The following is a 60,948-nucleotide window of genomic DNA, read 5'->3' as shown; positions in this document are numbered from 1 at the left end:
TTAAAATGGGCAACGGAAGCGACAGGCAATTTGCAGAATGGAAAACTCCAAAACTATCCCACGTATGAAGAGGTACTTACCCTCATTGGTGAGCAGAAAACACAAACCGAAAAAAACTTTGATGCCACCCAATAGACGTAAGATTTGCAAAAATTAAAAAGCTGGATAATGCCAAATTTGTGGGTGGGGGTGGAGTTAATGGGAAGAAAAAGGAAGTCCTGCCGAGGCCCACGTGCTCGCGCCAACCCCCACGCCCCTGCGCGCCTTCTCCACCCACGCAGGAGCCTCGCAGGCATTTCAGCCCCTGCGTAGCTTGGGGATGCCGGACATCCATCGCTTCCAGGCACAGTTTCGCCGTTGCAGCCTCACTATCTGTAGCCAAAGCCAAACACACCCTAACTGAGACTTCGCAGCTCTTGTGGCCACTCTGGGCTCACCAGAAACATGAGTGGAAGGGCCCGAGCAAGGGCCAGAGGCATCGCCCACAGCAGCTTTCGTGCCACAGAAGTGGGGCGCACACAAGACTCTTCATTGGTGTGTAGAATGCTTATTGCACGTGGTTTCATTTTCTCCTCCCTCTCTCTCTGTCTTGAACAATGTGTTCCTCTGCATGTGTCTCCTCTCTGTTGCCAAGTAATGCATTGTCTTTTCTCTCCAAGTTTGAGTCTTACCAAGATTTCTTCTCATAGTTTTTTTCCTTCTAAGGGATCTTGTCTGAGTAAGATATTAATGTAGGTATATTAGCCAGTAAAAAGGACTAAACACTGGGGACAAATACGTCATTCTCTTCTACTTCCTAAATTTTAATTTCATGATTTGGTTTTAAGTTGGCTGGTAAAAAGTTATGTGCCTTCATAACATTACATGGCATATAATCTTATGCAGTTTGTCTAGCTGATTAGTATTTAAAAATAAATACTCTCATACAAGTGGTTTAGATTAAACTGCTGTTTCTTGAGCAACCACTATAAGGAAAGCTCCTTGCTGGATTTAGGCAACTAGATTGAATTTACCTGCCAATAAGTAACTATGGAGTAATGTTATGAACACAACTACATATTCTTAGCATTTGGAGCAAGTATTCAATTGAGTAGTTTGTGGTCCTTATGCCTTTTTTCTCATGGAGCGGTCTTCTCTGGACTTTGTTCATTTTTTAGCAGGCCAAGATATAGTAACTTCCTGAACAAAGAGAAGTAGTCACTGTGAAAAGAGAAAGTACTGATGGTTCCCTTGGCCTATTTGGTGAACCTATTGTGGCCCAGTTTATTCAGGCAGAGTCACCATCTGAGCTGCTGACCCAGGTCCTCTGTTCGTTTTCTGTCCATGGGCCATGGAAGCATGAGGTTCATGTGCATGTGTGCTGCCTGCCCTCTGGTGGGCTCCCTGGGCGCAGGGATCTCACCTCTGCCTCTTTACACCTCCAGCTATATCTGGCGACAGTTGGTACTAAAGTCAAAGTTTGATGACTGAGGAAAACTATAGTGTGTCCTCCTTTTTTTCTAGAATGGGCACTCTCTTCCCATCTCTCAAAGGTTTTACCTGTTAACATTTTCTTTGCCTAGTTCATGGTAATCGAATGACCTGACACTGTTCTTAGGATAATCTTTTGGTTTATGACTTACCATTGTAAATTGGAACAAAACTCTTTTTATTTTCTTTTGATCATTCTAGCCTACATCTGTTGATCTTAGTAACAGTGAAGCAACCTCTAGCAGTGGCTTCATGGGAACAAGCAGGATTTCAACAAACCGTGAGTGCAACTTGGCCTGTTCATTTAGTTCCATTCACTGTAAATGGAGCAAGAGGAGCCCTAACTAGGCCTTACAGCGGCAGGCTCACCTCTTGCACTTCCCCATTTCCTTTCCTTGAAGGATCCCCTTTGTCATGTTCCTTTGGGACTCTTCAACATGGAAGCATGTGCTGAGTTTCCTGGCAGTGTTTGGTAGACAGGAAGCCACAGATATTAGGAAGTCAGTTTCCGTTTCTTTCTATTCAATGAAGAATTTTGAAAAAAAATGCTTTAAAAATCTTTATGGTGTTATGTAGAAATAGCATTTGATCCGGCAACCCCACCGCTGGGTATCTGCCCAAAGTAAAATAAATCATTATATCCAAAATATATCTGCACTTGTATGTTTATTTCAGCTCTCTTCACAATAGCAAAGATATAAAATCAACTTAAATATTCATCAATGGATAATTAGATAAAGAAAATATGGTATACATATATAAGACAGTACTACTCAGCCATAAAATGAAAGCGTGTCTTGTAGCAGCATGGAGGGAATTGGAAGCCATTATCTTAAGTGAAATAATTCAGAAACAGAAAGTCAAATACTGCATGTTCCTTTTTTAATTTTTTTAGATGGAGTTTCACTCTTGTTGCCCAGGCTGGAGTGCAATGGCATGATCTCATCTCATCGCAACTTCCTCCTCCTGGTTCAAGTGTTTCTCCTGCCTCAGCTTCCCAAGTAACTGGAACTACAGGCATATGCCACCACGCTTGGCTATTTTTTTGTATTTTTAGTAGAGATGGGGTTTCTCCATGTTGATCAGGCTGGTCTCAAACTCCTGACCTCAGGTGATTTGCCTGCCTTGGCCTCCCAAAGTGCTGGGATTACAGGGGTGAGCCACCGCACCTGGCCTGCATGTTCTTACTTGTAAGTGGAGGCTAAATAATGTGTACATATGGACATACAGTGTGGAGTCATAGACACTGGAGACTCAGAAGGTTGGGAGGGGAGTGAGATATTGCTTAACGGGTGCAATGTACATTATTCAGATGATGATTACACTAAAAGCCCAGACTTTATGCAATATATCCATGTAACAAAACTGTACTCATATGCCTTAAATTTATACGAATTTTTTAAAAGGCAAAAAAAATCTGAATGGTATGTAAATGCCAATGCCATTGCTTGGAAGGATGGTAGAAACCTGGTACGTGCGTAGCCGCTGCTTTTTCCACCCTCCTTTGGTAAACATTGCTATTCAATGGTAGCTCTCTTCACTGCAAAGCCAGATTTGGACTTAGGATACTTGTCAACATGCTACTCCAAGTCACCACAATCACACATTGTGCCCCATGTGTTAGTCTGCTAGGGCTGCCCTGACAAAGTAGCACCAGTTGGGTGACTTAATCAGCAGAAATTTATTTTCTCATCAATCTGGACTCTTAAAAGTCCGAGATAAGGTGGGGACAGAGCTGGTTTCTTCTGAGGACCCTCTCCTTGGCTTCTAGATAGCTGTCTTCTCCTTGTGTTCACATGATCTTTCCTCTGCATTTCTGTGTCCTAATTCCTCTTCTTATGACATCAGTCATACCGGATTAGGAACCACCTTAATGACCTCACTTTAACATAATCACCTATTTAAAAACCCTGTCTCCAAATACGGTCACATTCTGAGGCACTGGGGATTAGGACTTCAACATATGATTTTTGAGGTAGCACAATGTAGCCCATGACCCTGAATAAAACCAGTTAGCCATCTCTCTTGTTCTGCCACAATGTTTTTTATTTCCACTGTGACTGATTTCTAATAAACGTGAAAACTCTAAGCATTTAGCTTCTCCCAGACTCTGAGGGTCTGTTCCCCTAAGCATTTAGGTTCTCCCAGACTCTGAGGGTCTGTTCCCCTAAGCATTTAGGTTCTCCCAGACTCTGAGGGTCTGTTTCTCTAAGCATTTAGGTTCTCCCACACTCTGAGGGTCTGTTCCCCTGAGCATTTAGCTTCTCCCAGACTCTGAGGGTCTGTTCCCCTGAGCATTTAGGTTCTCCCAGACTCTGAGGGTCTGTTCCCCTAAGCATTTAGGTTCTCCCAGACTCTGAGGGTCTGTTTCTCTAAGCATTTAGCTTCTCCCAGACTCTGAGGGTCTGGTCCCCTAAGCATTTAGCTTCTCCCAGACTCTGAGGGTCTGTTCCCCTAAGCATTTAGGTTCTCCCAGACTCTGAGGGTCTGTTTCTCTAAGCATTTAGCTTCTCCCAGACTCTGAGGGTCTGGTCCCCTAAGCATTTAGCTTCTCCCAGACTCTGAGGGTCTGGTCCCCTAAGCATTTAGGTTCTCCCAGACTCTGAGGGTCTGTTTCTCTAAGCATTTAGCTTCTCCCAGACTCTGAGGGTCTGGTCCCCTAAGCATTTAGCTTCTCCCAGACTCTGAGGGTCTGTTCCCCTTAGCATTTAGGTTCTCCCACACTCTGAGGGTCTGTTCCCCTAAGCATTTAGCTTCTCCCAGACTCTGAGGGTCTGGTCCCCTAAGCATTTAGGTTCTCCCACACTCTGAGGGTCTGTTTCTCTAAGCATTTAGCTTCTCCCAGACTCTGAGGGTCTGGTCCCCTAAGCATTTAGGTTCTCCCACACTCTGAGGGTCTGTTTCTCTAAGCATTTAGCTTCTCCCAGACTCTGAGGGTCTGGTCCCCTAAGCATTTAGCTTCTCCCAGACTCTGAGGGTCTGTTCCCCTTAGCATTTAGGTTCTCCCACACTCTGAGGGTCTGTTCCCCTAAGCATTTAGCTTCTCCCAGACTCTGAGGGTCTGGTCCCCTAAGCATTTAGGTTCTCCCACACTCTGAGGGTCTGGTCCCCTGAGCATTTAGGTTCTCCCAGACTCTGAGGGTCTGTTCCCCTGAGCATTTAGCTTCTCCCAGACTCTGAGGGTCTGTTCCCCTGAGCATTTAGCTTCTCCCAGACTCTGAGGGTCTGTTCCCCTGAGCATTTAGCTTCTCCCACACTCTGAGGGTCTGTTCCCCTGAGCATTTAGGTTCTCCCACACTCTGAGGGTCTGGTCCCCTGAGCATTTAGGTTCTCCCAGACTCTGAGGGTCTGTTCCCCTGAGCATTTAGCTTCTCCCAGACTCTGAGGGTCTGTTCCCCTGAGCATTTAGCTTCTCCCAGACTCTGAGGGTCTGGTCCCCTAAGCATTTAGCTTCTCCCACACTCTGAGGGTCTGTTTCTCTAAGCATTTAGGTTCTCCCAGACTCTGAGGGTCTGTTTCTCTAAGCATTTAGCTTCTCCCAGACTCTGAGGGTCTGGTCCCCTAAGCATTTAGGTTCTCCCAGACTCTGAGGGTCTGTTTCTCTAAGCATTTAGCTTCTCCCAGACTCTGAGGGTCTGGTCCCCTAAGCATTTAGGTTCTCCCAGACTCTGAGGGTCTGTTCCCCTGAGCATTTAGCTTCTCCCAGACTCTGAGGGTCTGGTCCCCTAAGCATTTAGCTTCTCCCACACTCTGAGGGTCTGTTTCTCTAAGCATTTAGGTTCTCCCAGACTCTGAGGGTCTGTTTCTCTAAGCATTTAGCTTCTCCCAGACTCTGAGGGTCTGGTCCCCTAAGCATTTAGGTTCTCCCAGACTCTGAGGGTCTGTTCCCCTGAGCATTTAGCTTCTCCCAGACTCTGAGGGTCTGTTCCCCTAAGCATTTAGGTTCTCCCAGACTCTGAGGGTCTGTTCCCCTAAGCATTTAGGTTCTCCCACACTCTGAGGGTCTGTTCCCCTAAGCATTTAGGTTCTCCCAGACTCTGAGGGTCTGTTCCCCTAAGCATTTAGGTTCTCCCACACTCTGAGGGTCTGTTCCCCTAAGCATTTAGCTTCTCCCAGACTCTGAGGGTCTGTTCCCCTAAGCATTTAGCTTCTCCCAGACTCTGAGGGTCTGGTCCCCTGACGCATCTCATGTCTGATTCTACTGTTCCTCACTGGGAATTTTCCAGTCCTATGTATGTACCCCTGTGATCCAGACACACAAATGAGTGTACAGCCTGTGAGCACAGAAGCCCTGCTCTAACAGGCCCAGTGCGTTCCATTATTTTCAAACATTATTCCATCCTTGCGAATGTTTTTTCACACATTCTTATGAATATGAGTGATGAAAATCCTTCAACCTTGAAGGGCAAATGGGAGTTTTATTTATTTATTTTAAAATATATATAATATATAATTTACCATTTTAATTACTTTTAAATGTACAGTCTTGGGAGATTAACTTCATTCATATTGTTGTACAACCATCCCTATTATCCAACTCTAGATTTTTTTTCACCTTGCAAAATGGAAACTATGTCTTTATTAAGTAATAACTCCCATTCCGCCATCCCTCCAGCTCCTGGTAAATGTCATACTACGGTAGCTTGAATTTTCAGAAACTACGTAACATCTTTTGAAACCAAGAGCAATGGCTTATATGGACAATCTAGTGAGGGTAATAGAATTAAAGATTACATACATTTTATGATTTTCCTGGGAAACTTAGACTCCACTGAGCAGGGAGGAGACAGCATTTGAGCCAGTAGCAGTTCCGTGTAGGGTTGTTTTATACAGTGACTACATCAAAGGCAGTGGTCATGTCAGAGTTCCAGAAATTAATATTACTTTGCAGTAACATTTTGTATTTTTATATTTTAAAGTTATTTTTGACATGCCAAAAAAAGTCAGCATATACTATACTAATTTGGAATCAGATTTTAATTTCATGTTTTCTAGAAGCTATCAGTAAGGGATATGCTCTGAGGTGAAACACTGGCTTTTATTCTCATGGGGAGTGTTCTAAAATAAAAGCTGATGGCAATGTTCTAGGCAGTTTGTCTTCTTTTCATTGGGGAAGATCAGAGATTCAGTCTCTTAGTGTGCAGAGTTGATGAGGACAGAATTTAGTCTGTAACCCTTCAGGGTGTTATACAAGAGGTAAGATCAGGAGAGCTGCCTTTCATAAATATGGTATAGAGAAGGGAATGGGGAGGGAGAGCTTTTTTCTTAGCCAAGAAGAGAAAGTCTACAATATTACTAGAACAAGAACTAACTTAAGATTTGTTTTTGTTTTTGTGAGACAGGGTTTTGCCCTATCGCCCAGGTTGGAGTGCAGATGTGACCATGGCTCACTGCTACCTCCACCTTCTGGGCTTAAGCGATCCTCCCACCTCTGCCCAGGGACATGCCACCATGCCCAGCTGGTTTTTTGTGTTTTTGGTAGAGACAGGGTTTCAACACGTTGTCCAGGCTGGCCTGTAACTCCTGAGCTCAAGCGATCTGCCTGCCATGACCTCCTAAAGTACTGGGTGGGACTACAGTCATGAGTCACCACACAGGGCCAAGATCTGTTATTTTTAACAAAACATTCTGTGTTTTCTTCACAGTTTTCCATTTTTAGACTGAAGACTTCTGTATAGTCATGAGTGTTTTCAGCAATATGGGCAAGCTGTATTCAAAACCACAAGCTTTGATTGCACTGCATTTTTGAGATAGTAGTTGTAAACAGCATCACTGGAATGAAATATGAGCTGTTACTGCATTCTTTTCATATTTTAGATAAATATGGGATATCTTCTTGTGATGCTGGAAGTACCTTCATGGAAAGAGGTGTGAAAAATAAACAGGACTTCATGGATTTGGATATCTGTACCAGAGAAAAATTGGCACATGTGAGAGACTGTAAAACAGGTACCCAGTTTTATGTTACTTACTTTTTTAATGTTACCAAATCTTGCTTAAGGAATTCCAACTTCTAGGTCTAAAATAAATAAATTCATATGTTTGCTTAATGGATATTTACTGAACATCTGCTATGTTCAAGGCACTGTTAGAAGCTTTAGTTTTCCCAGCGTTAATTTTCTCTTTTATTAATAGAAATACTGTCTTCCCCAAAACAACATCTCACTTTTGGAAAAGATTTTCTTCATATACTGGAGTGGGAATTAAAAAGATGTTTCTTCTTTTTCCCAATTCTAATCCTATATGGGGAATAATAACCTTTCTGGACTTCAACTGTAAAGTGAAAGATGTAACCTATTTGGGGAATTCGTTACCCAGATTCCTGGCTCACCCCTAAAATTACATGCAAATCGCCAGTATATGTATTTTCTGGGAAGTAGGTCTGTTGTTTTCATTGGATTCTCAAAAGGCTTTGTGGACCCCTTAAGAAAGTTAAAACTCACTGATGCAGTTCAGTGTATTCCAAACTTTTTAAACCAAAATAAGAAATACATTATTATCCAGCAAACACACAAACTGTCCACACACAATTGAAGCAAAAGTTTCATGAAGCAATGCTTAGCCTTACTACATGCCAGGCACTGTCTTCCACTGTTTTATTCTGGTCATTTCATTAAACATGCAGTTCACCCCACCTGACTTGTTAACTGCAGCACTAATGGGATCCAGCAGCCATTTGAAAACTATCATGTGTAGACGATCTTGAAGGGTCTTACCAGTTCTGACAGTCTAGGTTGACTACTTTTTAGTTATATGAGCAGCTAAAATATGCTGCTTTGTCATTTTCTCAGTATGTGTAAGAACAAAAGGGATCTTCTATTTAACTAAAAATAGTACAGATCTCTTGCTCCTACCAGGTATATACCCAAGGTGGAAGCTGAGGAAATACTGAAGCACAGCTGGTATCTTGTATTCCTCATCACCTTGGAGTCTAGTTTGCTTTCCTCCATGAGAAAAGCAAAATAGCCCCTATTCTATATCATTCTTTTCTTTTTCTGAGACAGGGTCTCACTCTGTTGCCCAGGCTGGAATACAGTGGTGCAATCTTGGTTCACTGCAGCCTCTGCCTTCCAGTTCAAGCGATTCTTGTGCCTCAGCCTCCCAAGTAGCTGGAATTACAGGCATGGGCCACAATGCCCAGCTATTTTTGCATTTTTTGAAGAGATGGTGTCTTGCCAGGTTGGCCAGGCTGGTCTCAATCTGCTGGTCTCGAGCAATCCACCCACCTCAGCCTTCCAAAGTGCTAGGATTACAGGTGTGAGCCACCATGCCCGGTCCCTATATTATTATTCTCTGTAAGATCAAAACTGGATGGTTCTCTGTAAGGGGAAGTGAGAAGAACCTCCTTTGTTCCCTCCTGGATTCCGCCCTGGGGGGACCTTGCACCATCCTGAGCACTGACTATCGTGGCCAACTCTGATTTTGTCCTATAGACTTTTAAGATGTGAATTAAAATGTCTGTATGGGGCTGGAAGTCCTGGAAGCACACATGGCCTCCACGTGTCTGCAGAAAACAAAAGCCCAGAAGCTCTGTCTGTTTCCACATTGGAAAAATGACAGTTCCTTCCTCTGTCCCCAGCCTTCCCCTCTCTCTCTGAGGGTCTTCTCTGAGATTGTTTGGTCTAACCACTGATAGAACTTTTTCAGAATTTTCAGAAATATGATTAACTTTTGATTATATGGATTTCCCAGAGGTTGGTGGTTGTGTATTCATAGTAAGAACCAGACTGTTTCTTTATGAGAGCAGTATAATTTCAGAGCAGCATCTGAAAATATTACTTGAACTGATTTGAATTGCAGAGAATGAGAGCGGGAAGGCAGGCTTTGAAAGGCATCCTGGAATGGTTGAGTTCAGATGCTTCTTGTCTCCCAAGGACAGGAATGTCAGTGTCGGCTCTGCTCTTATGAGGCCTCCTTCCTGCATGGTACCATTTTAGCTCCCAACGGTGTTATCAGGCTGCAAGTTTTAGGGTGTATCTTGCATCACTGTGGAAAAAAACCTTGCTTTATAGCAACTACTATGCATATGCAAATATATTTTTAAATGATGTGATTAATATTAACATGGTGTGATATCTTGATTAAAAAGTTATTTTTTATTTGTCTTCTTCAGGTTCCAGTGGAATACCTGTGAAACTGGTTACAAACCTCTTTAACTTAGATTTTCCCCAAGACTGGCAGCTATACCAGTACCATGTGACATATCTACCAGATTTAGCATCTAGAAGGCTGAGAATTGCTTTACTTTATAGTCATAGTAAACTTTCTGACAAAGCAAAAGCATTCGATGGTGCCATGCTTTTTCTGTCACAAAAGCTAGAAGAAAAGGTATAGTATGATTCGTTTTTTCACTATATATGTGGGTATGTGTGTTTATTATATGTGTCTACACATACATACACACAAGCATATGCAAGGAGACTCCAAAAGGTTTGTGGAAAACTAGAATCAAAAGGTAAACATTAAAAAAAATACCTTTATTGCTTACCAAGAGTTTTACCAAGGTCAAGATGCTTTTGTAAGCAATGATGCCAGCCATTTATTCCATCCCTAAAGAACTAAGGGTCCTGAGAATTTTAACCATGTCAATGCAGTCTTTTTTACCTTATTAACTAAAGAAAAATGGGTGCCCTTTACGGCTTTTTTAAGATTATAAAACAAAAAGAAGGAAGAAGGAGCCAAATCTGCAGTAAGGTGGATGCCTAATTATTTCTATTGAAACTTTCGCAAACTTGCCCTTGTTTGTTGAGAAGCATGAGCAGGCCCATTGTTGTGGTGCAGAAGGACTCTCCAGGGAACTTCCCTGGGCATTTTTGTGCTCAAGATTTGGCAAAATTTCTCAAAACACTTTCCTAATAAGCAGATGTTACTAGTCTTTGGCCCTCTAGAAAGTCAACAAGCAAACTGTCTTGAGCATCTCAAGAAACTACTACTGTGACCTTCGCTCTTAATGGGTTGGCTTTTGCTTTGACTGGACCACTTCTCCCTCTCAGTAGCCATTGCTCTAATTGTGCTTTGTCTTCAAGATCGTACTGGTAAAGGCAGGTTTCATCTCCTCTTACAGTTTTTTGAAGAAATGCTTCAGGATCTTGATACCATTTGTTTAAAATTTTTATTGACAGCTCTGCTCTTATCTATAGCTGATCTGAATGCAATAGTTTTGGCAACCATCGAATGGAAAGTTTGCTCAACTTTAATTTTTCTTTTTTCTTTCTTTTTTTTTTCTTTCAGACGGAGTCTCACTCTGTTGCCCAGGCTGGAGTGTAGTGATGTGGTCTTGGCTCACTGCAACCTCTGCCTCCTGGGCTCAAGTGATTCTCCTGCCTCCGCCTCCCATGTAGCTGGGACTACAGGAACTTGTCACCACGCCAGGCTAACTTTTTGTAGTTTTAGTAAAGATGGGGTTTCACCATGTTGGCCAGGATGATCTCAACTCCTGACCTGGTGATCCACCTGCCTTGGCCTCCCAAAGTGCTAGGATTACAGGTGTGAGCCACTGCGCTTGGCTCAACTTTAATTTTTTATTCAGAATTGTATAAATTAAACAAATTGAGATGTCTGTGGTATTAACTATTGTTTCTGCTGTTAATCTTTGGTCTTCTCAATTAGGCATGAACAAGATGAATTTTTTTTTTCTTCAAAATTTGTACAGATGATCTGCAGCAGGCTTCATCTTCAACACTGTCTCATCCATTCTCAAAATGAGTTACCCATTTGTAAACTGCTGATTTCTTTGGGTCATTGGTCCCACAAACTTTTCATTACACATCAGTGATTTCGCCATTCTTCTACCCAAGTATCACCAAAAACCTGATGTTTGTTCTGGTTTCAAGTTTAGCACAATTCATATTGCTCTAATAGGGGCTCTTTTCAAACTCATGTCTTATACTTAGTGCTTCACACTGAATCCTGTTAGTGTGAGTCTATTTTGGTGCAGAAATTTAGTGCAATTAGTATGAGTTTATTTTGGTGCAACTATTTTTGAAATCCATGCATAGTTTTTTCATAATACGTATTTTCCATGAACTTTTTGAAGTCTCCATGTATATACTTATGTATTTAAGAGATTAGTTGATTTTCATGACAATTGGAATGAGTGTTTGACTCATTCCTTTCCTCCTTCCTGTTCCCTTGCCTGAGAGCTAAAAGACTTCCTAATTAAGACTTCACTAGTAATTGATTTCTTAATTAAGAAGCGGATGGTCTGGTATTTTAAAAATAAGAGCTATAAGTATCCTTGAAATATGTATCTTAAAAAAATTCCCAAAGTAGGTAAGACTAAGAAACACCATTTGGCCTATGGCTTGAGAACTTTAATTCTACTTGTTTTTTGCCCCTGCACACTTGTGCCTGTATGTATAAATAATTTTACATCAATTTTTGATACTAGGATTGTCGTTTATTTCATGAATTACTCCATCATATGAAATATGAGTTATTTATATCAATTTTAAAAGTTCCTACACATGTCCTAGGATTCTTATTTAAGTTGAAACATCCCCTCCACTAGTTGACTCATTGCACTCCTAGGAGTTCCAGAAGTCCTGTTCAGCTGCCTCATGGCCTTCCACTGTTTTCCAGGCCCCACCTGTGCACCTGCAGCCAGACTGATGTTGCTATTCATGTTTGTATCTATTTGCCACTCTCATATATTTATAAAGAGCCTACTCTGAACCTGGCAGGGTGTTGTGACCATGGAGCAAACAAAGATAGATAAAACAGGGTACTTGTTCTCCACAATTTCAATTTAGAATCAAAGGTTTTTTTAACAAATAAATATTATGTAAGGCGGAATGAAATAAGTGCCATTAATAATAACTAGTATCTTTATTATGCTAACATCAAGCACTTACTAGGTGTTAGGTATTGTCCTTCACTGTTCTCCAGATTACCGCCAGCATACCTCTCTTGAGCAGATCTATACTTTGTGTCCCATGAGTAGCTGCTACCATCACTGCTAATACCAATTACACCTGCCAGATTACATGTGTTGATCACTTACTCTGCCAGGCTCTTTGGTTTTTTTTTTTTTTTTTGAGACAGAGTTTTGCTCTTTTCACCCAGGCTGGAGTGCAATGGCACAATCTCGGCTCACTGCAACCTGCGCCTCCTGGGTTCAAGCAATTCTCCTACCTTAGCCTCCTTAGTAGCTGGGATTACAGGCACCTGCTACCACACCCAGATAATTTTTGTATTTTTAGTGGAGATGGAGTTTCACCACGTTGGCCAGGCTGGTCTCGATCTCCTGACTTCAGGTGATCTGTCCGCCTTGGCCTCCCAAAGTGCTGGGATTACAGGCAAGAGCCACCGCACCCCACCTGCCAGGCTCTTTATAGCACGATCTTATTTCACCCAGTCATCACCCTAGTGAGCTTAAATATGTTGCCAAGGTTGTCATAAAGAGCTTGATGAAAGGCAAGATTATTCCTAGCAAGACACTTCAGTGGGAGTGATAGTTCCTTGTTAGGATTTTGATCAGTGAGGTGTACAGTGGGAGATAGGGATTCCTAGGCAGAAGAGGCAAATGCGCAATGATAGGAAGTGAGGGCCATATTTTATAAACTTTTGCTCATTCAGGTTTAGCCAGCAAGGTGTAGAAGTTGCGATTTCAAAGGTACAGAGAACTTTAAATGTCCTGCCAAGGAACAGAGACTCTTCTATGGACCACTGAAGACTTTGAGAGAGAGTTTTTATGGCAGCTATGTTAAGTTATAGTTACTCTGATCACATCCTATTGAATGGTTTCCAGAAGGAGGTGGGAAGATTAATAAAGTGCCACTGAAATAGTGTGGGCAGAGTGTCAAAAGGGCTTGAACAGAGATACAGAGTGCTGCCATTTATTTGAATTCCCAAGTGCCTATGCAATGGATGGAAATAAAATCAATACATTATCTCATTTAATTGTTGCAACCCTGTGACTCTACTTAGACTCAGTACCAATTTAGAGATGGGGAAAGATGCTTCATATCACACCAGTTGTAAAAGGCAGAGGACCAGGGTCTTTCCAATTTCACATCATGTGCTCTTAAGCACTGTGGCAAATAATGGTGTTTGAACAGCTGAGAGATATCAGAGACAGTAAGACTTGCCAACTGATGAGACTGTGAATTGAGAAGTGAAAGTTTACTCTGAGGTTAGCAGCCTGGAGACTGAAGAGTCTGAGGTCCAGTAAGAGATGTAGGAAGTATAGGAAGAGGGGTTGTTTGGTGGAAGAGGTATAGGGGGCTGAAGAGTTTGATCTTAAGTGGGTGTTGAAAATGCAGTTCCTGAGACCAGCTGCTGCCACCTCCCCTCAACCATTCATTCCAACATCCTTTGTTGTCTTAATTCTTTGTCCCAAAGCCCCTGCAGCAGTTTAAGCACTGGGCATCCTTTCTGTCTGCCAGATTTTTCCCAATGTTGATAAGCTCTTTCTACAGCTGTCCACTTCTGATTTCTGTACAATTTTATCTGAAGCAAGAAATTATGTGGATGAAATCTTAACATCCCTGTGAAAAGATTAGTTTCTCTTTGTTTCCATATAATGACCGGTTCCTGCCTTACATTCTTGATGCAACTTAAAAGTGGTTAAAAGCGTACTGTAGCTGTAGAAAGTAGAGGCAGAATACATAAATGCTTCCTAATTAACTGACTTGGTCTAATTCCTTATCTCTTTGAAAAGTCCATGATCATTCATTGATATGTATTGATTGATTTGTATATTCTTTTATTTTAAGAACCTATTCTGAGTCCTTTCTGGTCCAAGAAGCTTTAAATGTCGTTGAGGAGCTGCTATAGAATCATATTCATGCATTCATTATATTGCTAGAACATTGTCCTGGGTTATAAGGACTCTAGGATTTCTCCAGGCCTTTCAGCAGCTTATAATCAGATTTCTGATCTGTTCTAATTTCTGCCACTTTCTCCTTTCTTGCCCCGTGTTTACCTTCCTTCTCATTTATCTTCTCTCCCTTTTTTGCTTCTCTCTTGTTCTCTGTTCTTCTACATTATGAACAGACTTTTGGTAGGCTGTCCTCTGGAGTCTGTGAACTTGGAATGGGCAGGACAGTCCACTAGTGGGCTTCTGGGTATTAATGAATACCCTGAAAATGGGTACAATTATGTGCTCTGTTGTGGTGTGTGTGTGTATATATATGTGTGTGTGTGTGTGTGTGTATGTATATATGTTGTATATATTTATATGTGTGTTTGTGTAAAATTTTATTGAAGAATATCTGTAACTTTTATCAGACTCTCAAAATAATTTGTGACCCGTCTCCCTCCCACTTCCTAAAAAGATGAAGAACTACTGCTCTGGAACTCTCTTTGCACCAAACTTTGAACCATGAGTCTGGCTTCAATCCTCTCTTAAGAAGTTAGAGAGTAGAGAGATGAGTTTTTTCTAAGATTGGCAAGATACAGAGGAAAAAAGCCCTCTGAACATAATGTGATGACTAGATTATTACTCATATACTAACACCTGCAGTTTTGTTTTTGTTAATGCATATTACGTTGTGATGGCTTTATAATATCTGCATTCTGCACACTTGCAGTTAATTTGTAGAGTACATATTAAGTACCTCTTTTTCCCAGGTCACAGAATTATCAAGTGAAACTCAAAGAGGCGAGACTGTAAAGATGACTATCACCCTGAAGAGGGAGCTGCCATCAAGTTCTCCCATATGCATCCAGGTCTTCAATATCATCTTCAGAAAGTAAGGCACTGGAAATGGGAAATTTCACTGGAGCTAATGATGCCTTTCAGCATAGAGCCTGGGTATTAAAATAATCGACAGTTTTGTAGGCAGTGCACCAGCAATATTAGGGCAATTTCTCACATACTTTTTCGTACATGAACAATAATGTGCAGTGCAGTCCATTACATCCACTCAGTGGCACAAACTGTTAATTAATATCCAGTATTATCCTAAGTTGAGACAAATAGTATGAGGGTTATTGCTTTCTCACTGGTAGCAGGGAGGGTGCCTGTTTCCTTTTCTTCTTTTTCTGTGTCTCTTCCCAGCTCTTATCCCCAGACGCAAAAGTTCACTTAGCAAATGTAGTAAGTTTGACTTAATAAACTGAAGAATTTGTTTTTCTCATAGCTGATTGATTTAAGAAAGAACATCACTGTCTGCTTTCTGCCCTGGCTCTGCTCTCAGCCCACTTCTTTCCCCCATATCTGCATGGTTGTAACTCAGCTTTTCAGTGTTCTGCAGACTGCTCCAAGAATCACATACTCCAATGTCTTAGGGGTGGAGTGGAGTTCCATAAAAGGCATATTCCTTGGACGGACCCTCACTGAATCCAGTTAGTAAACAGAAGTTCACAGGCCTGAAAATTCACATTTTTAGGAAACACTGAAGCTTGAGAACCGCTAGTGTGGATCATTAAGATGATCTGTTAGAAACCTTACAGGCCAGTCCTTTGCTCGACGGTGACCCCTGGAAGGGATGGAGATGGGGAGGTTTGGGAATCTGCTGAGTCATAGGTGCACATGAAGGTACTTCCCTCACCCAGATGCCCTAATTCCTAATTCTAGTCAGATGTCTTGCCTGTCACCTTTTGGTCATATTTGAGCCTCAGCTTACTGCATATCAGCTCTTCAGAAGCCAGTCTTGTGTAGTCCCTGCTAAGCATGGATTCCTAAACCACCTGACAAGTAGAAGATGTTTTTCAGTGAGAAAGTTCTTTCATTTGTCTTCTATCTTACTTTACCCTCACTAGAGAACTCTGAGACAAGTACTATTAAAATCCTCATTTTACCTATAAGGAGGCTGAGGCTTAGTGACATTTGGCAGCCAGAATCACAGTTCAAACCCTTGTTTTCTGACTTGAAACCCTCATGTAGGTCAAATTCCTAAGGTGACTTACTGGATACTTACTGGAGAGACAGTCTTGGTCATTGGGCAGCACCTGGGGAGCCTGAGCAACCTCATTAGAAATAAGGTCCTCATCCCAAAATAGGGAAGAGGTCAAAAAGGCCTGCAGGTGTTTACCTCACCCCATCCAGGCTAACCAGAATGTTAGTACTGTGGCCGTAATGGCTAATTGACCACGTATTTTTCATTGAAGCTAAGGCTGCACAGATAAAAATAATTCCAGTTGTAGTATTCTCAATATGAAGATGTGATCATTCTTACATAGATATTCACATGTGTATTTAGTATCTAAACCTTCCAGTGCAGTGCAAATGAGAGATATTTCCTATATATTTTTATCATTATGTTCAGCAAGGGTATGAACTTAGAATTTCAGTTATTGACTGATATTTACCAAAAATTAAAAAAATATATACTTGCAGGATCCTCAAAAAGTTATCTATGTACCAAATTGGACGGAACTTCTATAATCCTTCAGAGCCAATGGAAATTCCCCAGCACAAGTAGGTTTATTTATATTTTGTTTCTCTGAAATTGTTATAATGTGAGCATCATCATTTATGATGCAATATTATACCATTATGCCTCCTGTGAGAGACTCTGTAATATGAAATGCAATGAATTTCTTTAAATTTTCAAGTTTTTTAATGGTGATATGAATGGGAAGCCAGCAGCCTTGTTTTCTTATATTAGTGTGATAAATAATTATCATAAATTCTAGAAGGAATTCAGAAACTGAATTTTCTGTGCATAATAAGTAATAATGTAAGCAGAATGAACTGTATTATGTTATACACATAGTCAGTGCTCCATTTTGTTATTAAAAGGATGTTAGCACAGCTAGGGTGGTTGATATGAAATCATCAGGGCAGCAAAGGTCAGAAAGAGAAGCCAAGCAAATGACTCTGGTGAAGGATAGAACCTTTATGACCCTTGCTGAATTTCTACCCTAAACTGGGAATTTGAGGCTTTGGGGAAAGGGGTCAGCTATGTCTTTAACTGGTTGTTACTAAGCTCTCAAAAATACTGTGGTCAAACTACAGGCAGAGAGGCGACTGGTAGCCCAAATGTAGATACATAAAGAAAGGGAGAAGTACATGAAAGATAGAAATAGGGTGTTTGGCCTTCTGCCTGGTGGAGGAAAAATGATGAAGTTTCCATATGTTCATTCAAAGTGTCAGCGTGGTCTCTGTAAAGCCTCCAGTTTGTCCCTGTCACTAATCTGTCTACTTGGACTAGAAAACTTCATAGGTGCAGGGCTGTGCTGATTTACCGTAGGTGCTCAGCACATAGCCTGTCCTGGAGGCTGGCTTAGTATCACGGTAACTATTTATAGTCTACAAAATAGAAACTGGAATTATTTTTAAAAATATTAGTCTATTATTTCATGCCATTTCTGTAACTTCTTATTCAAGATTTTTAAGTTTATGTGGGAAGAAACTGTAGGCTGTGCTCCAGTTTCTCTTGTATATCTTTTTGTGATATCACTTCTTTATTTCTTAGTCTTGTTACTAAATCTATCCACTGCCCAACCTCCCCTCCCATGGAATGTTTTGTATGTCTGGAGACATTTTTGGTTGTAAGGCTACTACTGGCATCCACTGGGTAGAGGCCAGGGAGCTGCTGCTAAACATCCTACAGTGCACTGGACAGTCCCTAACAAAGAATTAGGGACAGTCCCTAACAAAATGTTAGTGGTGCCAAGGTTGAGAAACTGCTTTACAGTAATATATTTTATCCTAAATGTACGCTTAAAGGCACTGCTGCTGAAAAAGAAGTTTTTAGTCAACAACTAGAAGAAATCAGACAAAAGAAAAAAATTATCTTGTTAAGATCTCAAGAATTAGAACAGAAAAATCACCATTTAAAAATCCTTATTGTGTTTCTAGTATAACATTGAAAATGTTTTTTACTTCTTTTGTTTTTAAAGATTATCCCTTTGGCCTGGGTTTGCCATTTCTGTATCATATTTTGAAAGCAAGCTCCTGTTTGGTGCTGATGTGAGTTACAAAGTCCTCCGGAATGAGACTGTTCTAGAATTCATGACTGCTCTCTGTCACAGAACTGGCTTGTCCTGTTTCACCCAGACGTGTGAGAAGCAGCTAATAGGGCTCATTGTCCTTACAAGGTACAAGCCTGCCTCTAAATAAACTCTTTTTTGGCAATCAATTATTTGTGGCATTTGGGAATAAGAATAGTGTTGAAGCATTGGCCCGGAATCACAGATCTAATCCCTTTACTCATCTGTTTAGAAGACCTGGTTGTTTTGTTGTCCAGAGTTCACACGTCCTTGTGTGGCATTCTCAACCCTCCATAAGATGACGTAATTCTAAATTCCCGCTTGCTGTATCCTCCTTTCCCCCAATGCCACTCTATTTTAACCCCCAACAGTCTGCACTTTTCTGCTTCAGTTCAGTTCAATTCAATTATCTTCAGTTGCCTGGATCGCATACTCCAAATTCTGCATTTTAAATTCCAACTCTAATGTCCCAGCTTTTGTGACACTTCCATTTGCCTACTCTGTTGGAATTAGTCAGTTTCCTCCCCTGGACTGCACCCATAGCACTTTGCTTATGGATACCTTGTTATGGCCATTTTATTTCATTTTACAGGACAGAAAATTAGTTCCATGTCTCACATTCTTTATTAGATTCAGGAGTCTTTTGAGACCATGTTTTATTTCTTTGCAACCTCTAGTTATATGCATGTAAAATTTGTCCTCATTGTACACTGAACTGAGTTAAACATGGAAAATTTAGATGACTTCCTGAGGACTAAAAAGCTCACCATAAACTGCTGCTAGTCCAAGAATACTTTTTTTAAAATTCTTAAGTTTTGGGATACATGTCCAGGATGTGCAGGTTTGTTACATAGGTAAACGTGTGCTGTGGTAGTTTGCTGCACCCATCAACCCATCACCTAGGTATTAAACCCAGCATACGTTAGCTATTTTTCAGAATGCTTTCCCAACCGCCCCCACCCCCCACCCCCGACCTCCCACCCCATACGCAGTGCTGAAGGGGAGAAGGAACTTAGAGTAATCTTAGCCAACCTGTTTTGTGGTTTTGCTGAGGGCCAACCCTAGCAGAGTGGTTAAGCAAGATGCCAGCATTGTGGGTTGATCAGCCTTCTTTTGGTGCTTTTTATCAGAAAACTGCCTGGGAGGTCAGAAACTCTGAGTGACACCAGAAGATAATGGGAAAGTTTTGAGCAATGCTTCAGTCTCTGAATATTTAAGAATGATTTACCTGCAGTTTCAGTATCTATCAGTGAGAAAGAAACAGACTGTGGTTTAAGGACTCTCTTACAGTTTTTTTTTGGAATATGGACAGAAGTCTTCCTGCATACTAAATTATTAAGGAATGCCCTCTCCAGATAAGAGCTCAGCATTTTTAAAAAACTGAATATTCTTATTTTACTCTCTTTCTTTTTTTTTTTTTTTGAGACGGAATTTCGCTCTTGTTACCCAGGCTGGAGTGCAATGGCGCAATCTTGGCTCACCGCAACCTCCGCCTCCTGGGTTCAGGCAATTCTCCTGCCTCAGCCTCCCGAGTAGCTGGGACTACAGGCACGCGCCACCATGCCCAGCTAATTTTTTTGTATTTTTAGTAGAGACGAGGTTTCACCATGTTGACCAGAATGGTCTCGATCTCTTGACCTCGTGATCCACCTGCCTCGGCCTCCCAAAGTGCTGGGATTACAGGCTTGAGCCACCGCGCCCGGCCGTTTTACTATCTTTCATAATTTCTGACATTCTGGAGTCTATTATGTCTTGAATTAAAAGTGTGGTGAAATAGCTGCTTATGTTAGATGATTTAAAAATATTGTAAAGACTTTTTAATGCTTGCCAGATACAATAATAGAACCTACCGCATTGATGACATTGACTGGTCAGTGAGGCCCACACACACCTTTCAGAAGCGGGATGGCACTGAGATCACTTATGTGGATTACTACAAGCAGGTAGGATTTTTCTTTATTCATCTTTATCTCCTTTCCTTTTACCTCAGAGAAGTTTCCTTATTCCAAGTCTCAAAGGTCCCCCAGATTGTAGGCTGGGTCTGCCTCCGACCTGATTCTCTGACTTGTCTCTCTCCTTAATCCCCACCATCCCGGTCATCCCCTTATCCTGTCACCTGTTACCTTCTTCCTGTAGCCTAACTGTCCTTTAAAGTGTAACTGATCATGTCGCTCCCAACATTAATGTTTCCATGTCTCCTCATTGCCTTAGGATCACATGTAAGCCCCTTAGCAGAGTTTCCAAGGTTCCTTACAATGTGGCCAAATCCTGCCTTTAGAGCCTCATCTCTTCCCATTCCCTGCTTCCTTCCCTGGTTTTGTTGTAATTGCCTCTTGTGATTCCATGACTCAGTTTCTTCCCTGTGCATTTTCACGCATGTTGCTTCCTCTTCCTGGATATCCCTTCATAGCCAGATGAACACTAAACACCCTTGCAAACTCAACTCAGCCATCAAGTCTCAAGGGAGCCCCATAGCATTCCTCCCAGGATCCCCTCCCTGTATCAAGTCACCACACAAATGGTCTGAGCCCCATCCTAGACACTGAGCTCTAGGGAGGGGGCTCCTTATTTTTGGATGCCCAGGGCTAGCTCAGTGCTTTGCGCATGTTAGATACTCAAGAAGCTGCTGATGGAATCTGTTCCTGCCTCTGGAAACTCTATTCAGATTTATAGCAGTTATCCCTGCTCCTCCTCTTCCATGTTCAATTTCTTTTGGAGGCACCTTCTCTTTAATGTGTTGTAATATTCAGGCTAAAACAACAAACAAACAAAAGCAAAATCCCTTCCTTGACCATTGTATATCTTCAGGAAAAGTTCTCTTTTCTCCTCTGCTAACTTTAGAAAGTCATTCACACTAGCTCCAAGCACCTTTTCCATTCTTCCTTCCTGAAACCTCGGCAATCTGGCATCCAGTTCTGCTGCTTTAGAAGTAGTTCTACACAGGTCAAGTTCAGTTACTGTTCTTATCCTAAAGGGCTTTCAGTGCATTTGAAACCTGTGACCTCTCCCACTGGCTGGAACTGAGCTCTTCCTTCCTTGACTCCTGGGACACATCCCTGCAGTTCTTGGCTAGTTTCTGGTTGTTCTTAGTTTCCTTTGATATCTTCCTCCTTCCTTCCCCATAAAGGAACCATTATCACCATGGTTCCCTCATATAGAACCTTTTCATTGTATTTTGAGCTGGCTCAAATATAGTATCTTTGCCTTGCCCTCTTTCCCAAATTACATATCATCTCCGTTTTCAGAACATATTTGCATGAATATCCTGCAGGCATCTCAAACTAATATAATTCAGACTGAATTAATGTCTTTCCCATTCCTGTTTCTCCTAGCTCAGCTGGTAATAATTTCGCTTTTTTCCTCTTCTTCACCTTAACCTTCTCATTCAGTTGTCACCAAGATGAGTTCTATATCTGTTATCCATGGATTTTCTCTTTTCTAGCCCTGTTCCCACTGCATTACTGTAGGCCATCTCATGGATCCCCCTCCCGCTACCATCACTCTTTATGCCCTTTATTCCCTAGCTGTCTCCTCACTGTGATCCCTCATCCTCACCGCCATCAGAGAGATCTTTCTGAAGTGCTGCTAAGAAATCTGATTCAGGGCATAAGCTCTGGAGTAAGATGGTCCTGGCTCCAGCTGTGTAACTTTGGGTAAATCACTAAACCCAGAGTGTCACGTGTAAAGGAAATTTGTCTGTCTACCTTCGTGGTGTAGTGTTAAGAACCGAACAAAATAATTACGCACACAGAGTATTTAAGTGTGCCTGCACTTTGTGAGCACTGGGAGAACAGTGGAGACCATGCCCTTCCTTTTCCAACCTCTGCTTCTTCCTCTCCAGCATTGCATAGTTTGGCCCCATCTTTCCTTTCTGTCTTATATTTCTAAGCATCCCTGCTATGCACCCCATGCCTTTATCGTCCCATACACTCACAGGCCTACACCTTCCTCAGCCTTTGCGTGTGTTCACTAGGCATCTGCAGAAAGCCACGCTGTACCTTTCTCCTTTACCCCTGGGTCAAATCCTAGCTTCAAGGCCAAGTGTGAAGTCCTCTTCTCTGACTTTGCTTTCTGTCACATGCATAGAAGAGCTAGCTGTTCTCTTTTCTAAGCACCTGTGCATTCATCACATTGCTGCTAGAACACATATTCCTTGGAGAGCAAGGATGGCGTTTGGCTAATTTTTGCTGCATAGTATTTAGCAAAGCATCTTATGCATAAAATATGTTCTGTGTTTATTAAACCCACAGTTTGTTAAACATTTGGGTTTCTTTCCTGCATGATTAAATTTATTCATATTTAAACAGAAGTATTTTAGGACCTGCGACATTCTGAAACAGGAATCATGGTAAAATTCCCACTCACTGTTTTTTGAAATCAATTGTGCTTCACTGCATGTATATTGTAATTAGGGAGGAAAAGAAAGAAAATTGTGTCAACTTCTGGTATGCCCTCCTCCCTGTCCCAGGAAAGGAAGACTGAATTATTATGTAGTCAGTTTTCAAAGTGGAAGATATCCTGATATTGACCTTTATATTTCTCCTCTTATCATACAAAGTATTTTCAAATGCTAAGAAAACTGGGGCAAGGGAGAGGGTCACATTTACCTTTTGGGAGCAGCTTAGGTGGTAGAGTTCTTGACCATGCTTCAGCCAGAGTTATTCCTGGAAGATGCCTTAGTTTTGCTGGAGCTGTTCCATGAGAGTCTCCATACTCCCATGTTTTCTTCAAGGTCCTGTCTTGGTCTCCTCTTGCATGGAGGCTTCCTTGAGTTCCCAGCAGTTATTGTGTCACTACCACCATCTCCTCTTCCTCTCTGCCCCTCCTCCTCCAGCCCAGGGATCCAGTACTGAGTGGTATAACAAGCAGAATCTTAGCAGATCAATCCTAGCTGTGCCAATTTCCAATTATGGAGCCTTGGGAAGATTGTTTAATTTTTCACAGTGTTTTTTCATCCGTGACGGGGACAGTAATAGTATCTTTTTCATAGGTTTGCTGTTAAGATTAAATGAGGAAAAATGGAAGTGCTCAGCATATCATTGTTTGTGCTTCTCCCGGACCTCGCTCTGTAGATAATGTATTTATGCAGATAGGCAGAGATTGTGCCTCTTTTATCTTCATATCCACTGCTGATCCTGGAACACAGTGAGCACAGCATGTGTTCTGAATTAACGGAGTCATGTATACGAACTCACTTGATAAAGGCTTCTCCAAGCTTTTTAGACATAGCATCAGTTGCACTCGTTACTTTGAAATGAGATTCTTGAATTGTTTTTTATTTTAATGATAAAGTTAATGACAAAGTTTTTCTTGAATTATAGAAATGCTCACAGTTGACTTCTTTAATCAATGATTATTGATGTCAGTGTCCCAATACACAGGCATTTTACAAATTATAATTCCAGTAGTTCTGTCACCAATGTGGATTAAATTATACTGGAAATGAGTCTTAGTTAATTGTAACCTTTGTCATTGGAGGGTAAATGAGCTTTTGCCAAGATGAGAATGTTGAAATTGAAGTTTAGGGTGGAGAAGGGAGAGGAATATGAACTAACAGTTGCCGGGGATTCATTATAAACCAGACCCCATGCTAGTAGTTTGCATAGGACACCTGTGAGCTACTGTTTTCCTTATTTCACAGGTGAGGAAAGGTAAGTCACTGCCCCAGTGCCACAGCCCAAGCAAATAGAAGAGCTGGGGGTCAAATTCACATTTGTCAGACTTCTGGCTGCTTCCCTGTAACATCCTACTATCCTAGAAGTTAAGGACAGTTGTGCTCTTTTGGGAAATCTGAGATTCTCTCAATATAACTCACCTCCAGCTTCTGTAAAGACATTTTCAGAATGAATATAGGTGTTTAGAACCAGATAGTTAAGCATGGGCAGTCTGCTTCAGTCATCGTAGTGGAAATGCTGGCTTTGAGTCAGTCCTAGTGATGTCATTGAACTGTATATAGAACCAGCTGGAGTCTATTCTGAATCTGGCTGAAACCACTGAGAGACAGCAGGGAAACAATATTTTTAATGGTGTTGCATTAGAAAAGATAATTTAAGATATAAAAGATAGGTCCTGGGAAGAAAGTAGTAATAAGAAGGTAACTATGGGATCGGTTAGATTTCTTTATATGTTAATGTTAGGATCACCTTGTTGAATGTAAGGTGCTTATCTGTGGTGCTTTCACATTAACTTTTCCCTCATTAATCTTGCATTTTATAGCAATATGATATTATCATATCTGACCTAAATCAGCCCATACTTGTTAGTCTGTTAAAGAAGAAGAGAAATGACGACAGCGGGGCGTGGCTCGCCCACCTGATACCTGAACTCTGCTTTCTAACAGGTAATGTTTGTGTTTTATGCCTCTGTCAGGCTCCTGGGTACAGGTTCCTGATGCTTGGCGTGGGCACACCCTCCTTAAGTTACCTGAATGCCAGAGCATTGATGTACCTCATGGAAGATGGGCCTTTTAGGTAATTCATTCAATAGTAGAGACATGTTGGGGGAATCAGGTGCCCTTTAGAATCTATTTCCTTTATCTCATATTTTCCATTTATTGTTTTGATGTAAAATAGACCCCCGATACCATCCTAAAACCAAATTTCTCTTTGCCATTATTTGAATTTACTAGTATAGGAAGCAATATAACTTTGATTTTCTTCAGGTCTATCAGTAGAGTGGTGCCAGAATTATCCCTTACTTTCTTTTTGCATGAATTTCCAGAATATAATCCTCACTATACAGTAAAATCTGAATAACTGCCTCGAGTACTTTTAACAATTTTCTTTTGACTAATGGGTAGGCCTAGGAAGGGAGGACTTTCTAATTTTACATTTGTGTGTTGCCTGAGTAAGCTATGATGCATATATATCTATTTTGTCATTAGAAAAATTAAGTGGAAGGGCCAGGCATGGTGGCTCATGCCTGTAATACTAGCACTTTGAGAGGCCAAGGCAGGTGGATCACCTGAGGTCAGGAATTCGAGACCAGCCTGGCCAACATGGTGAAACCCTATCTCTATTAAAAATAAAAAACTAGCAGGGCGTGGTGGTGCATGTCTGTAATCCCAGCTACTCAGAAGGCTGAGGCAGAAATATCACTTGAACCCAAGAGGCGAAGGTTGCAGTGAGCTGAGATCATGCCATTGCACTCCAGCCTGGGTGACAGAGCCAGATTCTGTCTCCAAAAAAAAGAAAAGAAAAATTAATAAGGATATAATCCTTGAAGGGAAGGGTGTTCATTCTTAATGGTGTTCTAATATAGTAGTTCTGCAGGGCCCAATACAGTAGCCAGTAGCACATGAGTTTTTGAACACTTGAATTGGGACTAGCTCTACTAAAAGACTGAGAGGAAGTGTGCTTTAGGTGTAAAATACAGCCCAGATTTGAAAGACTTAGTATGAAAAAAAAAAGGAAGAAAATACCTCATAAATGTTTTATGCTGATTACAGGTTGGAATAATATGTTGGATATACTGGGGTAAATAATATACACTATTTAAAATACATTCATGTTTCTTTTTTGACTTTTCTTAATGTGGCTACCAGAAAATTTTAAATGACATACAGGGTTTTCATTTCTATTGGGTGTGCTATACAGATGGTGAATGTGTTCAAGCAGTAAGGTTTAAACCAGGCCTGAGATGGACTGAGTTGCTTATGTTCATTTTCTCACTTTATCTTCATTTGCATTTAATAGGGCTGACTGAGCAGGCAACCTCTGATTTTCAGCTGATGAAGGCTGTGGCTGAAAAGACGCGTCTGACTCCTTTGGGCCGGCAGCAGCGCCTGGCCAGGCTTGTGGACAACCTCCAGAGGTACTGGATCACCAGAGGTGAAACCGCTATCGTGGTAGTGGTTTCATAGATATTTTTTTCATGGTTACATTTTAAATTATTTACCTTGGAGATCCCTCTGACTTATGCCGAATTGAGAAGGGTTTCCTGGCTTGTTTCCCTTACAGTGACTGGATTACTCTTCCGGATGCATCTGTCTGCCACCTTTCAGTAGTAATACCACATGGATCCACATGGATTACCACTTGCATCCTGCCTGGGGCCAAATTTTTAGTATTAGGTGGTCTATGTAATGCTGTCGTCCTTGAAGGAAATGTCTCATTCGTATTGGTTCAGAGAAAGGAGCTTTTGAATTGTGCTGTCCACAGCCCTTCATCTGAGTTGTCTCAGGACTAAGGGGTTGAAGGGAGTTGGGAGAGGCCATGCTCAGGAATAGCACTCGCTTTACCTGCACACCCTGCTTTCATCTGTTTTGTACATTGAGGTCTGGATCAGATGTTGAATAAAGAAAAAGGTTATAATCTAAACAACAGCAACAATCTCCAAGCAAACAAAGAAACCTGAAAAACACCCAGGCCCCCAGTAGTCAGAGTCAGGAATGCTCAGCTCTTAAATATAGTGGCCTCAGCAGACTGAAGTTTAGGAAAACCCCACTATGTACCATTTAAATGTGAGATATACCTTTGTGCCATCTGGTTCTGCCCATCTGATTATCAGACGGTGCTTCGGTTCTTTTTTATGAGTTTGCTGTGACATGTGATTGGAAAATTGAGCTTCTCCTTGGTTTTCCTTCCTGACCTCCTAAAACTGAACTACCTAGTGTGGCTGCAAGGCACTCAAAATGCGGCTAGTGACACATCTAGAAATTACAGGTTTTTTTACCTATTGGGTTAAATAACATATATTTAAAACATAATACCACTTGTCACTTTTTTACTTTCTTAAGGTGATTACTGAGAAATTTAAAATTACATATGTAGCTTGCTTTATATTCATATTGGGCTATATCATTGAAGAATGGTTGTTTTTTTAAAAAAAATTGTGCTAACTCATGGAGGATTTGGAAATTTACAGAGCACAAAGAAAGGTGAGAAAAGAGTGTGTGTTTACTCAGTAAATATTTAATAAATAAGTGAATCACAATTGAATTAAGTGTATATTCTTTCAGACTTTTGGAAATGCATATAATCCCATTCTTTAAAAGAGAAATGGTATAATACTGTACATCGTGTTTTGTAACTTGGTCTTTTCACCTCAGGGTTTTTCTCAAACATTTCCGTATGATAAATGTCATCTCTATTACCACGCTAGTAGTTTCACAGGTTTTTGTATTTCATGGATATACTTTACGTCATTTACCCTGGACATCCCTCAGACTTACGCCAAATTGATAAGGGTTTCCTGGTTCATCTCCCTTATAGTGACTATGGATTAATTTTCCTGATGCATCTATCTGCCACCTTTCAGTAATACCACCCACATCTCCCCATTTCTTTACCAATGATGGCCTCAACCATCTCATCTTGGGCAGTTAATATCTGAAGCAAAATAATTAACTCAAGGGAATTAGGGTGACCAGAGAAGACACAACCTGAATAGATGGAAATAGGGAGATGTTGCAGAGACAATGGTGAGAAGTTTGAGCTCCCGTAAAAAATAAGGTGGAGCTTTAATAGGGAAACAAAAGCCTGGGGGTCTCCTCCATGTCCTGCAAATGTCTGGCCTACTGTGCGCTGAGTCCTGTATATGGTTGCCGCTCTTAAGGAGCTTATGGCTCAGTGGAAGTTATCATGTATCATACTCTCATGAGATAAAACATCAACTATGATTAAAGCTTATTAAGTTATAAATGGAAAGTACTAAACAATAGAAAGTAGTGTTAATATTGCTGACATTAATATTCTCCTCATAGGATAGACAGGGTAATAGGAAGACTCCGAATCTTCTGAAGCTTAAATTCTTATGTTCCTTTCTTTTATCATCCTTCCTCGACTCTCAACAAATTCAGATATTCACAAAAGACATCTCCACATCCAGTTGCTCCAAAATATCTCTTTATTAACAACTGTGTTATCAAGAATGATAATATCTCATAGGTTTGGAGCACATGCCACGTGCCAGGGACCGTAGTAAACACTTTCTGTGTATTATCATATTTCATCTTTCTATCAACCCTATGAAATAGGTACTTTTTTTTTTCTTTTTTGAGACAAGTCTTGCTCTGTTGCCCAGCAGTGGTGTTACCTCAGCTCACGGCAGCCTCTGCCTCCTGGGTTCAAGTCCCAGGTTCAAGCAATTCTCCTGCCTCAGCCTCCTGAATAGCTGGGATTATAGGTGCATGTCACCACACCAGGCTAATTTTTGTATTTTTAGTAGAGATGGGGTATCACCATGTTGGTCAGACTGGTCTCAAACTCCTGACCTCATGATGCACCTGCCTTGGCCTCCCAAAGTACTGGGATTAAAGGTGTGAGCCACTGTGCCTAGCCTTAAGTAGGTACTTTTATTATCCTTACATTTTGCCAGTAAGGAAACCAAGGCCTTAAAGATTAATAGTTTGCTCAAGGTCATATATTATTAAATGTTGGAGCTAGGAGTTAAACCCAGGTCTGTCTGGCTCAAAAGCTTATTTTTCTAACCACTGTATTCCCACTGGAATCCTTTTCTCATTCCTGAACATCCCAAATGAGCACAGTTGTCCCATAAGTCTTTTAAGCATGGAAAATAAGTGGTGAGCAGAATTCGAATCCAGGAATCCTGAAGACACAGAAAATCAGCCCCTGAATAATTCAGTAAGTATAATTATCTCACTTTAATGATTTAAAATAACTCTTTCAACAGGAACACCAATGCTCGTTTTGAACTAGAGACCTGGGGACTGCATTTTGGAAGCCAGATATCTCTGACTGGCCGGGTTGTGCCTTCAGAAAAAATATTAATGCAAGACCACATAGTAAGTGCTGTGATTTTATTTTCATTTAAAAGTATTTACTCGAATATGTGTAAGTTTGTGGATCAGCCAGAGTGGCTTGAGAACTTATAGTACTTGCTTTCTCCACGGCCATGTATTTCCATCTCTTTATCTTAAGACTTCAGATCCCCTGTGGTTTCCTTTTCAATCTGAACTTCCTTGCATGGACTTAGCGGCATCCAGTAGACATGATTTAGGTTAGTCAGAAGACAGTATTTCAAATTATTGCCATTTAAACATACCCATCTTCTGTTGGGTGGTGCATTGCTCTTTAAAAAAGCCATCGTCACTAGGTATTGACAAAATGTATCATAAAATGATAAGAGCTATTTATGACAAACCTACAGCCAATATCATACTGAATGGGCAAAAACTGGAAGAATTCCCTTTGAAATCAGGCACTAGACAAGGATGCCCTCTCTCACCACTCCTATTCAATATAGTATTGGAAGTTCTAGCCAGAGCAGTCAGGCAAGAAAAAGAAATAAAGGATACTCAATTAGGAAAGGAGGAAGTCAAACTGTCTCTATTTGCAGATGACATGATCGTATATTTAGAAGATCCCATCATCTCAGCCCAAAATCTCCTCAAACTGATAAGCAACTTCAGCAAAGTCTCAGGATACAAAATCAATGTACAAAAACCACAAGCATTCCTATACACCAGTAACAGACAAACAGAGAGCCAAATCAAGAGTGAGCTCCCATTCACAATAGCTACAAAGAGAATAAAATACCTAGGAACACAACTAACAAAGGATGTAAAGGACCTTTTCAAGGAAAACTACAAACCACTGCTCAACGAAATAAAAGAGGACACAAACAGATGGAAAAACATTCCATGTTCATTGTTAGGGAGAGTCAATATCGTGAAAATGGCTATACTGCCCAAAGTAATTTATAGATTCAATGCTATCCCCATCAAGCTACCAATGACCTTCTTCACAGAACTGGAAAAAAACACTGTAAAATTCATATAGAATCACAATAGAGCCCACATAGCCAAGAGAGTCCTAAGCAAAAAGAACAAAGCCAGAGGCATCACACTGCCAGACTTCAAACTATACTACAAGGCTACAGTAATCAAAACAGCATAGTACTGGTACCAAAACAGAGACATAGACCAATGGAACAGTGCAGAGGCCTCAGAAACAACACCACACATCTACAACCATCTGATCTTTAACAAACCTGACAAAAATAACCAATGGGGAAAGAACCCCATGTTTAATAAATGGTGTTGGGAAAACTGGCTAGCAATGTGCAGAAAGCAGAAACCACACCCCTTCCTGTCACCTTACACTAAATTTAACTCCAGATGGATTTAAACATAAAACCTAACACCACAAAAACCCTAGAAGAAAACATAGGCAAAACCATTCAGGACATAGGCATAGGCAAGGACTTCATGACTAAAACACCAAAAGCATTGGCAACAAAGGTCAAGATAGACAAATGGGATCTAATTAAAATTCAAAGCTTCTGTACAGCAAAAGAAATAATCATTAGAGAGAACTGGCAACCAACAGAATGGGAAAATATTTTTGCAGTCTACCCATCTGACAAAGGGCTAATATCCAGAATCTACAAAGAATTAAAACAGATATACAAGGAAAAAACAAACAACCCCATTCAAAAGTGGGCAAAAGATATGAACAGACACTTTTCAAAAGAAGACATATATGAGGCCATAAAACATGAAAAAATGCACATCGTCGCTGGTCATTAGAGAGATGCAAATCAAAACCACATTGAGATACTATCCCATGTCAGTTAGAATGGTGATCATTAAAAAATCTGGAGACAACAGATGCTGGAGAGGATGTGGAGAAATAGGAATACTCTTACACAGTTTGTGGGAATGTAAATAGTTCAACCATTGTGGAAGACAATGTGGCGATTTCTCAAGGATCTAGAAATAGAAATTCCATTTGACCCAGCAATCCATTACTGGGTATATAACCAAAGAACTATAAATCCTTTTACTAAAAAGACATGCACGCATATTTTCATTGCAGCCCTGTGTACAATAGCAAAGACATGGAACCAACCCAAATGCCCATAATGATAGACTGGACAAAGAAAATGTGGCACATATACACCATGGAATACTATGCAGCCATAAAAAACAATGAGTTTGTGTCCTTTGTAGGGACTTGGATGAATCTGGAAACTATCATTCTCAGCAAACTGACACAAGAACAGAAAACCAAACACCGCATGTTCTCACTCATAGGCGGGTGTTGAACAATGAGAACACGTGGACTCAGGGAGAGGAGCATTACACACTGAGGGCAGTTGGGGGGGTTGGGGGGGACAGTGGGGGGTGGGGAGGGATAACATGGGGAGAAATACCAGACATAGTCAAAAGAGGACTAGAGACAGCAAGCCACCTGGTTATGTATGCACCTATGCAACAACCCTGCATGATCTGCACATGTACTCCAGAACCTAAAGTAAAATTTTTTAAAAAGCCGTAGTCATCTGAGGAACTTCTATTAACTGGTGAACATTAGTTCTAATAGACTGTTTTCTGATGCCAACCCTGGACTTTTAGTTGCCATGTCAGTTGTGTATGTCAACCTTTCAAAATAAAATACTGCTCAATGAGCATAAAAATCAAGAACTATGCTCAGAACCCAGCCCCAGACATGGTAGTTGGGGAGACAGGCATTCTGAAACCTGAAGAGACAAATCATTACCACTTGCAGACTTCTCTTGAAGAAATGAAACTATTAGTATTTCGTGCAAAAATTATAATTATCTTTCTACCCTCTCCCTCAGTTTTGCCCACTTTAAAAAACCAGTTGCACTTCTTTTCATTTTTAAAGGCACTCTTCTTTCCTTTATTTGATGTAATAAACCAGTATGCCTAACTGATCTAACTGAGCAATGGATGTATCATGTTGGTGAATAGGTGGATTCTTTTTTCTTTTTCTTTTTTTTTGAGAAAGGTCTTGTTCTGTTGCCCAGGCTGGAGCATAGTGGCATGATCACAGCTCATTGCAGCCTTAACTTCCTAGGCTCAAGTGATCCTGCCACCTCGGCCTCCCAAGAAGCTGGGACTATAGGTGTGTGCCACCACACCCAGCTAATTTTTGTATCTTTTTGTAGAAACTGGGTCTCCATATGTTGCTCAGGCTGGTCTTGAACTCCTGGGCTCAAGTCATCCTCCCACCTCAGCATTTCAAAGTGCTAAGATTACAGACGTGAGCCACCGTGCCTGGCCTCATCATTTCTTTACAATAATCTATCCAAGTAACAAAAACTCTCATTGGAGAAGCTGAGGAAGTATTTTTCACATAAAACAAAACAAAACTTTATTGTAAAGTACTAAAATGTAGACCCCCATTAGGGTCTCGGTGAGAGGTCAGTAAAGAGAAGCTCAGTTTCAGATCCACATGTGAAGGACTTAGGTACTTAAAATGATCCATCTCATAATCTCTATAAGTAAAATTGTATTTCCCAAAGCCTTCCTTATTTATTTATTTATTTGTGTTTTTTAGTGTAGAAACTGATGTCCACAGGAGAAAGGGCATTGAAACCAGTGAACTCATGCACTGGAGGTAGCAGGTGGCTAAGATGACAATGTCATCAACTTCTTGGCCCATTCTGCATTTCTGAAATTAGGTCCTAGGAACTGAATGCTCAAAGGTCTCAGGGTACATTGTCCTGGGTGTCCTCCCAGCCCCATAAGACAACAGCAAGAAGAAGTGTTGTGGGTAGAAGGACTACAGCTCTTCTCATGCTGGCTCTCATGGACAGGAATGCACCTTGGCTCCAGGGAGAGCCATTGATGGAGAGCTAGCCTTTCCCCTTTGTTCTCAGACTGAGGTTGACTCCTGGAGCTGAATCCAGCCCAGCCACCTAGTGGAAGGCATCAGGAGGATGGCTGATGGTTGGAAGTCAGAGAAGTCTGAGTGCTTGATCTCAAGTGTCCTGGCTCCCATGTCAGGACACCAGCATTCTAAGCCTGTCACTCCTGCCAACTGGTTTCATAATTTCTCTCAGCCACAACTTTCTAGTCTGTAAAACAAGAGGATTGGGATGGTTCTTAAATATTAATGTACATGAGAATCACCTGGGGGACATGTTAACATGCAGATTCTGATTCAGTGGGTCTGGGGTTGTACCCAGGACTCTACATTTCTAACTGGCTTCTAGGTGATGCTCATGCTGCTGATCAAGTAGCACTTGACAGCACTTCAAGTAGCAGGGGATTTGCATACAGTGTGGTCCCTTTTAATTCTAACAGTGGATCTTCCCCACTTGCTATGCCAAAGGCATCATTTGATTACAGTCTGGAAATAGAAGCAGAGGTCTGGAAACCAGGCTAACGTTTCCCCTCTTCAGTGCAGGAAACCTGTTTCTCCTGGTCACATGAGAGATCTTTTGAGAGTGAGAAAGGAGGCTGCATCCTGGCTTCATCTTTGCTTCTAGGCGTACCTATTCCTAGCTTAATATATAATCTTAACTGTTCCTTAGAATGTGTTAGATTTAGTATGATGACCTAGAGTATCAATAATCAGCACTATCTGAGATATTTAGATGCTTAAAGTAAAAGATAAAACTATACAGGCAAACAGCATAGATACTCAGAGCTAGAAGGGAACCTCAGAGAGCTTTGAAATAGACACCATTCTCTGCACACCGTGGAGAATCATGAGATTAAAGGAACCTCTCAAGGTTCTGCCAGTGCCTGGAAGACCTGGGATGATGCCCATGCTTCCGCTCCCAGAAAGCATATGTATTCTGTTCATATATGCAGTGCCTGCATCTGTGTTTTAAGACTGAATAGCAAACTGTGTTAAACAGTTTTGACAAATGTTGGCCATCTTCATACTGTCTTTTATTTAGTTGCTCTCTGAATAAATTTGTTCAATCCTTTCATGATCATTATTTTTCTCAGTGTCAACCTGTGTCTGCTGCTGATTGGTCCAAGGATATTCGAACTTGCAAGATTTTGAGTGCACAGTCTTTGAATACCTGGTTGATTTTATGCAGTGACAGAACTGAATATGTTGCCAACAGCTTTCTGAACTGCTTGAGAAAAGTTGGAGATTCCATGGGATTTAATGTGGACTACCCCAAAATGTGAGAATACATTGAATTTTCTTCCTATATTAATTTGGTTTGGTTAGAAGGTAGGGAATAATGGCAGATATATCAACAAAGGCTTCTTTATCTCAGTACAGTTTCCCAATGTAAAGCGCCAAGAGAAAATAGTAAGTAGTTAGATTTTGTAACGACTAAACTTTCATCAAGTTAAAATATATTTTCTGTTGGTCTTTGTAAAACCTGTACACGGTTCTTAAGCAGCAGTGTCATTCCTTTAAAGCTTGTCAGTACTAGTTGGCACATACATTTTTGGTAAGTCCATATATTGTCTTCTCAACTGTGTTTCTTTCAGATCAGTTTTTTATATCAGTTACTTAATAGCAAATGGACATTAAAAAATAAAAGTTGCATGCCCTGACTTTTACGTGATAGATTTTATGCTTTAAATTTTAATGGAAAAATAGATCTCAAATAAGCTTCTCTGATGGTTACTATAGCATACTATTAGTCATTCAGAGAGTTTTCTGGTAAGACTAAGGTCAACCATTTATTCATAGAATGTTTATTGAATGCTAATATGTGTAGATATTATGCCAGTTGCTGGGGATGGGAAAGATAAATAAGCTGTTTTTCATTTAGTAAGAGATACATATACAATCACACTGAAAAGGAAATACTGTTTTGCTTTGGAAAAGCCATAAAGTTGGCCATGCCTCACTTTACTGAACCTGATATGCTTAGAAAAGAGGAACACATACTTATTTTTCTTTGTTATAGTGGAGATGCAAATGTCCTAATTGGCACAAGAGGAAGTTATTCTTTAAACACATAGTTACTAATTAATTACATCAGCAGTGCAAGTATTAATCCTAAAATCTCATTTAACACTGTTGTTTAGAACTCTCCTCTTATCAAATCTGTTAACAAATGGCCTGGTTTGCATTTCACCTCCTCTACTTTCTCTTAACCCATGACCTAATAAAGCAGGAAAAGATTATGAAAGAAGCCACAGTCCACAGACCCTGGGCTGATATCTCAGGCTCTTTCTCACATGAATTCTGGAACAAGCCCATTGCTATGTTCTGTCCTTGGCCTGTTTTATTTAAAAGCTAATATTTCATTTCAAGCGTCTTCTTTCCATAAAGTATCCATTTACCTAGCTAGATTTATAGGCATAGCTTCTCTTTTCTAAAATATTCACCTGATGATTTTAGAATGCATGGACTATAAGTACAGCAGAGTCGGAGTGCAAAAGTTTGAATTGGATGACTCAGGACCATTTAATTGCTGAGATGGGGCTGCCAGCCAGTCATATAGGTCTGTTAGAATATGCATTCAGGGAGTTGGTGATCCTGCCACCTTCTGGGAGAGTTTTAAAAGGCCACTGGGGACAGTTCACTCATATACACGTAAAAGAGGCTGATTCTACATAAAGAAACTAGTTTTATAAATTCCTGTGTGTGTGAGAATTACTTCTGGAGCTTCTGGCCCCTAACATAATGTAAGCACAGAACAGATGATTAATTGTTAAGTACTTGTGCACTGATTAAGGTTAGACATTCCAGACTCCAGAAAAGCAACCACTAAGGAAAATAAATATATTTTTGTCTGAATCATGCAAATTAGCTGAATATCTTGGTCTCATTAACTTGATGTTTTCTAAAACATTCGTTTTTAGATTCCCACAGCAATTCACTCTTACAGAAATCTTAATCTTAGTTGAGTTTGAACCCTCTTTCCAACACTTGATACTATGAGACTTGGGATTTCAAAAGTTCACTTTCAATCCAATTTTTAACATTATAATTATTGATTGCAGGAATTCTGTACAATTGAGAAAATCTTATTTTCTACCAAACCATTTTTTACACTGTAAAAATCATTGCTAAATGTTTTTATATTTTTCATTGAAAGAAAGTTTTAGACTCAAAAGGTTTCTATTTTTCTCTAATAATTTTTTCCTAAGATTGCTAGTCTGTTATGAAAATCTATTTATATTTCTGATGCCATACAATGATTATGTGCTACGAAGAAGGAAATTATATAGCTTCAAAATTAATCTTTTTATGTAGCATAAAAGTACAAGAAAATCCAGCTGCATTTGTTAGAGCTGTACAGCACCATGTTGATCCTGATGTTCAGTTGGTAAGTATAGGATAGTTTTTGAACTCCTTTAATCTATAATTTTAGTTCTGCTTTATATCTACAGTCTGAGCATACCCTTCCATGATATATCTGCAGATTGCCATGCATTATCCCAAAGTACCCAAGAAAGTATTAATCTTAGTATTTTGATCAATATTTTATTTCCATTCCACATTTCTAATGTTAATTTTAAATTTTAAACACAGTACTTCTTGTTAACACCATATCATCCACTTGGATGTCTGCATATTATCCAACTCATTGAGGTCTTTTCTTTAAGATATAAGATAAACTGACTCCCATCTTATCTCATGAATGCTGATATCCAGTATTTTCTATATTTCAGGGTATTCTTGGTTAGGTTTTTGCAAGTGGCCTATGGCCCCAAATTCCTGCTTCCTCTGAATTCTTCCCATCTTCTGTACGTCTCAGTAAGGACCACTTCCTCCTGCACTGCATCACCTGCCAGGACATCCACAGTTGCCTCATTTCCCAAAGGGCATGTGTGTATAGTGGTCTTTGCAGACTGTTTGGGGCCAAGGCATGATTACATCACATCCTGACTTTCCAGACAAGTTAGAATTGACATCCTTGTTCTTAAAAATCTTTCAACGCTTCCTATTTCCTGGGAATGTTTACTCTTCTACCAAGCCTCAGCACCCCCGGGCTGTTGCAGGGCTTTTCCTGTCCTTTCCATCTACCCTTCCCACCTCCGTGGCCAACTCAGCCCAACTTCCAGCATTCTTGTTTATATCTCATGCAAACTAATTGAACTAACTAGCTAAGTGCTATCTCTTTGCTTCTCTTTTAGTGAGTTTCTCTTTTACCCTAAAGGATCTTATATGAAACAGAGAATTCTTACCCTAAGAGCATTTATTTTTTTTACTTAAATAAAATCAAACTTACAAAAAAGTGACAAGAATAGTACAAACAACTCTCTCATACACCCTTCACCCCGAATCCCAAATTATTAACATTTGATCATATTTGCCTTATTATGTTTTTGCTGAGCCATTTGAGAGTAAGTTCCAGGCATGATGCTCCAGTGCCCTTGACTATTTCAGTGCATATTTTCTGTAAACAAGGTCTCTGTCCTACAGAAGCATATCACAGTCATCAAAATTAAGCCGTTTTCTTCATTTGTGTCAATAGTGACACATTTGTGTCAATAGTGACCTCTGCAGGAAAAGGCTCTAATGTCCTGCACTTACTTGTCCAGTCTCTTCAGTCTCTTCTTCAGTCTAGAACAGCCCTTTAGTTTTCTTTGACTCTGATGACCTTCCAATTTTGAGAGTACAGACTAGTTATTTTGTATAACATTCCCTCAATTTGGTTTTGTCTGATGTCTCCTCATGATGAAATTCAGGTTATGCACTTTGACAAGAGTAGCACAGCAATGGTCCTATATTCTGAGTGCATCCTACCCTGTGGCACTCCATTGATCACCGTGATGTCTGCCAGATTTCTCCAATGTAAAGTTCAGTTTCATCAGTTGCATCTGTGCATATATAGATATTTTGAGACTATATAAATAATCCTGTTTCTCATCAAACTTTTACCCATTTATCTTAGCATCTATTATAATTCTTGCCTTAATCTATCATTATTATGATGGTTGAAAAATGATGGTTTTCCACTCCATCAGTCCTTCTACATTTATTAGGTGGCACAGGAAGAGCTTTCTCTTCTCCCCATTTATTTGTTTCTTTATATCTGCATAGACTCATAGATCCCTATTTTATTATAGTTCATTACTCTTATTATTTATTTTGATGCTCATCATATTGTACCTGATTTTGCCAGTGGGAAAATCACATCAAGCAGGCTTGATGTGTCTCCGTCTTTCTTGGAACACTTTCTTATTTTCTGGCAAAATAAGATATTCCAGGTTCATCTTACAGTGTTGCTTCCCAGTCCTGGAATCAGATATCTTTCCCAGGAGTCCTGATTCCTTTTAGGAAAGAATAGTATTTAGACACAAAAATTTGGGGCACTTGATGTGCTTATTTGCTACTGGGGTGTTGCTGTCCCCAGGCTTTCTCAACAGGCATAACTAGGAAATGTATGTTGCATGGCTCCTGTTATCCCCCACATACCTGCTTACTCATCCATCACCTGGTGTGGAACCTGCCTCACTTGGCTCCCATCTTCTCTCAGCCCATTGGGCCACTGCCATGTTCTACCACTTTCCTTGCTTGGAGCCAAACTCATAGATCAGAAGGAAGGTGCTAAGAGCCTTTTGCTAATAATTTAAAAATATTTTTCTTCATTTTATATAATTAAGTGTAAATAATTTTAGCCTTTGACATTATGACTTTAAACAATTCTATAGGTGGAAAAATTACTTTGTTTTATTCTGCTAATTATGACCATGCATATCGTTTCTACAATTTGGAGGCTTTTGAAAGTGGAGAATAAAAGATGGGAAAGAGGCAGAGGTAGGCCCTTCAGTGTGGAAAGGATCAGATAAGAAGTAGGAGTAGTGACAGAGACAGGTGAGATAAAAAATGCTGGGGGATTTGACACTTCTCTATCCTTATTTTCCCTCCCCTTATATCCGTAGTCTCAGCTTCCAGTTTTTAAAAAAGTGTGTTTGTTTCCTTTATTTGGTTATCATGTACCTAATGGGAAAGGCGCCCTAGTTTAAGCTAATTCTCAACTTCACTTATCTTCAGGTGGGGTCAGGGAGGGACCAGTGGGAATGAGAACTCAAAAACCACAGGAAAGGACCACTGCAAAGTTGGGGGTGACAGAGTTGAGGTATATGGAGAAGGAACTCTCTGAGAAGAGAATTTGAGGGAACTGACAGAATCAAATCAGGAGAGAAACAAGGAGAAAGGAAAAGTGAAAGGAGATGGGGAGGAGTGGAGTAGGGCTTCGCAGATAGAATGGCTAATGATAAGGTATTTTGAGTGGCATTTATTAATTCACCAGTGGTTTAATGGCCATGTAAGGTAACTGTAGGCATGTTAGTATTGCTTCTTGGGAACTTAGGGGCAAAAGATGTTTGGAGAATAATTCATGAATTCGTTTCTTTAAAAAGCAACTTCTTGGCAGAAGTAAATTAATTTCTCAAATCTTTTGCTGTTTTTGCTTTCAGGTAATGTGCATTCTGCCTTCTAATCAGAAGACCTATTATGATTCCATTAAAAAATATTTGACCCTAGACTGCCCAGTCCCAAGCCAATGTGTGCTTGCTCGGACCTTGAATAAACAGGGCATGATGATGAGTATCGCCACCAAGATCGCCATGCAGATGACCTGCAAACTCGGAGGCGAACTGTGGGCCGTGGAAATACCTGTGAGGACCCTGTCACATTTTTTCTTTTCATAATAAATTAATTTTTAAAATTAAAGTAGGAGATGTTATCACATGATCCCAGACTTATTTGGTTTGCTAGTTTGTTGAGCCTCTACCCTGGGTCTGGCACTCCACAAGCCATTGTGAATCTCCAAAAGAGGCTCCATGCTTCTCAGGAGCTTCAGTTAAGCTGCTAACTCAGCACAGGGACCTGATTTGAAGCCTCTCAGCTGCTATTTTAAAATCTGTGTTCCATTGTCTCCACATTTACCTGCTTTCAGCAGGGTGCTAACTCTTAGAATAGCCTTGCACCCTGGATGGGGCCTCCCCAGAGCTTGGGGAGATGGCATAGCCTGTGATCTGAACCTCCAAACTGTGGTACTAAGAAAATCCTCTTCTCCTCCCTGAACTGTAGTCACCATGGGAGTAAGCAAGGAGAATGAGAAGCGAGGTACTCTTGCCCATTCCTTACATGTCCACAACCAGGATGAATGCGGTTACCTTCAGCTTCCCTCTCTCCCACTCCCCACAAAGGTGCATAGCCAAGGGAGGATTCCTTGGAGATCTGAAGAATGGAGAATGGAATTCCTCTTCAGATTCCTCCAAACCAGAGGCGAGTGATAAATACACTGACCACAGTCCCAGAATCTCTTTAGTCACTGGCTATCTTGGACAATAGTGAGTCTCTTAAGATAAGTGTGCATCATATTCTCCTGCCATCTTTAAGTCTCTCTCATTTCTGGCTTAATAATAAATAAAATAAAACCTCATCTAGATCTTTATCTTCCTTATACATAGCTTAACTTTAAGAATTCAGTAACATTATTTTAAAAATAACGTCCTGTTAAACCATTGTTAGGGGAAATGATACCTCATCCGATTAAATCATGACAAATTTAATTTTATAGTTAAAGTCCCTGATGGTGGTCGGTATTGATGTCTGTAAAGACGCACTTAGCAAGGACGTGATGGTTGTTGGATGCGTGGCCAGTGTTAACCCCGGAATCACCAGGTACTGCTAAAACTACCTGAACACACTCTTCATTTAGTTAGACTATTAACTGTGGTTTCACTGAAGAATGTAACAGCAAGGAATATTTTGTATTATTCACTCATTTTAAACACCAACACTTGTGTTCATAAATTACACTTGCATATAAAATGTGATAATATTGGAGTACTATGTAGCCTCATTAAAAAACCTTTTATATATTCATTAGGGTGAGCTATTACTCATCTTCCCCAAATGATAGATATGCACAAATTCTGAACATTTCCACCCATGTTAAATACTCAATATATACTTCTTGTTGCTATGATTATTAATATTCACAGGCATTGGTTGTGGCTGTTGTTCACACAGCTCATAAAAACAAGCAAAATCAGGGATAATGCCTTAAACATTGGCTAAGAGTACTCATTAAATTATGGTTCTTAGAATTGTTTCAATCTTTGAAACTGAACAATGTGTTTTGAAGCTACAGCAGCCCTGTGCAAAGTGTTTTCTTTTTGGCTTAAGCCATTTTATTTATTCCCGTTAAATTCTTGGTCAGGTATATATATTTTGGATTGTGGGAAACAGAAAAAAGAACACCATAATAATATCCTGCTTGTATGCCTATGACTTCATTCCAGATTGTATGAGATGCTTATTTATGCCATATCATTAATCAAGTTGATAAAGGACTTTCACTTTTTTCTTTGTACATCCAAAATTTATTTTGATATAGGGAGTGAAGTAGGGATCCACTTTAGTTTTTTTCTCAAATGATCGCCATTTATCAGAAAGTTTATTATAATTTTTATCAGCTTTTTTGAGGTATAACTGATGCATAAATTATATGTCTTTTGAGTGTACAGTGTGATGTTTTGATATATGTATACATTGTGAAATAATTACCACAGTCAAACTAACATTTTCATTACCTCACAGTTACCACTTGTGTGTGTGTTTGTGTGTGTGTGTGGTGAGACTAAAGATTACTCTCAGCAAATTTCAGCTATACTGTAGTGCATGATAATTAACTGTACTCAACGTGCTGTACATTAAGTGTCCAAAACATATTCATCTTGTCACTGAAATTTTGTACCCTTTGAACATCCAATCTCCCCACCCTCTGCCCCCAATAATTATCTTCTATTCTTTATTTCTATGAGTTTGACTTTTTTTTTTTTTTTTGCTTTTTTTTTTCTTTTGAGACAGTCTCACTTGGTTGCCAGGATGGAGTGCAATGACATGATCTCAGCTCAATGCAACCTCCACCTCTTGGGTTCAAGTGATTCTCCTGCCTCAGCCTCCTGAGTGGCTGGGACTACAGGCATGCACCACCAGACCCAGCTAATTTTTGTATGTTTACTCTAGAGATGGGGTGTCACCATACTGGCCATGCTGTTCTCAAACTGCTGACCTCATGATCTACCCACCTCAGCCTCCCAAAGTGCTGGGATCACAGACATGAGCCACCACACCTGGCCGAGTTTGACATTTTTAGATTCCACATTTAAGTGACCATACCGTATTTGTCCTTTTGTGTCTGGCTTATTTTACTTAATATAATGTCCTCTAGGTTTATTCATGTCATTGCAAATGGCAGGATTTTCTTCTTTTTTTAAGGCTGAATAGTATTCTGGGGGTGGGGGTGTGTGTGTGCATGTGCACCTCACAATTTCTTTATCCAGTCATCCATCAGTGGTCACAGGTTGATTCTATATCTTAGCTACTGAACATGGAATTGCAGATATCTGACATACTGATTTCCTTTCCTCTGGATATATAGACACAGTGTGATTGCTGGATCACATAGTAGTTCTATTTGAAATTTTTTGAGGAACTTTTTTTAGTGTTTTCCATAATGGTTATGCTAATTTACATTCCCACCAACAATGTATAAAGGTTCCTGTTTTTCTACATTCTCTCTAACACTTATCTTCTGACTTTTTGGTCACAGCCATCCTAAAGATGTGAGGTGATATCTTGTGGTTTTGATTTGCATTTCCTTGATAATTAGTGATGTTGAGCACCTTTTCATGTATCTGTTGACCATTTGTATGTCATCTTTGGAAAAATGTATATTTAATTAGAGTATTTTTTTTTCCTATTGAATTGTATGAGTTCTTTATATATTTTGGATAACATCCCTTTATCAGATACATAATTTGTAAATATTTTTCCGATTTTGTAAGTTGCTTTTCATCTGTTGTTTCCTTTGCTCTTCAGGAACTTTTATTATTTTTGTTGTATTTTTGGTGTCTCATATTCAGAAATCATTGCCAAGACCAATGTCATGAAGCTTTCATGTTTTCTCCTAGAAGTTTTGCAGTGACAGATCTCTTGAGTCTTTAATCCATTTTGAGTTAATATTTATGTAAGGTATAAGGGTCCAATTTCATTTTTTAACATGTGGATATATAGTTGTTTCAGTACCATTTATTGAAGATACTTTCTTTATCCCATTGTGAATTCTTGGTGTTTTGTCAAAGATTAGTTGATATGTGTGGATTTATTTCTGGGCTTTTAATTCTGTTCCATTTGCCTATGTGTCTGTTTTTATGGCAGTACCATGCTGTTTAGATTATTGTGGCTTTGTAATATAATTTGAAATCAAGAAGTGTAATATATCTAGCTACTGATTTGCATAGGTAGAACCATTCATCCTTACATCCTAGGTATAAATCCCACTTTCTCATGATGTGTGAATATTTATAATGTACTGTTGAATTTGCATTTTAGTATTTTGTTGAGGATTTTTAGAATTATGTTCATCAGGGCTTTCCTTTTTCTTCATGCAGGCATTTATTGTTATACCCTTCCATCCTAAACTGCTTTTGCTGCATCTTTTAAGTTTTAGGATGTTGTGTTTCTATATTTGTATATTACAGTTTTCTTCCTGTTATTGATTCTAGTGCCAATTATGGGAAAAGTATTTTTGATTGGTAGTTTATCTTCAAAACTTTGAATGTATCATCTCACTCTCCTGGCCTATAAGGTTTCTGCTGAGAAATCTTCTGATAGCCTATGATAGAACTATCATGGGATAAGCCACTCTTCTTTCTTCACATTCTCTTCTTTAAAATTTTTTTTTTATTAGACTCTAAGTTCTGGATTACATGTCCAGAACGTGCAGGTTTGATTTTTGACAGTTTGATTGTAATACGTCTTGGTGAATTCTTCTTTGGGTTGAATCTATTTCAGAACCTTTGAGCTACGTGTACTTGGATGTCCCTATCTCTTTCCAGATTGGAGAACTTTTTATCCATTATTGTTTGAAATAAGCTTTCTGCCCATCTCTCTTCTCCTTTTGAAACTTTCATAATGCGAATGTTAGGTCTCTTGATGGTATTCCATAAACTCCATAAGCTTTCTTCATTCCTTTTACTTTTTTCTCCTTTGTGTATTTTTAAATGACCTATCTTCAAACTCACAGAGTCTTCTATTTGATCAAGTCTGCTGTTGATACATTCTATTGCATTTATTTAATTCATTGTGTCCTTCAGCTCCAGAATTTCTGCTTGATTCTTTTTAAATTTCTATTTCTATATTGAAGTTACTGATTTGTTTTATTTTGTTTTGAGACAGAGTTTCACTGTGTCACCAGGCTGGAGTGCAGTGGTGCAATCTTGGCTCACTGCAACCTCTGCCTCCTGGTTCGAGTGATTCTCCCGCCTCAGCCTCCTGAGTGTCTGGAACTACAGGTGCACACCACCATGGTCAGCTAATTTTTGTATTTTTATTAGCGATGTGGTTTCACCATGTTGGCCAGGATTGTCTTGATCTCTTGATCTGGTGATCTGCCTGCCTTGGCCTCCCAAAGTGTTGGGAATACAGGAGTGAACTGCCATACCCAGCCTACATATTTTTTTAATATCATTGAGTTGTCTGTGTTCCCTTGTAGCTTGTTGAGCTTCCTTAAATATGTATTTTGAATCCTTTGTCAGACCATTCACAAATCTCCATCTCTTTGAAGTCATTTACTGGACTATTATTTTTTATTTTATTTTATTATTATTTTTTTTGAGACGGAGTTTCACTCTTGTTACCCAGGCTGGAGTGCAATGGCGCGATCTCGGCTCACCACAACCTCTGCCTCCTGGGTTCAGGCAATTCTCCTGCCTCAGCCTCCTGAGTAGCTGGGATTACAGGCAGGCGCCACCATGTCCAGCTAATTTTTTGTACTTTTAGTAGAGACGGGGTTTCACCATGTCGACCAGGATGGTCTCGATCTCTTGACCTCGTGATCCACCCACCTCAGCCTCCCAAAGTGCTGGGATTACAGGCATAAGCCACTGCGCCCGGCCTTGGACTATTATTTTAATCCTTTGGTTGTGTCATAGTTTCTGATTTTTTTTTTTTTTCTTTTTTTGAGATGGAGTTTTGCTCTTGTCCCTCAGGCTGGAATGCAGTGGTGTGATCTTGGCTCATGGCAACCTCCATCTCCCAGGTTCAAACAATTCTCCTGCTTCAGCCTCCCAAGTAGCTGGGATTACAGGTGCCTGCTACCACACCCAGCTAGTTTTTGTATTTTTAGTAGAGACAGGGTTTTGTCATGTTGGGCTGGTCTTGAACTCCTGACCTCAGGTGATCTGCCTGCCTCGACCTTCCAAAGCGCTAGGATTATAGGTGTGAGACACCACACCTGGCCAATACCTGATTTTTCATGTTTTTGAAGTCTTGCATTGCTGTCTTTGCATTTGAAGTATCAGTCACTTTTTCCAATCTTTATTTGCTATCTTTGGGAGAGAAACACCTTTAACAGTCCAGCTAGGGATTCTGAGACTCTCTTACATGTTTTCTATTCATGTGCCCACTTCACACTTCTGGTTCTCACTTGGTTGGGGGAATCCTTAAAATTGCATGCATTTTCTCAATCCCACAAAGCCAGGCCAGAAGTCAAGAGGCTGTTGTCTATTTTCCCTAGGGCCGTGCCCTGAAATGCTCATTTATGTACCTTCTCCAAATCCTGAAGAGTCAAGCTACCTGTGTGTGTGAAATGCTTGCACTCATCATTTGAACAAATGTGGTTGGGGAGCCAGCCTGGTCAGGGGTGGTGCTGAGATACATGTAGCATTTAGGGTGCTTGTGGGTCAGCTGAGGTGGTCCTTAAGCAAGGTATCCTAAGAAACCCACAGGAGGGCTTCTTTATGAAGCTCAGAGAGGAGTCAGTAGGATTGGCAGCCTTGCTTTTCTACCCCCAGACTCTCCTAATCTCCCAGCTGTGCTGATAATCTTGTTCTTGGTGAGGCAAGAAAAAACTGGGCATCTTAGGGGGTGAGGGAGCTGGGTACTCACTCACCACACTCTAATTTTCACCCTGTTAGAGAAATCATGGGCTGATGTGGTCTCTTGTGGCATTGAGCAGTGCCCTGCCTAGGAGAGGAGCAATGCAGGTAAAGTGAATCTCTTTGTGTTGCCCTCTTTAATGCATCTGATTTTGTACTCCAGTGATGTGATGGAACATCACCATTGGAGTTACTCTCATCCACGGGTAATTGTCAAAAGTGATGCTTCTGAAAGGGAGATGATGGTAGAAAGCTCCTGTTTTCCCACCTTGCTGATATCACTCAGGACTTTCAGACTTCCAATTTGTTGGCAGCATTCCTAATTGTATTCTGTTTTTTTTAAAACAAAATATTTAGAGATGGGATCTTGCTTTGTTGACCAGGCTGGAATACAGTGGCCCTTCACAGATGCAATGATAGCATAATACAGTTTTGAACTCATGGGCTCAAGCAATCCTCCTACCTCAGCCTCCCAAGTAGAAGTGACTATAGGCCATCACACATAGCTGTTTTACTAATATTGCATACATTTAGAGAACTGTAATAATGCTGGGACATACCTAACTTGAAGTCATTATTATCATTGTCCAAGTGCCTTAAGTTAATTAATGGTGGTAGCAAGAGAACTTGTTTCTGAAATATACACAAGTTAATAATGTTAAGATTTCTAATCCAAAAGGATCACCTATAAAAATGAAAGTTTGCGCATCAGAAATCTTTGAATATTTTGATAGTAGGAGCTCTACTGCTAAATTAAGACATTATTTTATAGCCATAATGACCTCTATTTATTACTCTTTATTATATGCCAAGTACTGTGCTAAGTATTTTACATATATTACCTGTTTTAATTTTTACCACAACCCTATGAGGTAGTAACTAACGTGCTTATCTTGTAAATCTCCTTGGTATAGATGAGGAAACTGAGACTTAGGTTCACATAGCAAAGTTACACAGTATATTGACTAGGATTGAAGCTAGACATGGCTGATGCCAACACTATGCTTTAGCTTCTCTTTTCAATAAATTCTTTTTGGGGAAAGGGACTTTTTGATATAATTGTGAACACATAACACGTATGAAATTGAGAACATTGATTTTTACTCATAATGTCTATTTCTTAATTTAGTATTAGTGAATTTTATAATAGAAATTTTGAAGTTGAACTTTACTTATATTTATTTTTTTAACTTTAGGTGGTTTTCCCGCTGTATCCTTCAGAGAACAACCACTGATGTTGCAGATTGCTTAAAAGTTTTCATGACTGGTACTAAAAATATAGCAATGTGGGTGGGCTCCAAGGACCGTTCCTTCAGACCTTAAATCCATGTGCTTATAGAAGCAAACTCTCCACCCCTATCTATGTCAACTGTCACCCAGTTGAAGATCTCCGAAGCTGCATGCTGACTTAGGCCAACAATCAGACTATGTAGCATTTACATTTACATTTGTCTATGTGTGATAACATGAAGCCAAAAAGAAGGAAAATTTGTGGCTGCTGGTTTCCCTAGCAAGCAGTTTGAAGGTCAAAAAAATCCTACACTGGAGGAATTCGAGTTATGACAGAGCAGTGTTAAGTCTAGACCTAGGAAGGAAGCCTGCAGGCCTAGGATAAGGGTGCTAACAGATAAAGTGGCAAAGCAGGAGAAAAAGGGAATGATAGCAGACGAAGAAAGGTACCCTATCCATAGCAGGAGGCAATGCAATGCAAAGACAAATCTAGGGTTTTTATTTATTTACCAGTCCTGGCCTAGGTCTGGCTTTGCTATTTCGTAGCAGCGTGACTTGTGCAAACCCTTCCCTCTCCTGATCTGCATTTTCCCATCTGTAAATTTTGGGATATTGTAAATATTTTTTTCTTAAAAAGTGTATTTGCTGATACATGTAGGTAATGGACTTGCATACATGATTACCTTTTAGCAAACTAAAATGAATTTCTTAAACAATAAACTTTTTTTTTTTTTTGAGATGGAGTTTCCCTCTTGTTACCCAGGCTGGAGTGCAATGGCGCGATCTCGGCTCACTGCAACCTCCGCCTCCTGGGTTCAGGCAATTCTCCTGCCTCAGCCTCCTGAGTACCTGGGATTACAGGCACGCGCCACCGTGCCCAGCTAATTTTTTGTATTTTTAGTAGAGACGGGGTTTCACCATGTTGACCAGGATGGTCTCGATCTCTTGACCTCGTGATCCACCCACCTTGGCCTCCCAAAGTGCTGGTATTACAGGCATGAGCCACCGCGCCCAGCCAACAATAAACTCTTAAAATAACTGTATGATATATACATGAAAATAATTATTGCATTCTATTATTTCCCTCTCACATCAAAACCTGGTCAATTTTTGAGCAGGTAAATTTTTTTAGCAGTTATTAAAGGTTTCTGTTGGGTAGGAGTTCCTCTATGGCCTCTGCTCTTTAGAAGATTCATAGTTATAGTGAGTAGAAATGTTTCCAGAGTTCATCTCCTCAGTGAGAATTGGAATCAGTTGGGTAATTCAATATGAAGATATGTTTTCAGAGAAACAGCAAAGCCATTTCCATAGATTTTCATATTTATTCTCATTAGGAAGATAAACTTATCTAGTTTATATCTATTGAGAGGATTTAAAGACTTGAAGATGCCAAATTAATATTAATTTGATTTTAGGCATTTTCATGTCTATTGCATTAAATTTTAATTTATTGCTTAAATATTAAAATTTTACTAAAGAGATAGGCCAAGTGTAAGAATATGTCATGCCATAGAAACCGTTATGATTACTAGAATAGCAGAGACAGAGTAATGCTCCCTATAGTTATCCATCGTTATATTATTGCAAATATAAACCAAATTATGTATTGCCCTATTTTACAATGGTCTGAAATATAAAACCCATTTAAACATTGCAATATATTAGAATGTTATTTTTTGTTGGCATTAGAAAAGTAATTTTTTTCTTCCACCAAAATTCTGCAGGAGCACTCAACAAATGGTACAAGTACAATCACGATTTGCCAGCACGGATAATTGTGTACCGTGCTGGTGTAGGGGATGGTCAGCTGAAAACCCTTATTGAATATGAAGTCCCACAGCTGCTGATCAGTGTAGCAGAATCCAGCTCAAATGCCAGGTATTAAATTATTGTTCTTTCCTCCACACTCCCAATTATAGCTATTACACACAAGGTATTCAAGCATAGGTTTTTGGGTTTTTTTAATGCAATTAAGTTTTGCTGTGTTTCTGTATCATACCAACAGAGCTCTGTAATTTCCTTCAGATTGTAGGGTAGTTGGGATGGACTAACATAAAAAGCTTTGGGGGCCTTAAGTGGGGGAATCTAGCTGAAGGTATCCTCAGAGCAGCTGACACAGATTCAGCATGAAGCCTGCAGGGCTGCCGGCAGTGAAAATGCTTCATACATATTAATATCACATGGAAGAAAACAAGCTTTCAAATTCGAGGCCCTAATACACACAGAACCAAAGCCTCTGGATTGCAGGCAGCAGTGTGCACATAAGGTCTATGGAAGGTTCTTAAAGGGGTTTGAGTGCCATGAAAGCTGAGCTGCAGATGGAAATCAGACCATCTTAAACACCAGGCATCTTGCTCCACTGTTACATTTCTAGATTCTGTTTCAGTACAAAATTTTCTTCAGTGATTATTTGAAATGGCAAGTGCAAGAAAATATTGGAAATGGGAAACAGAAGAGGACAATAATCTTAAGTCAGCTTCTTAAAATATTTGGAAAGCATCTTATTCTAAGCAGGACACATACCTCTATCGTAGGACTACATCACCATCAATCAAAGGGTCACAGCCACAAGTCACAAAGGAGCTAAGTCTTGACCTCAGTCAGTTATTGTTAGAGTGGAGGAGAAGCCTGCAGCTTTATCCCACCTGTTAGGGCCAAAATACCTCCTTCGCTCCTCTCTGATGTCAGGTACATATGTTTATTAAGAATCACAGGTAAGCAATTTAGGGATGCAGGAGTAAATTTTAGCAGCTGACAGTGCTAAGGAGTTACTTTTCTTGCATTATAACCTCAACTTTTAATATTTCAGTACTGAAAACATTTGTAATAAATTTTAATTAATTATAATGCTTAAAATGAAACTCCAGTGTTTCCTTTCATCATAGCGAATACTAGGATTTCGCCTTGGCTTTACCAAATACAATAATACTTCACCATTCAGCATTTGGCCAGAATGTGTATTTGGTCTATCCATCCATCCACCCAGGCATGAGTTTTGGGTAATACAGAAGGGATAACTAAAGGAATTGGAAGGACTTTTATTTCTTCCTCTGGTAATTGGAAATAAAATTGAGAGGAAGAGTGAAGGGGAAAATAGGATGAGACACTAATGACACACACACATCTTGTCTCCATGGATAATTCTGGAAAATCTTTCTGAAAAGTGCCAGTTGACATTCAGCATTCCTTCCTGACCCCTTGAGTATAAACCAGGCAAATGACTTGGCATAGCATCCTTTTGCAACAAATATGGACAAGCCCTAATTTTTAAAATTGAATCTATAGGAAGGAGGGATTGTGAGTAATTTTTATTTTCTTTGTTTTGCAGTGTTTTTCACATGGAATTTTTATTTATTTAATTTTTTTAATTACACAAAAATAGAAAGCTGCATAGATTAGATTGAGTTCCTTTCTTTTCATATTTTGCCTCTCTAATTTTAATCTTAAGACTGTCAGTGATTGTGGTCAGGAAGAAGTGCATGCCACGATTCTTTACTGAAATGAACCGCACTGTACAGAACCCCCCACTTGGCACTATTGTGGATTCAGAAGCAACACGTCATAAGTGGCAAGTACCATTGGAAAATCAATTTTTAACAAAACATTCATTGTGTGCAGTTTATATTTGACTTTATTTAGTTTGCCTTCTTTCCCACATTCATTCCATTTTCCCCCTCAGGTATGACTTTTATCTGATCAGTCAGGTGGCTGGTCGGGGAACTGTTAGTCCTACCTACTATAATGTCATCTATGATGACAACAGCTTGAAGCCTGACCACATGCAGAGACTTACATTCAAATTGTGCCACCTGTACTACAACTGGCCGGTGAGTGAAAGCTGTTTACTTAATGTAAATAAGATACTCAAGAGTCCCACCTAAGAATTGTCATACGCTTCATCTTTGTATCCCTAGATATAGTACAATTCTTGGTATTTCACAAAGGAAGAATGAATGAGTGAATCACTTCTTGAGTCCACAGTGGGAGGCACCAGTCTGTCATAGAAACAAAATAACAATAATTATTATAATATATTAATAGTTATAGTTTCTAGAGGACTTTGTTATATATATTATCTTATGCAAACCTAGGAGGAAATCAGTGTATTGTTATTTACATGTTACAGATGAAGTTGAAGCCAACTCAGATGTGCCAGGTGGGGAAGTGTTAAGAGGCATGGGTCTGCCCTTTGTTCCTGTGCATTAGGCCAAGAGCTGTTCCCAAAGGCCAAGGCCAGCATTTGCACGGAGCTCCTCCAAGGAGTTTCAAACTTGAGATCACAGGAAAAAGACTAGCCCGAAGTGTGATGGCTCCCTGCTCCCAGCACCATGAAGCCAAAGTGACTTTTCACTCCATCCTCCCCAGTGAGCTTCAGTTCCCAGTGAGTTAGGTTACCTTTTGTTGGTTGAGGTTAGTTATTGTTTACCCAGAAGCCCATTCTGTTGTCTGTGTAACCAGTAGATGAAATAAAATGAAAAAAAATTACTTTGAAGAACATGGTATTCTCTTAATTATTATCAATACTTTTTTTCTCCTCAGGGCTTAATCAGTGTCCCAGCACCATGTCAGTATGCCCACAAGCTGACCTTTCTGGTGGCACAAAGCATTCATAAAGAACCCAGTTTGGAATTAGCCAACTTTCTCTTCTACCTGTGATGGCATAAACCACTGGCATCACTAGATAAAGAATTCCAGAAGAAATTGGTATACTTTGTGCAAATCTGCCGCAAGCTCTAGGCTGTAACTGGGGAAAAAGATTGAACTTCGTTTTCATGTCTGTGAAAAAAAGAAAAACTTAATCTGAAACAGTTTAAAGAAATGTGTGTTATTATGTTTTTAAAGAGTTATATGCTTGGGGTAAATTCTCATTGTCACGTATGGAATTTATATACCATCATCTATAAAGAATTCTACAGAGTTAAATATCTTAAGTTAAACACTTAAAGAAGTGTTTGCATGATATTTTGATGATAGATAAACAGTCTAATTCCAACCCCAAATTTTGCTGAGGTTTTCTTAACGTTCTAGAGCATTTTGTAGAGTGGTTTAAATAGTTGTTAGAAAATAAAGTTCAGAGCATCACATGTGTTTGTTGTTATTTGAATTTTACACTGACATCATATGGGAAGCTCATAATTTAAGTATTTTTAGCAAAACCTCTCACCCAGTAGAGTACATCACCAACAGTCTGAGTTCTGTTTCAAAAATTGAGCTGATCACTTGCTCTCGTGATGGGACCTTATTTCACTTAACAGCAGCCCCTCTCAGGGATGACCTTGCTTCCTATTCACTGATAAAACAGAAGCTATCAGAAAGCAACTTTCGTAAGCCTCTGTTATCTCTATCTTCACCTAACAGCATCTGTACCCACAGACTCTGCCTGCTCTTTATTATGAATGCAGTGTGTCTGTGCTCCTATAAGGCTCTCCGCCTCTGTACTCAATCTCATTCCTCTGACCTAAGAAGGATGCTGCTCTAGCAGTTCTTCCCTCTTCTTTCCACATCATCAGTTTTCCTCTTCACTACTGGATCGTTCTCATTGGCATTATAAATATGCTGTTATTTCTCTTATCTTAGAAGCCATTTCCTCTAGCTTCCACCCCATTGCTTTGCTCTTCTTTACAGAAAAACATCCCCAAAGAAGAGTCTGTGCTTGATGTATCCAATTCTGTACTCCAATCAAAATTTTACCACAACTGCTACAGCAAAATTGCCTTAGTCAACATCACCACTAACCTCCACTTTGCTAACTCCAGTGGTCACTTCTTGGTCCTTGTCTTGCCTGACCCAGTCAATTATTTCCTCCCTCTGAGACACTCTTTACTTCTCCTGTAGAATAACACTCTTCTGGTGCATTGATCACTCATGCTTGTCTCCTTTTGTGGTTTTTCCTCATCTTCTCACCCTTTTCACATTGGAATGCCCCAGGAATGAAAAATCAGCTACATCCAAAATATATTTTGATGAAGGAAAGGTCAGAGTTCCAAATTCTGCTTGCCACAGGAAGGTCTGTGGAAGTCTGCAACAAAGGGTAGCGGGAGAGTGGCAGGTGCTCTCTGGGGACAAGAGAAGCAGGCCACAGGAGGGACGCCAGTGCACAGGTTATATCACATTGCACTGAAACTATTATTTTCCTATTGAGAGTTGTGTCCAGACACAGTAGAAATGTACCCACCATGGGTCTGTTCCAATAATAGGATAACCGTTTTGTGAGGCATCAGGGTGAAGAGGACTTAAGGTCCAGGGCCAGTGCCACACCCTGCATATACACATTTAATCTCCACAACAACTGTATAAAGTAGGCTGTAATGACCATTTCAGACGGTAAAGCTGGGGATTAATGATAACTGCCTGATTGACTGAAGTTTATGAGATTAACTGTGGAGCTAGAATTTGTCCTCAGGTTTGTTTGCAAAACCTGTGAGATGAACCAAGAGTCTACACCTTTAATAAAAGATGCTCTGAGATTTAAAAAATTTCTCCCAGAGCTCTAATGTGAGGGAGCGCCTTATGTGATTTGAAGATGGCATTATACAGCATGTCTTTGAAGACAAGGCACTGAACCAATTCAGGGTGGTGGGTTGATCTTGTTTTCTTCCTTCAAAGTAGAAAAGTGATGTAAAGCCCCACTACCTAACCAGCCAGCTTGTATAAATCCACATGAAGCATTTTGATTAGGCAATCTGACCTTCTGCAAAGCATCCACCCACCTTTTTAGTACTGCCCCAGGTAATGACTCCTTACCCATTTAACCCACCAGAGGGCACACAAGGACTGCCATATGACTAGAGTCCTTCACCATGGCAGTGTCACAGGCTGCAACAATTTCAGGTAAACTCCTAGGGGGCAACATGGGGCTAAGAAATCTTCATATGAGCTCTGGTTCCAGCATTTTTGGTTGTCAGATATGATAACTTCACTTTCTGAGACTCAGTTATCCAATCTGTAATATGAGAAGCACTTGGACAGGAGCAGTGATCCCTAATCTTCAGAAGATTAGAAGTTCCTATGTTAAAAAGCTTTAGAAAAAAAAAAAAATAGAGATGCCTGGATCCACCTCTCAAAATACTGATTTAATTGGTCTGGGATGGGGCCTGATCATCTGAATGTTTTTTAAGTTCTCCAAATGGTTCTGATGTTCAGCCAAGGCTGAGGAATACTGGTTTAGATAATATATGAGATCTATTTCAGCTTCATGTTATGTGATTGCCACCTCTCACATGCATTAATTAGTTTGCCTTATTCAGGCTACCAAGGACAAAGAGGAAAGAGAGCCTATGCCATGCTTCAGAGCAGCACTGGATTTGAATCCTAGAACCCCCACTTAAGTTGTGTGACCTTGGGCAAGTTACTTAACCCCTCTGAGCCTCAGTGTATCTACTTGTAAAAATGTCTAATGATGTCTGTAGTATAGAGTTATTGTAAGGATTAGAAATGCCAAACCTAAAGTACCTGGCTTTAATAAAGAGTATCATATTAATGAGAGGAAACAAATCAAATGGCACAATTTAGTTAACAAACAGTCATGGGTGCCTATTATGTGCCAGGCACTGTACCAGATTCTGAATTCTTCTGCAGTTCTATTCAAGGGAAAGCCTAATATTGTCTCTAGAAATAATCTACCAGTTGCTGTTTTATAGAGAAGATTTTGTAGTTTTTCTTTACTTTTGAGGGCTGAGGGAGGGACTCTGGAAAAAAGTATATTTTAAATAAATTTCTGTGGCCACCATGGAATGCCCCATCAGATTGTCCTTTAAAAGAACTTTCTACAAGGAGCATAGTTGGCTGACAGCCTCTAAATGCCACAGCTTCAGGATCCACCACAGTGGTGATGTTGAGGCCATGCCCTCCCCAGGCTGCTCCTAGCCAGTTACTGAGCATAGCACAGGTAACAGATCCGGGTTGTTTCTGCCCAACATGGGACTCCTGATGGGTAGTCTCTGATAGGTGATATGCTCTGTTTAGCTCTGTGTCTCCACCCAAAGCTTATGTTGAACTGTAATCCCCACGTGTTGGAGAAGTGGCCTAGTGAGAGGTGATTGACTCATGAGGCAGATTTTCCCCTCGCTGTTTTTGTGATAGTGAGCAGGTTCTTAGGTGATCTGGTTGTTTGAAAATGTGTAACATTTCCTTCTCTCTCTCCTTCTCTCTCTCTCTCTCTCTCTCTCTCTCTCTCTCTCTCTCTCTCGCCCCTGCTGCCATAGGAAGATGTGCTTACTCCCTTTTCACCCTTCTATCATGATTTTAAGTTCTCTGAGGCATCACCAGCCATGCCTTCTGCACAGCCCATGTAACTGTAAGTCAATTAAACCTCTTTTCTTCATAAATCGCTCAGTCTCAGGTAGTTCTTTATAGCAGTGTGAGAACACACTAATACAGTAAGGGAATCCACTTTGTCTTGACCGAGTCTTCTCAGAGCTGCACTGAAGTTTTGAGCTCTTTCCATTGATCGTCTTTCCTTCCCGCTCTCCTTTCATGCATGTTGGATTAGCATTGAGGTCTCAAGGCCCTCCCTAGCCACTCCTACTTCCTCTTACCAGTATCATTCACGGTGTTTATCCCAGTAAATCTGAATGTTTAATCCTGTCTTGGTGCATGCTTCTTGAGGGTCCTGAACTGATACAAATTTCTTTCCCATTAAGTCACTTTTTACCTTTTAATAAAAATAAGTCTATTTTTAATCTTAAGAGCTTTATCAACCACAGCATAATATTTTTAAAAAATTTTAGAAATATCATAACTTTTTAAATACTGAGTGTATTTTTCCATTTTCATACTGCTGATAAAGACATACGTGAGACTGGGCAATTTACAAAGAAAGAGGTTTAATTGGACTTACAGTTCCACATGGCTAGGGAAGCCTCACAATCATGGTGAAAGGCAAGGAGGAGCAAGTCACATCTTACATGGACAGCAGCAGGTGAAGAGACAGCTTGTGCAGGGGAACTCCTCTTTTTAAAACCATCAGATCTCATGAGACTTTTTCACTGTCACAAGAAGAGCATGGGAAAGACTTGCTCTCATGATTCAATTACCTCCTACCAGGTCCCTCCCACAACATGTGGGAATCCAAGATAAGATTTGGGTAGGAACACAGCCAAACTATATCATTCCATCCCGGCCCCTCCCAAATTTAACATCTTTATATTTCAAAACCAATCATGCATTCCCAACAGTCTCCCAAAGACTCAACTCATTTCAGCATTAACTCAAAAGTCCACAGTCCAAAGTCTCATCCCAGACAAGGCAAGCCCCTTCCACCTATGAGCTGGTAAAATCAAAGGCAAATTAGTTACCTTCTAGATACATTATAAGAAAAGATAAGAAAAAATGGAATAATATCTTTAAAGTCCTGAGAGGAAAAATAATGAAACTACAACTTTATGCGAAGCTAAATAATTTTTCAAGAGTGAGTGATACATTTAAAAATTTAAATATATTGAGAGTTTACTGCCCTCAGCCCTTGCTGAAAGAACTTCTAAATAATGCACTTCAGCAGGATAAAAAACAAATACATTGAATACAGGATGGATGAGCAAAGAAACCATTAAATATGTTGTAAATGTCAATTGTATTGGCTGTTTAAAAATACTTTTTCATGTTACTAAAACTTATAAATCAGCATGGGGTCCCTGCCTCCGCGCCACAGCCACCGCCAAGCCTGCCACCACCTTGGAGCAGAAGATGGCTGTGCCACCCACGTATGCCGATCTTGGCAAATCTCCCAGGGATGTCTTTACCAAGGGCTATGGATTTGGCTTAATAAAGCTTGATTTGAAAACAAAATCTGAGAATGGATTGGAATTTACAAGCCTCAGGCTCAGCCAACACTGAGACCACCAAAGTGACAGGCAGTCTGGAAACCAAATACAGATGGACTGAGTATGGCCTGACATTTACGGAGAAATGGAACACCGACAATACACTAGGCACCAAGATTACCTTGGAAGATCAGCTTGCATGTGGACTGAAGCTGACTTTCGATTCATCCTTCTTACCTAACACTGGGGAAAAAACTGCTAAAATCAAGACAGGGTACAAGTGAGAGCACATTAACCTGGGCTGTGACATGGATTTAGACATTGCTGAGCCTTCCATCCGGGGTGCTCTGGTGCTGGGTTATGAGGGCTGGCTGGCTGGCTGGCTGGCTACCAGAGGAATTTTGAGACTGCAAAGTCCCAAGTGACCCAGAGCAACTTTGCAGTTGGCTACAAGACCGATGAATTCCAGCTTCATACTAATGTGAATGATGGGACAGAGTTTGGCGGCTCCATTTACCAGAAGGTGAACAAGAAGTTGGAGACCACTGTCAATCTCGCCTGGACAGCAGGAAACAGTAACACACGCTTGGGAATAGCAGCCAAGTATCAGATTGATCCTGACGCTTGCTTCTCAGCTAAAGTGAACAACTCCAGCCTGTTAGGTTTAGGATACACTCGGACTCTAAAGCCAGGTATCAAACTGACACTGTCAGCTCTTCTGGATGGCAAGAACATCAATGGTGGTGGCCACAAGCTTGGTCTAGGACTGGAATTTCAAGTATAAATGAATACTGTACAATTGTTTAATTCTAAACTATTTTGCAGCATAGCTACCTTCAGAATTTAGTGTGTCTTTTAATGTTGTATGTCTGGGATGCAAGTATCACTAAATATGCTAGACCTCCAGGTTAAAGATGATTCAGTTTTAAGATGTTACCCTTTCGGAGGTACAGAAGAAACCCATTTCCGAAAAAGTCCTTTCAGTGGTAGACTTGGGGGGAACTTGGGAGCCCCTTTGAGATGCCAGGTTTCTTTTTTATCTAGAAATGGCTGCAAGTGGAAGCTGATAATATGTAGGCACTTTGTAAATTCATATTGAGTAAATGAATGAAATTGTGATTTCCTAAGAATTGGACCTTGGTTTCCCAACCCAATTTATGAGAGGCTCGCTGCTTGATGGTGTGTACAAACTCACTTGAATGGGACTTTTTAAGATAGATCTTCATGACCTGTTCCCACCCCAGTTCACCTCTTTTGCACCAAAAGGTCTGCAGGGTGTGGTCACTGTTTCTTTTGTGCCATTTTGGGGTGGAGAGGGTGGATGTGATGAAGCCAGTAATTCAGGACTTATTCCTTCTTGTGTTGTGTTTTTTTGCCCTTGCACCAGAGTATGAAATAACTTCCAGGAGCACCAGCTATAAGCTCAGAAGAGTCTGTGTGATTGTAATCACATGGTGACAACACTGAGAATCTAAATCGGACTTCTGTTGTATTCTCACCACTCACTTTGTTTTTTTAGCAGTTTAATGGGTACATTTTAGAGTTTTCCATTTTGTGTGGAATTAGATCTTCCCCTTCAAATGCTGTAATTAACATCACTTAAAAGAAACTTGAACAGAATATTGAAACTTCAAAAAAAAAAAAAAAAGAAATCAGCATGGGCAATACAAGCATGTAACATAAGCAAGATGATAGCATTTAGAGGGAAGTTAAAGTGAGGTCAAGTCTTTATGTTGTTAGGAGATTAGATATTCTAACTTTACATTTAATTAGAATATAGTAAAGTCAAATATGTATGTGATTATTTTCTAAAAGAATAAAGACACCATCTATAACTGAATTCAGTGGGAGGAATAAAAGAGGATAAAGGATTGTTGAAAGAAGAACTTTAGACATATTATATTTAACAAAGTTTATTTGAACAAAGAATGGATCTGGCAGCCCTCAGAACCAGAAGAGATTCAGAGCTCCACCCAGCAGTGTGAGCAGCCAGCTTTTATAGGCCAAATATGGAAGCAAAGTTGAAAAATCACCTGATCAGCTAGGCTTTTGCCTTATCTGGCATGAGCTGATTCATGGTTAGCTGTGATTGGCTGAAGCTCAGCTGTTTATGCTTGGCTGAAATCCCACTATATTTATTACAAAAATATACAGTTCACCCTTGAAAAAAATGGGGTTTGAGGCTCCAATCTCATACCCAATTGAAAGTTCCCATATAAATTTTGACTCCCCTAAAAGTTAACTAATAGCCTACTCTTGACCAATCTTGCTTCATATATACTCCCAGTACTTTTCTTACTTTATTATTTTATAGCAAATCCCAGACATCTTATAACTAAAATCTGGTTTTCTGAAGGTAAAAACTCAGAATGGTTTTAGCAAGATTCATAAATTGAAAAAAAAAGAAGGCACAAATAAAACAATGTTAGGAATAAAAAAGGTGTAGTAAAGACTTTAAAATATCATGTGAATACTATGACACCCTTATGCCTAATTTAAACAATCTAAATGAAGGCATAATTTTCCAGGAATATGTAAATTCACAAAATTTGCCCAAGAAAAAAATGAAAAGCTTACTATAGTGTGGTAGTTAATAGCACAGATTCTACAACCTTACTGCCTGGGTTCAGTTTTGGCTCTGTTACTTACAGTTAACTTGAGAAAGCTACCTAATCCCTCAGGTGTAAAGTAGTAATAATAATTTTACCTAGCTTATAAGACTGTTGAACTGATTAGATAAGTAGTAATTATAGAAATGCTTAATTAGAAGGAAGCCTGACATGGTATAGGTGTATCCTATTGCAAATATGGTAATAACAAAATAACAAGAGATTACATCAGTAGTCCACAATGACCTTCCTCAAGAGAAAACAGAGCCAGAGAGATGTGCAGCTGTTTTACTGTCATCAAAGAACAGATAATTCCCATCTTATACAAGCTGTTCCAGATAACAGACAAAGCCAAAGCCATTCAACTTGTTTTATGAGACAATATAATTTAATTCCAAAACCAGTAAAGAAAGTATAAAAAAGAAAACTACATGCCAAGTCACTTGTAAACAACAATGTAAAAAAATCTAAGTAAAATATTAGGAAATCGAGTTTAGCAGCATAGAAAAATAGGTTTTAAAAATAAGACTAACATGGTCTATTCTAGAAATGCACAGGTTTAACTTTAGAAAATGTATCAGTATAATTTACCACATAGCAAATTAAGAGCCAATCTATATAACTACTGTAACAGGTACAGACCAAGAATTCAGAAAAGTTTAGTACTCATTTGTGATGTAAAAAGAAAATTTCTAACATACTATAAATAATAGGCAACTCAATTATCTTTGGCATGAAAAAAGACATCTGACAAAAACCTACATCACATAATAAATTGTCTCATATGTCATCAACTAAGTTTTAGATGATTTTCCCAGAAAGTCAGGAACAAGCCAAAGATATCCTTTATCACAGCTATTATCAATACTATGCTAGAGGTTCTAATCACTAAAGCAATGGAGGTATCGCAGTAAAAAAAGAGACAAAATTGTCATTGTGTCTTCATGGTATGGTGTCTATAAATTCAAATAAATCATTCAGAACTAATAAAATTTTTCAATACTTAAATCATATAAAACTGCCTTCAAAAATCAATAGCATTCCTAACAAGCAAGTATTTACACAAAACTTGAAAAAAGTCTTATTTAGCAATAAAAATTTCAAGCCTAATCATAAATAAAACAAAACATTCGTAATTTTTTTTTGCTGAGAAAATGTTAAAACTTTATTGAAGAACATACGAGGAGTTCTTAATGAATGGACAGATAAACTGTGCTCATGAATAGGAAGATCCAATATGGTAAAGGTGGTAATCCTCCCCCAAATGCATCTATAATTTCAATGCAATTCCAATATAAATCCTAACATGGTTTCCCATAAAACTTTATAAACATGTTAAAATTTCTGTGGCAGAACAAAGGTCCAAAAATATCTGATACATCTCTGAAAAGAATAACAAAAAAGGGTTGCTTATTCTACCAGGTATCAGAATTTACTCTAAAGCTAACTAAGTAAA

At 39.8% G+C, this 60,948-nt stretch overlaps 1 protein-coding gene and 1 pseudogene across 2 annotated transcripts; both read left to right on the top strand.

Moving 5' to 3' along the window:
- Nucleotides 1-290: 290 nt before the first annotated feature.
- Nucleotides 291-52,202, top strand: PIWIL4 (piwi like RNA-mediated gene silencing 4). Of its 2 annotated transcripts, XM_035265231.3 has the most exons (20): nt 291-534; nt 1,672-1,750; nt 7,288-7,419; nt 9,584-9,798; nt 15,043-15,164; nt 16,754-16,834; nt 18,262-18,459; nt 20,183-20,294; nt 24,568-24,691; nt 26,046-26,163; nt 28,984-29,095; nt 34,022-34,206; nt 36,243-36,315; nt 39,416-39,616; nt 40,525-40,628; nt 47,089-47,159; nt 48,847-49,000; nt 50,571-50,690; nt 50,802-50,949; nt 51,662-52,202. In XM_035265231.3, the coding sequence occupies exons 1-20, from the start codon at nt 445-447 to the stop codon at nt 51,776-51,778; spliced, it is 2,556 nt and encodes an 851-aa protein (XP_035121122.3). In that variant the 5' UTR covers nt 291-444; the 3' UTR covers nt 51,779-52,202. The 2 variants fall into 2 exon arrangements, with proteins under 2 accessions (XP_035121122.3, XP_035121123.3); XM_035265232.3 differs by lacking the exon at nt 18,262-18,459.
- Nucleotides 52,203-56,799: 4,597 nt separating this feature from the next.
- LOC100409650 (non-selective voltage-gated ion channel VDAC1 pseudogene) lies at nt 56,800-57,779 on the top strand (annotated as a pseudogene).
- The last annotated feature ends 3,169 nt before the right edge of the window (nt 57,780-60,948 follow it).

This window comes from Callithrix jacchus, chromosome 10 (genome assembly GCF_049354715.1).
Source record: "Callithrix jacchus isolate 240 chromosome 10, calJac240_pri, whole genome shotgun sequence".
Taxonomy (NCBI): domain Eukaryota; kingdom Metazoa; phylum Chordata; class Mammalia; order Primates; family Cebidae; genus Callithrix; species Callithrix jacchus.
Note: the sequence above shows the minus strand (reverse complement) of the source record. Positions and strands in the feature narration are given on the sequence as shown.

Bases quoted from the DNA above. Each gene is read 5' to 3' on its own strand.
- PIWIL4 (XM_035265231.3), top strand. From the start codon at position 445: ATGAGTGGAAGGGCCCGAGCAAGGGCCAGAGGCATCGCCCACAGCAGC. The intron at 535-1,671 runs GTGTGTAGAATG...TGATCATTCTAG, and splicing joins GCACACAAGACTCTTCATTG to CCTACATCTGTTGATCTTAG. The intron at 50,691-50,801 runs GCAAGTACCATT...TTTCCCCCTCAG, and splicing joins GAAGCAACACGTCATAAGTG to GTATGACTTTTATCTGATCA.